The 72,089-nt window shown below is 42.2% G+C and overlaps 3 protein-coding genes across 9 annotated transcripts in view; 2 read left to right on the top strand and 1 right to left on the bottom strand.

Annotated features, from left to right (window-relative positions):
* col11a1a (collagen, type XI, alpha 1a) overlaps positions 1–112 on the bottom strand; it is a 95,818-nt gene extending 95,706 nt beyond the window's left edge. The window contains 1 exon segment of the mRNA XM_070446811.1: positions 1–112. This exon segment is cut by the window's left edge and continues 273 nt beyond it. The gene's annotated coding sequence lies outside the window, so the exon portion shown is untranslated.
* A 32,397-nt stretch (positions 113–32,509) lies between these two features.
* Positions 32,510–45,734, top strand: rnpc3 (RNA-binding region (RNP1, RRM) containing 3). 6 transcript variants are annotated; one of them, XM_070446684.1, is made up of 16 exons: positions 32,510–32,594; positions 34,497–34,656; positions 36,183–36,230; positions 36,331–36,440; positions 36,532–36,621; positions 37,693–37,780; positions 40,457–40,525; positions 40,848–40,987; positions 41,343–41,468; positions 42,076–42,236; positions 43,289–43,468; positions 43,955–44,049; positions 44,214–44,272; positions 44,434–44,566; positions 44,803–44,878; positions 45,112–45,734. In XM_070446684.1, the coding sequence occupies exons 2-15, from the start codon at positions 34,501–34,503 to the stop codon at positions 44,872–44,874; spliced, it is 1,527 nt and encodes a 508-aa protein (XP_070302785.1). In that variant the 5' UTR covers positions 32,510–32,594; positions 34,497–34,500; the 3' UTR covers positions 44,875–44,878; positions 45,112–45,734. The 6 variants fall into 6 exon arrangements, with proteins under 6 accessions (XP_070302785.1, XP_023855900.1, XP_023855901.1 ...); XM_024000132.2 differs by having other exon boundaries at positions 37,669–37,780; XM_024000133.2 differs by lacking the exon at positions 32,510–32,594 and adding an exon at positions 32,709–32,992.
* A 182-nt stretch (positions 45,735–45,916) lies between these two features.
* Positions 45,917–62,901, top strand: LOC111973005 (alpha-amylase). 2 transcript variants are annotated; one of them, XM_070446683.1, is made up of 12 exons: positions 45,917–46,229; positions 46,425–46,589; positions 48,506–48,703; positions 49,256–49,402; positions 56,984–57,190; positions 57,359–57,589; positions 57,948–58,081; positions 58,438–58,560; positions 58,638–58,737; positions 58,899–59,020; positions 60,548–60,673; positions 62,146–62,901. In XM_070446683.1, exons 2-12 carry the CDS (start codon positions 46,584–46,586, stop codon positions 62,336–62,338), a joined length of 1,587 nt encoding a protein of 528 aa, XP_070302784.1. In that variant the 5' UTR covers positions 45,917–46,229; positions 46,425–46,583; the 3' UTR covers positions 62,339–62,901. The 2 variants fall into 2 exon arrangements, with proteins under 2 accessions (XP_070302784.1, XP_023855896.1); XM_024000128.3 differs by lacking the exon at positions 48,506–48,703 and having other exon boundaries at positions 45,918–46,589.
* The last annotated feature ends 9,188 nt before the right edge of the window (positions 62,902–72,089 follow it).

The raw sequence follows: 72,089 nt of genomic DNA, 5'->3' as shown, positions 1-72,089 counted from the left end.
CTTTTCCAGTGCCCAGCCTTCTGACTGAAGGTATTTGGGCTTTAATCAAAACTCCCAGAGAGCACTTGATACCCTAGGAGCGACACCGACAGGAGGGCTGGGCAAGCACCACAAACCAAACCCACGGTTACAGCGAAATGACAAGGGGAAAAGCCCCCGATTAGCAAATCACGGGGCTAGAAATTCTCATTGGGATCCACCCATCAGTTTTGCAAAGCTGATGTGAATTCTTCCCTGAGCGCTCGTCCACGTATATATATTTTTTAAATAAATAGTAAGATAAAAAAAACGGCTTCGACTTTCTGGAAATGTCCCGGGAATTAACGGAATGCCATTGGGGTGAGAGAGAATTAGGCATGTGAGCAATTCTCAGTGTTGGACAGTGTCTTGTGGACTGTCTGCCCTGTCCCACATAGAATATTGTTCTGCTCTGGTCACCTGCTGCAGTTAGTGTTGGTTGTGTTCACATAGGAGACAATATTAGTTTATTAGAGCAAACAAAGTCATATTTGAAGATTGAGATCACTTTATTAACCCAACCCCTCAGAAWGACACACATGTATATACACTTACATATTCCGTTTTTTTGGAGAGGTGTGGGGGGCTGCCACAGGATTTGATACAAGCAACCKACCGGTTGCCACCTCACTTTATTATATTATTACATATTTTCTGTGGATTTAAGCATCACATCATGCATGAGCAATGCATGTCATTGATTCATTTTCACTCTTCTTCTCCATGTAAAACCCTGACAGACTGAATCATATTCTCCAGAAATATCTGACTTTTCTCTTTTCAGGAGAGTTCCAGAAATCCTACTGGGCTGGTCAATTATAGCTGACTGAGGGAGAGGTAGAAAGAGAGAGACAGAGACATCGAGAGAGCAAGGGAGAGAGAGAGGGAGAGAGACAGAGAGAGAGGGGGGGGAGAGAGCTAGTGAGTGAGAGAGAGAAAGAGAGAGCGAGTGAATGAAGAGGAGAGAGAGAAGAGACAGAAAGAGAGAAGAGAGAGAGTGAGAAAGGAGAGAGATAGAGAGAGAGAGAGAGAGAGAGAGAGAGAGAGAGAGAGAGAGAGAGAGAGAGAGAGAGAGAGAGAGAGAGACAGACGACTAGACAAGGGAGGGAGGGAGAAAGAGAGAGAGAGAGAGCCAGAGAGGGAGAAAGAGAGAGAGAGCTGTCAGATAGTGCTGCTTCTCACCTGACACCCCCCACTGAGACCTTTCATCTGATCCAGTTGGCCGGCTGCTCACATGACCTCACAGGAAGGGCACAGGCAGGTTACATACCCCCTACCCCCAGCCTTACTCCAGCCCAACTTATACCCCCTACCCCGGCCTCACTCCAGCCCAACTTATACCCCCAGCCTCACTCCAGCCCAACTCCATATGCCCCTACATCCTACCTCCAGCCCCACTCCTCCAAAACGCACAGCCACAGTCTCAGGATGATCAAGGGAAAAGTCCTCTGACAGAATGCTACTTTTTAGGTCTTGTCTGGTCAATATTGTCTATTCTCTATTGTCTCCATAAGATCTGATGCAACCAGGCACACTCTATCATGGACAGGTGCCTATTAACACGTCTGGCCAGTCGGAAGCAGGGTGTGTGTATACCCACTACAACGCTCTGTCTCTTGGCTGGCCTCAACACAGTAAGACATGGACCCAGACCAGATCACATCTGTCAACATGCTTGTGTTGTCTATCCTGAGATACACAGCTGCATCCTAAATGYCACCATATCCCCTGTATAGTGCACTACTTTCTACCAGGGCCCGTAAGGAATACGGTGCCATTAGAACATAGACACACAGTCTTTGGGTTGATCCTGAGACTAGCCAATATCCTAGCCAAGTAGTATCAGATGGACTGTCAGGCCTCTTCACAGACAGACAGACACAGATCTGGGTAATGGTCTTGTGATGGATTGGTGTCCAGCCAGTACAGGGAGAGCTGCCCAGAACATCATGCTCCTCCACGGTTCGGAGACCACAGGCCTGAGACAATGTATGCATCCCAAATGCCCCCCTATTCCCTATGTGGTGGACTACTTTTGCCCTGAGCCCAATGGGCTTCTATGTAGGAATAGGGGACCATTATCGGATGAAGCCAATAGCACGGAACTGGGTAGCACAACTCCAGTTGGAGAATTCATGCAAGTGATTGTTTGGTGTATTGAATAATGCAAGGCTATCAACCATTTTACCATTGGCTTATAGAATAACCAACTCTTTCATAGATCAATATTAGACACGTCTGGCACTGTGTTGCTTGTTTCCTTCTTAATGWTAGAACAAGGGAAATAATGGAGTCACACTTTATCTGGATAATCCGGTATAGATGCTCTACAGATGGTCATACTATCAACAAAATATCTGTTGATAAGCAACTGCTTGCTAAGGTTATGGTTAGGTTAAGAATAKGGGTTAGGGAAAGGGTTAAGTTTAGGTCTAGGGTTAGTGGATAGTTAGTTGAAATGTTGTTGACAGTTATTGAACATCTACAAACCATCTACAACTCCTCTACTTGGGAATATCAAAACAAAGAAAAATATGGAAAATAACCTGATGCATTGGGTAAAAGGTTGTGAAATTGGGTTACGATTTGGGTATTCACCATGTTGGATGTGAATGACACARTTTTTTAAAGTCCAGTTGGACTGGAGATTATCAACAAAGCAAATACATTTGACTTTGCGTTCATGACCCAGTTGGTCACATATTGTCTACTTATGGCTGAATATTATGAATGACACAGAAAACAAAGCAGCTTTTCCACAGGAATGTGAGTTTTGGATTTAAACAGATTCCCTGGGGTTTTTTACTCAAGTGTTTTGACTATGGGACCTACTGCCCCTGTCACACCAAACATCTCCCTATGGACCTCTAGACCAGGTAAAATACCATAGGATAAAAGGCTATTACAGTTTGTGATGGTTTTGGGATTGTCTCTATGGTAGTATGTAATTCCTGTGTGTATAGTAATGGTTTACATTGTATCAMTTAGTGGGGTTGTTGGTACCTATCAAGATGTTATTACAAGGCTTAGGCTTCATCTAACCAATCGCTTTCGACTACAATAATACGATTAAATTATATTTTTACACTAATATATATKATTTATAATTCKAAAAATGGATGTAGCAACTACAGATTGCCTCTTTAAGTCTATCAAAAGTGTGTGAGTTTGAGCATGTGTCCAGTAGGTCTATGGATGTATTTGCTTTATTAGCATGAATTAGATTCAGCAATAAAAGCCCTACTTTTATTTCATAGTCTGGGATCCGCATAAATGCAGCTGTTGCAAMAGTGCATTTTTCAAAGGTTGTCCACTGGTTTCAAAAACAATGATTGATAGCTTAAAGCTTAAACTTCTTGAATTCAACCATTATTGAGTTCAAATATACATTTAGATTTGTGAACAGCCATCCACAACAACCACAAACCGTAAGGCGCAAATAACTAAATGAGAGAGCAGCAGTGTGATTCACATCAATGCGCTACGTATATGTCAATAATAAGACTACACCACTGCTGTCATCCTTACCGCCAAGCGTTTATTCAAATTGAATAATCTTTGGATGCCGACAGCAGTCGCACCATTGGAATACATAGCTTGGACTGTAGTRCTGCTCTTTTCCCTCGATCCATCGAACACATTTGGTGTGTCATCATAGTGGTCTCTGATTTATGGTCAGACTCGCTCAGGTGGACCAAATTAAAATGTGTGCCTTTTTTCAATGCTYATTTGAATGTCATTGAGAAAACAGAGAAGTGTCAAAGATTTATTTCGCAAACATGCTTTCTGAATTTAAAAGTAATCCTTGAAGTAATCATCWAATTTTTCAAAAGTATCTGTAATTGGATTARAATATTTTTGCTTGTAATGTAACGTAACGGATTACAGTTACCGTTTTTTGTAATCCCTTACATGTAACGGATTACATGTAATCCAGATTACATGTAATCCGTTACTCCAGAACACTGCATAGATTTTATGTGATCCCTGTAATCCCTGTAATCTGAGGTTTTGATGGTGGCTGTATTTTGATACTGTCTTATTTTGAGTTGGTTGTATTTACATGCATACAGTAAGATCTTAAGCACCGCTACTTGAAAAAAAAGATGTGTCCTCTATATATAAAAACAAAACTACAAAAACGTAATTCAGGTTTATAATGTCTGCCATGTGATTTAGCATGCAAACTGCCGGCCAATTTATGACACAACTACAGTATAATTATGCTAAAATTAGTATACGGAAACGATACATAAGAATCCTGCCAACACTGTCTGTCTGCCTGTCTATCTGTCTCGCTGTCTCTCTCTCACTGTCTGTCTGCCTGTCTATCTGTCTCTCTCTCTCTGTCTGTCTATCTGTCTCTCTGTCTCTCTCTCTCTCTCAGTCTGTCTGTCTGTCTGTCTGTCTGTCTGTCTGTCTGTCTATCTGTCTATCTCTCTCTCTCTGTTTGTCTGTCTGCAAAAATCAGGAGAGAAAAAAAGCATAATTCTAGGATCCACCTGGTATGTTTTTATGTGATTCAGTCGAAATGATGTTCAAAATGTAGACATTGGAACATTTTCAAGAAGATATATGGTTACTCAGGTCTTCATCCCCGTCTTTAAACAAATAGAGTAGACCGACGCCCTTAAGCAAATATTTTACTTTGTCTCCTTACTCTGAAGTATTATTAATATACACACATGTTCTTGCACATATATAAAAAAAGAATAATAACGGTCACACTTTAAATAAAGAGACTTTCACTGCAGAACTTTATAAACAATATATCTTGGATCCGAACATGCTTTATGTTTCCTGTTACACTTGAAGAGACTGTATAAATTACATGTAATCTGATTACAACAAAAACTGTAACAGTAATCAGTTATGTTACCAGCAKAAATATTGTAATCAGTGTGTTCCACCTGAGCATTCTAACCACACTTCAGAAACCTCAATGCTGGCACACCAAATGTGTTTGATGGATCCTTTTTGTCTTCTTCTAATGCCTCTTAAAGGGAAATAAATAAAAAAGTAACTGAAACCAATCAGATTACTTTACTGAGTTTGGATAATCCTTAAATTACGTTACTGATTACAATTTTGGACAGGTAACTAGTAACTYTAATGGATTACATTTAGAAAGTAACCTACCCAACACTGAAAGTGAAATAGAATGTAACTTTTACTCAAATAAATGCTCCTTTAGATATGAATATCACCAGGGAGAGCAAACAAGGGAGTTCAAATATTTCCCCKCTTATAGTTATATGCCTGTATGTGCTGTCTCAAAATGGATGTAGGCTTTAACCAAATGCTCAATCTGGTGTTTAGCATGGTAGACCACAATGAACCTACAAGGTAGTCAGTGGCAGAATGAACTCAGTGACATCGATGGAGACATTTCACCTTGTAGAAATCTCCCGAAGAGTCGTAGAACACMTTAAACACTTCTGAATCCTTCCATTGAGAATATTAACAATGCTGTTTTCTTTTTAGTGAAATATAGATATTAAAACATATGTTTCAGCAGTGAATATGAAGGAAAATACAAGTGACAGACAGACAGACAGTGTAGCTGWAGTTGAACTGAATTCCCCTCCCTGTATTCAGGCCACTGTGTGTCTGTTAAAGAAAGAGCCCTTTATGCTCCTTGGAGCCTCAGCCCAGCCGTGTGTGTTTAAACACTGACGGACAGTGGCGGGTGGCTAGCTTGAGTGTGCCTGTGAAAAGCGCTTCTCTTACGATACCACATCAGGTCAAACATACACACGTTGAATAAAAAGAGCCATTCTCGGCTTAATGAGCTTTTTAACGGATGCTGTGCCACCAACCAACCTAGTCTCCAACTGGCAGAATTCACCAGCAAACTATGTACTCTTCAGAAGGCTAGGTAGATACTAGTGTTATGGCTGCCGTTCGCTAATTTGTTGCCAGGAAATGTTTGGAACATGTTGAAGTCAACAGTTGAAGTCAATTCTCTTTCAATTCAGAAAGTAAACTGAAATTCGGATTCCAATTCTAATTTTCCTCACTGCCAATTGGTGCTGTTGTCATTAGTCCTAGTAGGGTCCGTTTTAAGCAGTGACAGTGWCTCTGCTCTTCCAGGTTATAAAAAACACAAGTTTTGACTCTGAGTTCAAAGGTGAAAGTGTCAACAGCCCTAAAAGATTGCCGTCCTCCCTCAATTAAGGGTGGAGCTCAATCAGTGATGCACTTGCATGTTTCGATAAAAGGATTGAAAAGAAAAACAAGCTTTTAGGAAATATAAACTTTGGTCACCCAAAACCCAAGACCGGTGTGGTCGTGTCAAGCTTTGCTTTCTCTCAGCTCAGTGTCTSTAATCCATGTCTTAATGTTGACTAACAGGAATTCAGTTTAGAGTGCCTGTATTGGCAAGACAATAAAACCAATGTGGCTGAAAGGCTATTTACATGACAAACATTTTCCCAGTTCAAAATATTACAGACGTGTGTCATAATTGTGTGTATTTACTTATATAAAGTTAGCAGCACTCCCTTCTCTGACTCAAACTTTGGACAATTGCATGTTATAATGTTATTTTAGGAATTAGGTACTAATTGGTAGCCTAAAAAACWATGTGGTTCGAACGCTTTCATCATTCCTTGACACTTGTGGGCTCTCTCCCTTTCTCCTCAAAGTCATCTTGATCTTAAAACAGTACRGTAGCTAGATACAGCACTTCCACAATGTCAACCTCTCTACTTCAAAGATGGGCGCCCACTGTGCTGTTCAGCATGTGTGTTCTAATCTGAAGCAGGCTCGTATGGAAGCCAGAGACTGTGTCCCAACTCGCACTCTATTCATTATATCGTCCACACTGTTAACCAGAAGCCTCTGGTGCACTAAATATGGAAAATGGGATGAAGACAGGGTCTGTGTGTGAGGAGAGAGGGGAGGGGAGCAGATGTTTGAAACTGGGAAGAGCATCTAGTGTCAGACATGCAGCCCATGCCGCAATGCCTTAGACAGGAATGTCATTCTGTCTGAGCACATCAATGCCGGGGGGCATCTACTGCGATGGGATGGGATGGCCACACTAGACACAAATACCATCCTGGGCTTTATAGGATCTACAATGAGAGACTCTGGCTTCTGAAATACTACTGTCTCTGTCTGTGACAGTCTAGTATATAAGTGATGTATATATTTGAATTCAAAGGTGATATGATGTGCATTCTGAGGAAATAATGTCAGTTTCGTAACAATATGTGAAGTTGGGGTGAATTTCATATTCAGTTTACTTTTTCTTCCAGTTTTAAGGSATATTTGATGAGCCAGTCCATCTCGGAGAAAAAGGGGATTCCTCTGGTAATTCACCTTGGTCTTAACATGACGCCCTTTGGTTCCAGGCTTAGCTGGCCTCTGCCTTGTAAAGAGACGGGGTGCCCAATTTCAAGTCCRCATAAACATCAAATGGCCAAGCAGGGGGAATCCCAGTTCTCAAAGTAAATGATATGGTCAGATAACGACGAGAAGGGTTCATGTAGAGTCAATGGGTGTTTAAACAGTCAATCAGAACTATCACAGTGGAGGGTGGGTGATAACCATACTGCCTCACCAATTTCCCTCACTACATGAAACAGTTKAAACACTAAAACGTAAAGGTTTCATTAGCCCTCAGCCAATAGAAGTGGAGCTTGAGGTAGAGCTGTCAGGTCGCACCACCCGGTTAGGGCGGAACTGCAATAACCCACAAGAAAAAAAGTGAAGCTGGGGTTTGCAGGAGATTTGGTATGCAGGCTGGTCCCTACCTACTAAAACCAGATGAGGAAGCCATACAGCTACATATATACTGCATTACTACATACAGCCCTGAGTTTCCATGGTAAAGGTTGGTTGTCACCAGCACAGAAGTTGTGTGTGTGTGTGTGTATGTACGTGGCTGGACTGAGGTTGGTTGCCATAATTTCCTCAACTCAACCTGGCCCAGTTGTCGTCATAGAGCTCATGAGACCGCCAGGGAGCCAAAAAGGGGCGGTGAGTTGGTCGTTGGGCATACAGAGGTCACTGCAAAATGATCCCAGATGGGCTACTACTGACCACAGGGGTTGACGGTGAGGAAAGCAGGGAGGGCGGCTGGATAGATGACCCACTGTGAGTTGCAGGTGGGTGGTCTGGTCTGGGCAGAGGGTGGGCATTGGAGGGGTGSGGTAGGTGGAACTAATACACTCCCAAACTAGCTGACAGAGCAGTGAAGGCTCCATCTGTCAAGACCCCATAGTTGTTGATATATGATACCGTCACTGGAAGGTATGCCAAGCAACCACAGCATGAGCGTGGTCTTACTTCAATAGACCCATTGGCATCACCCTGCAGTGGAAATGGAACAGCAATGGGAAGATCTACAAATGATTGGAACTGCAATGGGCAGTCGCTGGTGAATCAGCACTTTTATGTATTGAAAACTCAAGCGATTGAGCTTATAATTGAGGAAGGTTATAGCTAGCCTAAGTTACCATAGAAGCATGCAGGCACAGCAGGCCTGAACACCTCGCCACCACACACACACTCGCACACACACACACACACTCGCACACACCACACACACACTCAGCACACACACCACACACACACACACACACACACACACACACACACACACACACACACACACACACACACACACACACACACACACACACACACACACACACACACACACTGTATTATTTCATATTGTTTACAGAATCACTTTTTACATTTTATTATTGAGTATTAAACATACTGTAACGTCTGGAAGTGATGGGTTGGAGTCAGGCGCAGAGAGCAGAAGGTAGACGGGAAAAAACGCTTTAATGTCCTTTCGGCTAGTAACCAGTTAAAATCATGGGTGAAGCCCAAAACACAGGTGCAACAAAACCCAAACCATAGTTACTAAAAAAAACGGACAGCGAAACCCAAAAGAAACACACCACATACGTCAAATAAACAACAACCCGCACAAACACCAGCGGGCTAAACGACTTAAATATACACCCGATCCCAAAACCCCAACAAGGAACAGTGAAAACAATTAGACAAAAACAAACGAAAAGGAAAAAGGGATCGTGCAGCTTGTAGACCGGTGACGACGACCGCCGCGAGCGCCACCGAACAGAAGAGCACCTTCGGGTGTATCATGACACATACAATCTACCTGCAGTCATCTAGCAGACTCCATCCGAGCGACCCACAGAAGCAACCAGGTCAAGGGCCCGTCCAAGCATGTCGACAGATCTTCCCACCAAGTGAAAAGGGGACCCGAACCAGTGACCTATCGGCCACAAGCCCAAGCTCCAACCGCCAGGCCACCAACCAATCCAGGATCCCCCACATCGAAGAGCTGCCCTCAACCAGTCCCCCAGTTCCCGAGACCTCAACCAGCCAGGACCCCCCACAGTTCCCCGAGAGCTGCCTCAACCATCCAGGATCCCCCCACAGTTCCCCGAAGTGCCCTCACCATCCAGGATCCCCCCACAGTTCCCGGAGAGCTGCCCCTCAACCATTCCAGATCCCCCCCACAGTTCCCGAGAGCTGCCCTCAACCATCCAGGATCCCCCCCACAGTTCCCCGAGACCCTAACCATCAGGATCCCCCCCACAGTTCCCGAGCTGCCCCTCAACCATCCAGGATCCCCCCACAGTTCCCCGAGACCCTTCAACCATCCAGGACAGAGCTGCCCTCAACCATCCGATCCCCCCACAGTTCCCGAGACTGCCCCTCAACCATCCAGGATCCCCCCCACAGTTCCCCGAGAGCTGCCCCTCAACCATCCAGGATCCCCCCACAGTTCCCCGAGCCCTCAACCATCCAGGATCCCCCCCACAGTTCCCCGAGAGCTGCCCCTCACATCCGGCCCCCCAGTTCCCCCGAGACTAACCATCCAGGATCCCCCACAGTTCCCCGGAGCTCCCCTCAACCATCCAGGATCCCCCCCACAGTTCCCCGAGAGCTGCCCCTCAACCATCCAGATCCCCCCACAGTTCCCCTGAGAGCTGCCCCTAAACCATCCAGGATCCCCCACAGTCCCGAGAGCTGGCCCTCAACCATTCTGTCCCTCTGATGAGAAAAATGAAATAAAACAGAAAATAACAAATCAAAAACAAAAAGACAACGAAACTCTAAAACAGCAAGGCCCAATTGATATTTTGAGTGCATGGTGTGGCACTAATACATGTGTGTGTGTGTGGTGTGTGGTGGTGTTGTGTGTGTGTGTGTGCACATAGTGCGTTTGAATGCGTGCGTATGGATTGTAAACAGCGTTGCGCCTCAGTGTCATTCAAACATACTTTTTTTTGTTTATTTTGACTTGATTATTTTTAGAATCCCCTTGGCTTGTGTGAATGTGTAACGGTTGTAAACATTAAGCACTTAAAGGAGAGGTGAAAAAAACCTTTAAAACAAAACTTAATGTACCGTTTACACATCCCAGCTGATGAGAGTCTGTTGAAGTCTGCTTGTCTCGTTCACTTTTATTTGAATCACTTCCTCAGTAAACAGACGTGGACACCCATGTATTCCCATCTGGACAACGCTTGTGCTTCTATATTTATGTCTTACCAGAAACACACAGCTTTTTACGAGTAGCTTAAAGAAACACAAAAATAAACAGACAAGATCTATTTCACCTCTATTTAGATCATATAATGTAGACTTCTCAATGAACTCTTCTGAAGTATTGGAAATAAGTATACCAAATAAAATACAATATTTGTCAAAATCTCCGAATACAACAGGTCAGTAGATCATACACTGAAATGCTTAATTACAAGCTCTTTCGAACAACACAGAGTTAAAATAAGAGATTAAGCTATATATAGGGAGCACCAGTACAATATCAATGTGCAGGGTTAGAGTAGAGTGACTAGACATCAGGATAGATATAATAAGATAGTAGCAGCAGCATATAAGATGAGTGTATGTGTACATGTGTGAGAGTGTGTGCGTGTGTGAGGGTACATGTGTGACGTCAGTACAGCATGTGTCTGTGTGTGTGTGTGTGTGTGTGTGTGTGTGTGTGTGTGTGTGTGTGTGTGTGGTGTGTGTGTGTGTGTGTGTGTGTGTGTTGTTGTGTGTGTGTGTGTGTGTGTGTGTGTGTGTGTGTGTGTGTGTGTGTGTGTTGTGTCAGTGTAAGTGTGTGTGTGTGTAAGTGTGTGTGGTGTGTGTTGTGTGTGGTGGTGGGTGGTGGGTAGGTAGTGTGTGTGATGTGGTAGTCCTGTGATGTGGCAAATAGTCAGTGTTGTAGTCCGGGTAGAAATTTGATGAACTATTCATCAGCTTATGGGTTGGGGATAGAAGCTGTCTTGGAGCCTGTTGGTCCGAGACCGTATGCTCGCGTACCGCTTGCCGGACGGCAGCAGAGAGAACATTCCACTGCTTGGGATCTGAAGTCTTTGGCAATTTTCCGGGCCTCCTCTAACAGCACCTGATATAAAGGTCCTGGATGTTCACTCAACATGCATACAGCACGTTCTAATGAATGTGTTGTGTGGATGACGGGCCAGACATTAGCAAACCAATAATGGTGAAGATTTCATAGATTAACACGTTGTAGTCTTTTGCTTGAAAACACACGTCAAACAACTAAACTTAGTTTAGCGGTGTAACTAATCTTTATAAACTACTGAAACACTTCATTTTTTACAATGACCAGGAAGAGATGGGCATTTCTCACTGGAAGCAGACCACTTATTCAGCCTGTCCTTACCAAGAATATTCCAGGCGTTCCAGGTTCAACGCCTCCCTGTCTCTCACCCATTGTGTCTTCCTCCCTCCCTGTCCTCTCCTACCCCATTGTTCTTCCTTCCCCTACCTGTCCCTCTCCTACCGCATTGTTCTTCCTCTCCCTCCCTGTCCCTCTCCTACCGCATTGTTCTCCTCTCCCTCCCTGTCCCTCTCCTACCCCATTGTTCTTCCTCTCCCTCCCTGGTCCCCTCTCCTACCCATTGTTCTTCCTCCCCCCCTGTCCCCCTCCTCCCATTGTTCTTCCTCCCCTCCCTGTCCCTCTCCTACCGCATTGTTCTTCCTCTCCCCCCTGTCCCTCTCCTACCCCATTGTTCTTCCTCTCCCTCCCTGTCCCTCTCCTACCGCATTGTTCTTCCTCTCTCCTCCCTGTCCTCCCTGTCCCTCTCCTACCCCATTGTTCTTCCTCTCCCACCCTGCCCTCTCCTACCCATTGTTCTTCCTCTCCCTCCCTGTCCCTCTCCTACCCCATTGTTCTTCCTCTCCCTCCCTGTCCCTCTCCGTACCCATTGTCTTCCTCTCCCTCCCTGTCCTCCCTGTCCCTCTCCTACCCCATTGTTCTTCCTCTCCCACCCCGTCCCTCTCCTACCCATTGTTTCTCCCCCCCCCCCTGCCCTCTCCTACCCCATTTCTTCCTCTCCTCCCTGTCCCTCTCCTACCCCATTGTTCTTCCTCTCCCACCCTGTCCTCTCCTACCCCATTGTTCTTCCTCTCCCTCCCTGTCCCTCTCCTACCCCATTGTTCTTCCTCTCCCACGCCTGTCCCTCTCCTACCCATTGTTCTTCCTCCCCCTCCCTGTCCTCTCCTACCGCATTGTTCTTCCCTCCCCTCCCTGTCCCTCTCCTACCCATTGTTCTCTCTCTCCCTCCCTGTCCTCTCCTACGCATTGTCTTCCTCTCCCTCCTGTCCCTCTCCTACCCATTGTTCTTCCTCTCCCTCTCCTGTCCCTCTCCTACCCATTGTTCTTCCTCCCCCCTCCCTGTCCCTCTCCTACCCCATTTGTTCTTCCTCTCCCTCCCTGTCCCTCTCCTACCGCATTGTTCTTCCTCTCCCTCCCTGTCCCTCTCCTACCCATTGTCCTCCTCTCCCACCCTGTCCCTTCTCCTATCCATTGTTCTTCCCCCCCTCCCTTCCCTCTCCTACCCCATTGTCTTCCTCTCCCTCCCTGTCCCTCTCTACCCATTGTTCTTCCTCTCCCATCCATGTCCCTCTCCTACGCCCCATTGTTTCCTCTCCCTCCCTGTCCCTCTCCTACCCATTGTTCTCTCCTCTCCCTCCCTGTCCCTCTCCCTACGGCCCTCCCCATTGTTCTTCCTCCTCCCTCCCTGTCCCTCTCCTACCCCATTGTTCTTCCTCTCCCTCCCTGTCCCTCTCCTCTTACTGTGCCTCTCCCACCTCATCATTCTTCCTATCCCACCCCGGCCCTCTCCTCTACCAACAGAGGCTTCTTTCATACCTCCCTCCTCCTAATGAACCCCTCCTGTACATCCTGTACCAGCACGCAGTGCTGCATGTCTATGGAGCGGGCCCAGAATACCAGCAGCAGGGTCGGGCCGCAGTGGAGAAGGTGAAAAGCTTCAAGTTCCTCTGCGTTCACATCACTGACAATCTTAAATGGTCCAACCACACAGACAGTGTTTGGAAGAAGGCGCAACATTACCTCTTCAACCTTTAGGAGGCTGAATAAATTTGGCTTGGCCCTAAGACCCTCACAAACTGTTACAGATGGACCATTGGGAGCATCCTGTTGGGCTGTATCACCACCTGGTACGGCAACTGCAAAGTCCGCAGGGCTCTCCATAGGGTGGTGCGTTCTGCCCAACGTATCACCTGGGGCACACTGCCTACCCTCCAGGACATCTACAGCACCCGGTGTCACAGGAAGGCCAAGAAGATCATCAAGGACCTCAGCCACCCGAGCCACGGCCTGTTCACTCTACTATCATTCAGAAGACGAGGTCAGTACAGGTGCATCAAAGCTGGAACCGAGAGACAGCTTCTATCTCAAGGCCATCAGACTGTTAAATAGTTACCACTAGGCCAGCCTCCGCCCAGTACCATGCCCTGAACTTTATTCACTGTCACTAGCCGGCTACCACCGGCTACCACCACTACTTACTCTACCATACACCGTAGAGGGGTGCTGCCTTATGTATGTAGTCATGGAACACCGGTCACATTAATAATGTTTACATACTGTTTTACCCACTTCATATGTATATACTGTATTCTAGTCAAGGCCATCKTATTCAACTATTGCTGTACATATACTATTCTATCCCACGTATTCTTGAGATATACTACATATTCTATCTGCTAAACATCTGCTAAATATGTGTATGCGACCAATACAATTTGATAKWTTTTTTTATATGGATGTCAGTCTATAACGCTGGGTTTATGGACACTGTAAGTGGTGTCTGTTAAGGCATTGAATCAAAATGATAGGGTGTGAGTGAGAGGTATGCACACTGGAATTTTTTTTATGCATGTTTGTTAAGGGGCTCCCCCGACAACCGGTTTTGACTAGATGGGATAAAGCTTTTGTCAGATTTGACTTTTTGTAGCAGGTTAGGAGAATTTACAAAGCAGGTTAGGATAKTTAAAGTAGCAGATTATGATAATTAGGTTAAGGTTATTAAAAACTTKTTGTGAATAGGGGGGCGCTGTTTTCACTTTGGAAAAAATCGTGCCCAAATTAAACGGCCTCGTACTCTGTTCTAGATCATACAATATGCATATTATTATTACTATTGGATAGAAAACACTCTGAAGTTTCTAAAACTGTTTGAATTGTGAAACAGAACTCATTTGGCAGCAAACTTCCATACAGGAAGTGAAAAATCTGAAAACGAGGCTCTGTGTCAGGGCCTGCCTATTCAACTGGCTTTTATTTATGGATCTGTATGCACTTCATACGCCTTCCACTAGATGTCAACAGGCAGTAGAAGGTTGAATGGGGTGTCTAGCTTGACGTGAGGCCGAATAAGAGCTTTTGAAGTGGCAGGTCCGGTCTTTTGTCAGTTTTCGACGGCGCGCAGGGGAACCTCACATTGTCTTCTGAAAAGCGTTCGGTATACACTACGAATTGCTCCGGCTCTCATTTTATTGGATACATATGAGAAGAACATCATGAAGTAGGATTTTCAACCGAGTTTGACCAGTTTATTCYACGTTTATTGGGAATTTTGGAATTTTTCGTTCCAAGCGCCAAGAGTTGATGGGCATGTTCGCGCCACAATGCTAGCCAAAGTTGCTAATTCGACAGAAAAAAATTGACATTCTAAAACCAAACAACGATTTATTCTGGACCTAGGACTCCTTGCACAACATTCTGATGGAAGATCAGCAAAAGTAAGAGAATATTTATGATGTTATTTCGTATTTTTGTGGTAAATGTTGGCTCCAACAAGGCGGAGAATATGTGAGCGCTGTGTCACAATACTGCATGCTGTATGTTGTACTAAAGTTATTTTTTTAAATCTAACACAGCGGTTGCATTAAGAACCAGTGTATCTTTCATTTGCTGTACAACATGTATTTTTTAGTAAAGTTTATGATGAGTTCTTTGGTTAGATTAGATGACTGTCCAAAATTTCTCCGGACAATTTGGTGAATTGTTGCTACGTATTCACAATGTATAACCACGATTTGCAGCTCTAAATATGCACATTTTCGAACAAAACATAAATGTATTGTATAACATGATGTTATAAGACTGTCATCTGATGAAGTTGTCCAAAGGTTAGTGATTAATTTTATCTATATTGCTGGGTTTTGTGAAAGCTATTTTGGCGGTGAATAAATGGTGTTGTGTGTTTGGCTATTGTGGTGAGCTTGAAATATACACTGCCCAAAAAAATAAGGGAACACTTAAACAACACAATGTACCTCCAAGTCAATCACACTTCTGTGAAATCAAACTGTCCACTTAGGAAGCAACACTGATTGACAAAAAATTTCACATGCTGTTGTGCAAATGTGCATGTGTCTGCTCAAACGGTCAGAAACAGACTCCATGAGGGTGGTATGGGGGCCCGACGTCCACAGGTGGGGGTTGTGCTTACAGCCAAACACCGTGCAGGACGTTTGGCATTTGCCAGAGAACACAAGATTGGCAAATTCGCCACTGGCGCCCTGTGCTCTTCACAGATGAAGCAGGTTCACACTGAGCACATGAGCACTTGTGACAGACGTGACAGAGTCTGGAGACGCCGTGGAGAACGTTCTGCTGCCTGCAACATCCTCCAGCATGACCGGTTTGGCGGTGGGTCAGTCATGGTGTGGGTGGCATTTCTTTGTGGGGCCGTACAGCCCTCATGTGCTCGCCAGAGGTAGCCTGACTGCCATTAGGTACCGAGATGAGATCCTCAGACCCCTTGTGAGACCATATGCTGACACATGCACATTTGTGGCCTGCTGGAGGTCATTTTGCAGGGTTCTGGCAGTGCTCCTCCTTGCACAAAGGCAGAGGTAGCGGTCCTGCTGCTGGGTTGTTGCCCTCCTACGGCCTCCTCCACGTCTCCTGATGTACTGGCCTGTCTCCTGGTAGCGCCTCCATGCTCTGGACACTACGCTGACAGACACAGCAAACCTTCTTGCCACAGCTCGCATTGATGTGCCATCCTGGATGAGCTGACTACCTGAGCCACTTGTGTGGGTTGTAGACTCCGTCTCATGCTACCACTGAGAGTGAAAGCACCACCAGCATTCAAAAGTGAACAAAACATCAGCCAGGAAGCATAGGAACTGAGAAGTGGTCTGTGGTCACCACCTGCAGAATCACTCCTTATATTGGGGGTGTCTTGCTAATTGCCTATATTTCCACTTTTGTCTATTCCATTTGCACAACAGCATGTGAAATGTATTGTCAATCAGTGTTGCAGTGGACAGTTTGATTTCACAGAAGTGTGATTGACTTGGAGTTACATTGTGTTGTTTAAGTGTTCCCTTTATTTTTTGAGCAGTGTATATTGTGTTTTCGCTGTAAAACACTTAAAAAATCGGAAATATTGGCTGGATTCACAAGATGTTTATCTTTCATTTGCTGTACACCATGTATTTTTCATAAATGTTTTATGATGAGTATTTATAATATTTCACGTTGCTCTCTGTAATTATTCTGGCTGCTTTGGTGCTATTTGTGATGGTGGCTGCAATGTAAAACTACGATTTATACCTCAAATATGCACATTTTCGAACAAAACATAAATGTATTGTATAACATGATGTTATAAGACTGTCATCTGATGAAGTTGTTCAAYGTTAGTGATTAATTTTATCTCTATTTCTGGGTTTTGTGAAAGCTACCTATGCGGTGGAAACATGGTGAAAACATGCCGTTGTGTGTTTGGCTATTGCGGTTAGCTAATATAAATACATATTGTGTTTTCGCTGTAAAACATTTTAAAAATCGGAAACGATGGCTGGATTRACAAGATGTTTATCTTTCATTTGCTGTATTGGACTTGTGATTTCATGAAATTATATTATATGATATCCCTGTCGCGTTAGGCTAGGCTATGCTAGTCAGCTTTTTTGATGAGGATGCTCCCGGATCCGGGATGGGTATCACTGAAAGGTTGAAAGGGTTAGGGTTAACTAAAATGCAACAACAACAAAAAATCTGCTTTTGACATTAATTTGACAAAAGCMGATTCGCTTATAGAAATGACTTTGACAACCCTATAACTACTGTATGATCCGCGGGCCTACAGAAGAGCATGATCTGGATGATCTAGATTCATGAATTGGTTGTCTCAACAGTATCACTGCACTGGCCCTAGCTCTTGGTTCTTCTCTCTTGGTTCTTCTTCTTCTCCTAGAGTGGGGATTAAACAACTGTGAATAGGAATGCTGACTTTCCCCCCAGCTTAGGTCGGCCTTCCCTTCTTGCAGCTAGCTAGCGCACCAAACCCCTTTGTAAATTAAAACARATCCTGGGGGCTGGGAGGTGCCCCTTCTCCTTTTTTCACACTTTTGAAATATGTAAGGGTAGACTTAGTCATATGTCTTGTTTGTGGTAGACCACAAGATCCCCTTCATTTTAATGACGTTTCAAACGATGAATCACTTGATTGGGAAGGAATTTACACACAGAAGAATGATGTAATTGTTTAGTATTTGTGTGTTGTTTCGTTTAAGTGCATATGGGAACACCCATTGCTTTCAGCCCTGTCCAAACCCCTTTTAGGAAGTAAGCACTCTCATTTCTTCAGAGAAACCATAATGTATATGCTTCCACACACATTTCTATTTCAGCTAAAGTACTGGTAATCCTGCTTTGGCTGCAGTACTCTCTGCCCTGTCTTCTGGCTTGCAGACGCTTTTGATCTTTCTTTTTTCCACCTCGCCCAATCCACTGGTTAAAGCCATGCTGCCCTTTCTCAAGTACCAATTATCTCTGTCTAATACTGGGCCCCTCCTAGAGATATGTGGGGATCATATGGACCCATACAGAGCCGGCCACAGTCATTAGCGACATAGGCGGTTGCCTAGGGCCCTAGACCTCTAGGGGGTCCCCGACCAATAACACATATCTATCTATATACAGTACATGACCAAAAGTATGTGGAAACGTGCTCATCAAACATCTCATTCCAAAATCATGGGCATTAATATGGAGTTGGTCCCCCTTTGCTGCTACATCATACTCCACTCTTCTGGGAAGGCTTTCCACTAGATGTTGGAACATTGCTGCGGGGACTTTCATTCAGCCACAAGAGCATTAGTGAGGAAGGGCACTGATGTTGGGCGATTAGGCCTGGCTCACAGTCGGCATTCCAATTCATCCCAAAGGTGCTCGATGGGATTGAGGTCAGGGCTCTGTGCAGGCCAGTAAAGTTCTTCCACACCGATCTCGACAAATCATTTCTCTATGGACCTCGCTTTGTGCARYGYGGRATTGTCATGCTGAAACAGGAAAGGGCCTTCCCCAAACTGTTGCTACAAATTTGGAAGCACAGGATCATCAGGCATGTCATTGTATGCTGTTGCTTTTAGATTTCCCAACAGATTGTAAATTAAAGATAAACATTTTTGCTAAGAGTATTATTATATAATATTGATCAATTGACTATGACTTTTCAGATCACCCAGCTGTGCTATTTGCAMATTTAATTCCAGGTAAATGTTGCAATTCTTCAGCCATTTCTGAACCAGTACCAAAACAAATGATCTAATGATTCTGTCTCTTTGCAGAAAAATCTGCAAAGCTGSGATGGTTGTATCRCCCATATATATAACATTCTATTGGATGCAATAATTTTRTWATAATAAWTWAAATTGAAAAACYTAAAGTTTGAATCTGCCGTTGTTTTGTGTATCAATTCATAAACCATYGGGTCTCAATTTACWGTTGATAGGTAGAATACGGGCCACCTGAGTGGCGCAGCGGGRCCCCAAAAGGCTAGGGCCGGCCCTGGAACCATACATCTGGACCACAACAGGGGTCTCCTCCAACACTTGGCAGGGGTCACGGCATATGACTCCTGGGTTGTGTTGGGTGACATGGACTGTTTTCTTAAAATGAAATGTTAATGTAACCCCTCTCTACCCTTTCCCATTAGATTATACACCAACTGAACCCTCATTGGATTCCCTTTTCACCCCTCCTTTTCTGAGCAGATATATTAGATCTCTATGGTAAACTTTGTCTAGTCAACTCTGCCGTTTTACTAGGATTGGTTAGAAATGGAGAACACGTTAACTTAAACATATTTCTCTGTACTGTCAAAATAAATATTGCCATCATCTTGGGTGAAAAGTTAACTTCCAGACACTGTATTTGACAGTTTGAAGCTGGTCCTCTTTGTAAATAATATCTAAAGCGGACAGGAGTTGGACATGCAGAGGCTTGACGCTCACATATTTCATGAAATTTGAGAGTAGAGTACCCTACAATTCCACTTTTCTCCTGCTACAGGGCTGAAAACAGATGACATCACAGTTGATGTAGATTTCAGTGAAGTTTCCCTTTCCTGGAGCGAGGAGGTAAGGTATGGGATGACCGATCCATCTTAACAAAATAGTTACTTTCCTATTGACTATTCTCTGTTACAGCAATCAGTATAGATAAAATAAAAAACACAAATGAACAGAGTATTATGTCGTTACTGTACCTTCATGTTTTCTCTTTCAGCATAAGCTTGTCTTTCTTGGGGTAACAGGTGAAAATGTCTGGAGCTGTCATCAACTGGAATGTAAGAGCAGAACAAGAAGCCTGAACTTTAAAATAACAATCAGTCACATATTTTTWATCTCCCTTCACTGTACTAGAGTCAGTCAGTCAGAGCCAACAGGAGCTTCATTTTAGGAGGGATATACTGAAGGGAATGAGAGAAACATGTATGGAAGTACTACAACGAGGCAGACAGTTTAATACATTTCAGAGAGACACTGTGCTCCTGCTTGCTGTTTGCGGTCTAGGCCAGGTTAATGTAAAGCTCGTTATGACAACTGTTGACGTAAAAAATGAAATAACAATTGACCGATTGATTGACTGTATCTACAGGTTACCAAAATGAGCACCAATGTTATTGGATCAGGCAGAAAACAGTTGGAGGGGGGGGGGATAAACATGCACCTACTTCTCTTTCTTTATTAGAACTCCTCGCCGCGGACGGTTCTGATCAAAAGTTTCTCTTTGCCACTAATTGTTGATTACAGATCTAGGGGTAATATGAGGGTGCCTCAGAGTGCAACCAGCCATTATCTGACTGGCAGAATGCCTGACCATGCCAGGTAGGCTTGTGGCTCCACATGGAAGGCAGGTGATACACTGTCATACACTTCATTGTATACAGCATACTGTGTTACATTAAAGACATATTGGGTAATGACGACACAATAAACCTTATTATTGCGGGGTATTCTAACACTTTTTAAATCTCACGCTGACATTTATGTAATGACAATTGTTCACTGCAGTGGGAGATAGAATTTGATGGCGATTAAAAACAGGGAAGACTAGGGTCAAATAGTCACCTGGAAGTTAATAGGAAAATACACACAGAGCAAGCTGAAACGTGTGTCTTATCTAACCATACACCTGCAGAAGTGAAGGTCTCTTTTTTTGTAAATAATCATTTTTCCTCATTCTTTCTGCCCATTTGCTTTTTGGCAGCACACTCAATCACAACACGGGGCTTGTGGTGGAAGGTGGAAGTGAGCCCTGGCGCTGGTGCTGGAGGCAACGAGGGGGGCATTGCTGGGATGACACAGCCCAGACGTGGCAGAGCAGGTCTGGGCAATACAGAGACAGGCAGCAGTCCAACGCTGGAGGTAGTGAACCAACCAACACGAAGTGGAAGCCTTGATCCTTGACCCCAACATGTTTCACCTACAGGCTGAGAGGTCAAAGGCCCTAGAGACAGCTGCACACCAACAGAGACGCTGCAGCACCATGATAACACTACGCTGGTTGAAATCATGTAGTCCCTGCAGCATAGAGGTAGTTCTAACAACCCCATTCAGAGTGGAAGGAAAGTCCACCAAGGGATTTTTCATTAAAACAATCCGGGTGACTATGCAATTACAGCGACCATGTTTAGACAAGATTGTGATTTCTGAAAACCATGATTGCAGCTACCCGGCTATCAACGTGTGAGATTTGGTTTAATTTTGGGAGCGTTTGGAGGGTAACGATGTGATTATGCTGCACAGAGAGAGTACCTCCCTATTACTGCTGTTAAAGAGCTGTGTCTTTCTTTCAGGCATTCCAAACAAGGACTTAAACAATCTCCCAGTGACACTGTTCATATTTAAGCTACTCCTATTCTCCACATTTTCCGTGTTTGCCAGACACCATCAATACTTTGATTCGTTTCACTCACAATGTGAGTAAAAGTCAGATTTTACTCAACTAAGACAACTTTGGCATGTTGGTTTGTGTCTGAACGGCGCCTAGCCATTGCCTTGACATGCTGAGAGAGAGAGAGGTGTATAGGCTTCATCACTCAATTTGACAATGCACTATGAGGTAAGATTTAGCAGCTCAAGGCCAAAAACACCCTCCTTTGAAGCTTAGGTACCAGGTATGTAAGTCAGTAGCCTCGCAAGAGCCTTAGCTTGTGCCAACCAGAATGGCTAATAGGAGTCTATCTACTGTAACATGAGGCAGCTTGAAGTACACCACCTGGACAGGACGCTAGTCTATCACAGCGCTTTACCTCCAATCTAGCTCCTTAGAGACCCATCCGGTCCCATTTTTACAGTCTTTGGTATGACTCAGCCAGGACAGCCACTCTTACCACTATTCCACTCACCTCAGTAACATTGCATGTCAAATAAAACAATTGACTAGCAGCACTCCTTTCACTGTTTATTTCTGTTTCAGGTGTTTGGATAGAAGACACACTTGTCAGTATGAAGGATGGAGTGAATTGATCCTCTTGGTAAAATAGGATTGGGTGGCATAATCCCATAGTAGAGCAGCATGCAGGAAGAAAGAACAGTGTTAATGCTTTTCTTCCTCAAGGGGAGAGACTAAATGGTCTGAGCAGATTAGTTAAACAAGCCRACTGAGACTGCTGCTGTTCTCCTCTGCGCTCAGTACGCTGCTGGAGATGGGTTCTCTTCTTCTTCATCTTCATCTTCTTCTCTGATACTGAAAACAACTTCTCCAAATAACGGAGACATTTATTTGTGTTGAGATCAGCCTACTTCTGATAGCCTTTGTAAAAAAGTACCTTGGAGGATTCTTGCTATATATTCGGTATATAGGCTACTATACATGAATATCCTGTTCTGGCATTGGGTCCTAGACATACAATTCAGGGCTTTCCCAAGTACAATCTCAATGACACTTAACAATGATGGCCACTTTTCTTGGGAAAAACCCCATATCATATAACAACTAAATCACAGGTAGACTAGCATCATGATACAACTACAGCAGTTTGCTTATCGTGTCGCATTTGGAGAGGGCTAGATCCTCTTTCTCAGGGGGTTCACCTGTGCTAAAGAATAGTGTTTTACAGTGCATTACAGCAACCTCTGAGTAAATGTCACTCATTATCGTTCATGCCTATGTGGCAGATGGAGACTCTAGGTGAGCAGTACAGAGAGTCCATTGTAGCCCGTGTCAGGAGCAGCCTTCATGACTGGGGCCTTGTTGGAAGAGAAAATACTGATTCCATGTGAGGGCCGAAAATGCACCTCAAAATAGAGGTCAGTGGAGAGGCTCTATACCATGTCCCAACCTTACCCCCACCATGCCAAGATGGCTGCCTTCTCTATGCACACACTCAAACAAAAAACGACATAATGTACCGTATATGCCTGATAAGATAAACCTTAACGGCCAGACTTGGCCGATGAGTGATTAGGCTACCTTTCAACTGAGATTCACTTAGAAAAATTGGCAATAAAAAGGATCCATTTTTTGTTTACCAGGTAAGTTGACTGAGAACACATTCTCATTTACAGCAACCACCTGGGGAATAGTTACAGGGGAGAGGCAATGAATGAGCCAATTGGAAACGATGATTAGGTAGCCATGATGGTGTGAGGGCAAGATTGGGAATTTAGCCAGGACACCAGGGTTAACAGCCCTGTTCCCCAGGCACCGCAGACATTGATGTCAATTATGACAGCACCCCACACCTCTCTGATTCAGAGGGGTTGGGTTAAATGCAGAAGATAGATTTCAGTTGAATAACTGACTAAGTATCCCCCTTTCCCTACACTTATGACAAGTGCCATGGGACCTTTGGTGACCACAGAGAGTCAGAACACCCGTTTAACATCCCATCCAAAAGACAGCACCCAACACAGGATAATGTCCAAAATCACTGCCCTGGGACATACAATTGTATTATTTTTTAGACCAGAGGAAAGAGCGCCTCCTACTGTCTTTGTTACCTTCCAGCAGCATCTGTTCTCCCATCCAGGGACCAAACAGAACCAACCCTGCTTAGCGTCAGAAGCGAGCTAGCAGTGGGATGCAGGATGGTATTCTTCTGGTGGTAGGCTGCTGGATACAAATGATCATAATTATACATGTTTTTTTTCTTGTTTCTTGTTGAGGTAGCTAAGTTAGACCTAGTTAGATTAGCAATGTTAGACCCTTTAAACTATGTCTATGTTGCTATTGGGAGACACATTTTACTGTTGTGCTTCAACATGCTGAAACTATTTGATAGCCTGAACATCTATTTGGTGTTTTCAAAAAGTACCTTATGTTTGTTCGAACTTCTCGTCTTACAGGCAATGATAAACTCTGATACAATGCAGCAAGATCCCCTGGACAAATCCTGGGTCTTTTTTTCTACTGTAATTTGTTGGTATGATCTCAGTGTCACCGAGAAGTAATTGTCAGTATGAAACCATAACTCCATATCTCAGCTCGCTGTGGTCTCCCCAGACTGAGACAACATATGTCAAACAAGGACTTCATGAGTTGATTAGAGAGGCAGTGTCTGAAAATGTCAATGTCTGGTACGAAGGCCTACGCTTGTCATTTCACAATGTTGTGACGTATTTAGTCCGTACTATTGGGGGCCTCATATAGAGCTTTACTATCAAGAGGGTGTGGTCCGAAATTAGCTTAGATTTTTTTCAATTCTTGGATAACATAATTGGATCTAACTACCCATTTATTTATTCACATGTTAACTCCAACATTAGGGAGTGAATTTTGGCCATTTCTAACAAATATATATATTTTTCTTCCTATCCTTCCTTGTCAATACCATGGCCACGTAGAATGGCACTACTTTATACCTCACCCACAGGGTCGCTTAGTGACCAAATAAAAGGAACTCAGTCTGAGATTTTAGGAACTCAGTTGGGGTCTAAACTTACTGTTGAGAGTTAGAATAGTAGAATACACAAGGTGCCAGCTATCTAAACTTGTGCCCAGGGGCCCTGATCTCCAGGAGGCCCCCATTGATTGTGTTAGTGACTCTCACTCAGATACGCTATATATACAAAAGTATGTGGACACCCCTTCAAATTAGTGGATTCGGCTATTTCAGCTACACCTGTTGCTGACAGGTGTATAAAATRGAGCACACTGCCATGCAATCTCCATAGACACACATTGGCAGTAGAATGGGCTTACTGAAGAACTCAGTGTCTTTTAACGTGGCACCATCATAGGATGCCACCTTTCCAACAAGTTAGTTTGTCTACTTTCTGCCCTGCTAGAGCTGCCCCAGTCAACTGTGCTGTTATTGTGAAGTGTAAAAGTCTAGGAGCAACAACGGCTCAGCTGCAAAGTGGTAGGCCACACAAGCTCACAGAATSGGACTGCCAATCTCTGAATCACGTAGCGCGTGAAAATTCTCTGTCCTCGGTTGTAACATTCACTACTGAGTTCCAATCTGCCTCTGGAAGCAACATCAGCACAAGAACTGTTCATCTGGAGCTTCATGAAATGGGTTTCCATGGCCGAGCAGTCGCACACAAAACAAAAATCACCATTCAAAATGCTAAGCGTCGGCTGGAGTGGTGTAAAGCTCACCGCCACTGGGACTCTGGAGCAGTGGAAATCCGTTTTCTGGACTGATGAATCACGCTTCACCATCTGGCAGTCCAACGGACAAATCTYGGTTTGGCGAATGCCAGCAGAACGCTACCTGCACGAATCCATAGTYCCAACRMTAAAGTTTGGTGAAGAACGAATAATGGTCTGGGGCTGTTTTTCATGGTTTGGGCTCGGCTCCTTAGTTCCAGTGAAGAAAAAATGMWTATGCTACAGCATACAATGACATTCTATARGATTCTGTGCTTCCAACTTTATGGCAACAGTTTGGGGAAGGACCTTTCCTGTTTCAACATGACAAATTGCCTTGTGTACAAAGCGAGGTCCATACAGAAATGGTTTGTCGAGATTGGTGTGGAAGATTTTGACTGGCCTGCTCAGAGCCCTGACCTCAACCCCATCAAACACCTTTGGGATAAATTGGAATGCCAACTTTGTGCTTAATCGCCCAACATCAGTTCCGACCTCACTAATGCTCTTGTGGCTGAATGGAAGCAATGTTCAAATATCTAGTGGAAAGCCTTCCCAGAAGAGTGGACTCCATTTTAATGCCCATGATTTTGGAATGAGATGTTCGACGAGCAGGTGTCTACATACTTTAGGTCATGTAGTGTATACGAACATGGCATAAGTCATTGTAAATTGTGTAGAATTGCAGTAAATTTGCTTTGAAATTGCAATATTTTCTATCCGTCCCAAAATGATGATCAGGGCCCCAAAAAGTCTAGGGCCGGCCATGCTCACCCACTCCCATATGGACAGGAAAGGGAAGCCAATAAATGAACACATCAATTGCCTTGAATATTTCTCCAAAGGGAGAATATACCGGAATAACACAGGATTTAGTTCATTCATCATTGATTATCACTAAMGCCCCTTGAAACACAAGGAGGATATGGTCCTAACATGGATAACATCTAGGACWGGACTTTGTCTGTCTGCAGTCAGTCATACTATACTGGCTTCTAGTGTAGTTAGTGCATGTAGCCAGGCTAAGAGACATGAAATCAGGAAAACAGAGATTCCAGCACAGAAACCACAATCTCATTCAAATAAATGAAGATGAAATAAATACRGGGACAATATCAATTTGTATATGACTGTTGGCCTCAGTACAAAACTTTAGGGCACTAATTTCTTAATTCTCTCCCTGGTCGAAGCAGTGTAGGCCACCTTTCCCGGTTCAGTTCTGTTGTTGAAAGCAGATTGAACACAGAGCAAAGAAGGGATGAAAAAGATAAACCCTTTTCAAAGAGTCCTGCCTGGCGTAGATTTTTTTCCATCAAAAGAAGTGAAGCACATCTGCATGGCACATTACTGTGGAAAACCATTGGAGCAGGAGAGTTCATATCCTCTGGACATGCTTCTCATTATACTCTCTGAGATTAACTAAATGTGTGATAACACAGATATGGCCCTGTTTTGCCCCATTTAATAACATGCAACCCATGTAATAGTATGTCATTATTAAATATTGGTTGTAATCCTACAAATACCTTKATTGTGTGTGGCTAACTCAGCTAGGCTGCATCTTATAGGCACCCTATTTCCTATAGAGTGCACTTTTGACCAGCAGGATAAGATAAAAAAAATCTTAAAATACCTAAAAAACTACTAATTTCATGCATAAAGGTCTTATTGTGTTAAAACAACACAAATACAAACCCAKCCTGTGAACACCATGGAAACCGCACTCCCAGTTCGCCACTTCCTGTCCAGGCTAATGAAAGGACAATGTATCATGGATAGAAACTACAGTTTCCATAAAGGCCATTATAAACACACTGTCTGGCCCCTACTTACCTGAGGGTACTCTCTCCCCTACCTAGATCCAGTTCTCCCATAATGAAAGACCTCAGTCTGAGGCTGGGGATGACCTGGTTTACTGTTTGGGTCTGGGCTGGGGTTGCTGCACCAACGACCTGCTGAAGGAGCACTCAGGAAACTTGAACAAGCTCAGAAATATGGAACCTAGAACCTTTGGAATACGGAACCTATTTTAATATCCCTCTCTCTCTCTGCAACTGGATATTGAACTTCCTGACTCCCCAGGTGGTGAGGGTAGGCAACATTACTTCCCCCACGCTGAATCTCAACGCGGGGGCCCCACAGGGGTGTGCGTTTAGTCCCCTCTACTACCTGTTCACCGACGACGGCGTGGCCACGCACGACTCCAACACCATCATCAAGTTTGCTGACGACATAGCGGTGGTAGGCCTGATCACCGGTGAGAATGAGACAGCCTACAGGGAGGATGTCAGTGATCTGGCATGGCACTACTTAGGGTGGTGCGTACAGCCCAGTATATCACTGGGGCCGAGCTCCCTGCCATCCAGGACCTCTATAACAGGCAGTGTGAATGGAAGGCCCAGAAAAGACTCCAACCACCCAAGCCATAGACTGTTCTCTCTGTTTCCGAAAGGCAAGCGGTCCCGGAGCGTCAAGTCTGACACCAACATGCTTCTGAACAGCTTCTATTGCCAAACCATAAGACTGCTAAATAGCTAACAAAATGGCAACATGGACTATCTGCATTGACCCTTATATTTTTATTTTAGGCTCTACACACACACACACACACACACACACACACACACACAGTCTTGTACAGCTAACCTTGTGGGGATGTACAATTCAGTCCCATTCAAAATCCTATTTTCCCTAACCCCTAACCCTAATCCTAACCCGTACTCTTACCCTAACCTTAACCTTAACCCTAACCCTAACCCTAACCCAAAAACCTAAACTTTATCCTAACCCTAGCTCCTAACCAAAAGCTAACCTAGCCTCCTAACCTTAATTTTTAACTTAATTCTAACCCTAACACTAATTCTAACCTTAACCCTAAACCCCTAGAGATAGCATTTGACTTGTGGGGACTAACAAAATGTCCCCAGCTGGTCAACTTTCTGTTCGTTTACTATTCTTGTAGGGACTTCTGGTCCCACAAGAATAGTTAAACACATCCACACACACACACCACACACACACACACAACACACACACACCACACACACACACACACACACACACCACACACACACACACACACACACACACACTTCATTTGCTCACACAAACATAACAAGCACCACATTCATACTGACTCTCCACACACGCACACACACTCAGTATATCATAATATACGCTGCTGCTACTCTGTTTATCATATCTCCCGATGCCTAGTCACCTTACCCTAGACATACTGTATCTACTCCTACTACAGCAAAGGTGCTATCTTAGAAAATGTTCTATCTAAAACCATAAAGGGTTCTTTGTCTCTCCCATAGGAGAACCTTTCTAAGAGTGTACCACTCCAGTATCCCTGCACATTGTAAATATGGTACTGGCACTGATCCTGGAACTAGCTTACTACTTTCTTGTGTTATTTTTATTTATTTTTCTTGTGTGTTTTTGTTCTACTTTACTTATAGTATAATATTTTTTACTACTGATACTGATTACAGCATTGTTGGGAAAGAGCTTGCAAGAAAGGCATTTCAGTGTACTTATGCACATGACAATAAAACTTGAAACTTGAATAAGGACCTTCTCAGAGGACTTCTAAACTGCTGGTCCCAGATCTTTGAGCTGTTCTACCAACTCCTAAGTTCGTTGTGTGAGTATTATAGATGAACAGATCTGCAACCAGCAGGCTGTGGGATCTCTGCTGAAGTTCCCCCCCACTGTTAAGAAAGTGACTGAGAGATGTCAGATCTGAAACATCTGCTCCACATAGCTCTAAACTTAAAAGTGGGCAACTCAGTTCACCCCTCAAAGAAGAACCAATGTGACATTTTCTGAAATAATGATGCAATATACTATTTGCAGGGGGATATGTATTTCCGTGTACATATATCTCCAATCATGGGTTCAAGTCTGAGGGCGCAGAGCTGAAACTTTGATGACTTTTAAAACATGTATTGTATATAATGACCAGCAGTCATGTTAGAAGAAGTTGAATGTTTGGGATTTGAGGTTTTCCTTCAACCAGAAACAGTAGTCTTGGTTTAGAGCTGTCCTATATATTACTGCATGTGGAATGTGCTCCTTAAACTTTGTGTTGATTCAGACTTACACTTCAACTGCAGCCCGGCTATTACGCTGATTCCAGTCTCTTGTCCCCCACACTCCAGTGGATGTTTATTACTGGCAAACATCTCCAACTTTGGCTGGTCTCCCAGTGGAGAACGTTGGGAAATATGGTATAAACTATCTCTTTGGGGAGAGGAAGAAGAGGATGAACTGGGGGCATTGAACACACCAAGACCTTGCCAAATACTGAAGAACATGGCTTTTCTACTTAGGTCTAGACAGCAGGCCAAATCTTTACTGTTGGCTACTGTCATATACAGCTAAGAAAGTATTTCTAAACGTGACCAGCTTACTAATAAGTTGAAGTCGGAAGTTTACATACACTTAGCCAAATACATTTATACTCAGTTTTTCTTATTCCTGACATTATCATAGTCTTAGGTCAGTTAGGATCACCACTTTTTTCAAGAATGTGAAATGTCAGAATAATAGTAGAGGGAATTATTTATTTCAGCTTTTATTTCTTTCTTCACATTCCCAGTGGTCAGAAGTTTACATACACACTTGGTATTTGGTAGCATTGCCTTTAAATTGTTTAACTTGGGTCAAACATTTCGGTAGCCTTCCACAAGCTTCCACAATAATTGGGTGAATTTTTGGCCCATTCCTCCTGACAGAGCTGTGTAATGAGTCAGGTTTGTAGCCTCCTTGCTCGCACACGCTTTTTCAGTTCTGCCCACACATTTTCTATAGGATTGAGGTCAGGGCTTTGTGATGGCCACCCAACCCTTGACTTTGTTGTCCTTTAATCCATTTTGCCACAACTTTGGGAGTATGCTTGGGGTCATTGTCCATTTGAAGACCATTTGAACCAAGCTTTACCTTCCTGACTAATGTCTTGAGATGTGGCTTCAAAATATCCACATAGTTTTCCTACCTCATGATGCCATCTATTTTGTGAAGTGCACCAGTCCTCCTGCAGCAAAGCACCCCCACAACATGATGCTGCCACCCCCGTGCTTCACGGTTGGATGGTGTTCTTCAGCTTGCAAGCCTCCCCCTTTTTCCGCCAACATAATCATGTCACTATGGCCAAACAGTTCTATTTTTGTTTCATCAGACCAGAGGACATTTCCCAAAAGTACGATTTTGTCCCATGTGCAGTAGCAACCTGTAGTTGTTTTTTATGGTGGTTTGGAGCAGTGGCTTCTTCTTGTGGAGCAGCCCTTCAGGTATGTCGATATAGGACTCGTTTTACTGTGGATAAGATACTTTGTACCTGTTTCCTCCAGCATCTTCACAAGGTCTTTGCTGTTGTTTGGGATTGATTGCACTTTTTGCACCAAAGTACGTTAATCTCTAGGAGACAGAATGTGTCTCCTTCCTGAGCGGTATGACGGCTGCGTGGTCCCATGGTGTTTATACTGTGTGTTCTATTGTTTGTACAGATGAAGTGGTACCTTAGGCGTTTGGAAATTGTCCCAATGAGAACCAGACTTGTGGAGGTCTACAATTTATTTTTGTGAGGCTTGGCTGATTTCTTTTAATTGCCCATGATTTCAAGCAAAGAGGCACTGAGTTTGAAGGTAGGCCTTGAATACATCCACAGGTACACCTCCTATTGACCAAATTATGTGCAAATAGCCCACCAGAAGCTTCTAAAGCCATGACATCATTTTCTGGAATTTTCCAAGCTGTTTAAAGGCACAGTCAACTTTGTGTATGTAAACTTCTAACCCACTGGAAATGTGATACAGTGAATTATACGTGAAATAATAAAGTCTGTAAACAATTGTTGGAAAAATTCCTTGTGTCATGCACAAAGTAGATGTCCTAACTGACTTGCCAAAACTATAGTTTGTGAACAAGAAATTTGTGGAGTGGTTGAAAAACAAGTTTTAATGACTCCAGCCTAAGTGTTTGTAAACTTCCAACTTCAACTGTACATTTACACTGCACCGAACACAAATCCCAAATCTCAGGGCTATCCATCTGTCAGTTTCATGTATGATTTGAGACAAAATGCATTTTAATTTTCTACTGTAAAGTGATATTGCTCTAAACACTGTAAAATATATTTTACAAATAAGTCCTTGATGGTCACTGTGGGAATGTCTCTCTCTCTCTCTCAATCCAATTCAATTCAATTCAAGGGCTTTATCTCTCCCTCTCCTCTCTCTCCCTCACCCTCTATCTATGTCTCCTTCTCTATCTCCCTCTCTCTCTCCCATAAAATTCCACCCAACCTCTGCCAGGGGCTTGGGCTGAGTGCGTAGTCCTGGGATGGGAAAAAAGTATACCGTTCCTCCCCTCACCTGTGAAATTTCAGAGGGAGCCAGGGTGAAAGGGGGCATTGTTTCCCCCCTAGAGGAATGCCCCGTGTTGTCCTCAAATAAAGGCTTCATTTGCACAGGAATTTGGAAGCTCCTTGAGACTTGAGAACATAGAGGAGATCTTGGGTTGATGTCCTCTGGTGGGACTGGTCACTAACTGGTCAGTGGGTTGTGTAACTGTAGATTAATATGCCCTAATTTGCAATGAGATATGAGTATGTGACAGTAAGGAACTTCTGTGATGATGTTATCTGATGAGTTATTTTTCTTCATATTTCAGATTACTTTATCATACATTATAACATCCCAGATAGTAACCACCTGTTTGAGGGGCATTTTCAAAATTGTCTCTAGAAGCTTGCCTCTATCCAAGATGAAGTGTGACACAGGAAACTAGTTTGGCCTGGAATMAATGAGTGACAGAAGTTGACAATTTTGCTTGGCCAAATGCCAACTATACAGGCCCCTGAGAGAGAGAGAGCCACTTGGAGCCACTGCGGACAATGCACTATGGTTAGGACAACTGGGGTAGTTGAGGAAATATATATTAATACTGGATTCATTGTCTTGTCTACAATAGTTTCAGGGGTTGTTGTTCCTCATTACTCAGACCAACTAAGTAATAACATTTACTTTCAGTTGTCTGTGTCTTCTTAGTAGTATCTCTAGACAATCAAAGACAAATAAAACGGTGAGTATACCTACAATACTGTGATGTGCTTTGTGCAATGGGTTTCAAACTAAAACCTCTCATTTCCCATAGTTCATAAACTTTAGGGACCTGACTATTTTATTGATAATGTTGACCTCTACTGGTGAAAYGAAAGCGATACACTCAAGTAAATAATCCTAGTGATGGACATCCTGATTAACCAACAGACTTTGAACTTTTGGTAGGCGTTCAAATGTGTAAATATCCAATCATCGATCATTTTGGGCGGAAGTGGTTCGCATGCGCTTCTGGCTGCAAGAAAACCTATATTAGCTAGCAGGTATGTGGCAAAAACTGTTCTTTAAATTCATAACTGTATTTAATTACAATGAACTACTCATTGAATGACGTGTTGTAATGTTATAGCTAAATGTACGACATTGAATGGTGGAGAATATGAATTAAACGCTAGTTACAAACATCAGTTTATCTAGCTGATGCAGGTCCAATAGCTAGCTAGCTACTGTACTTGCCTCGGAGTCTGAGTTGAGTTCATCGACAAAATGTTAGGTCTGTGTCTGGACGCTGTGGGATATTAGCTATCAGAAAGGAATAACCAAAGAAATCTTTGATATGTTGGATATCATACCGGTGTGGGTTTTGTTTGGCAGGCCGGGTTCGGACGGGAGGATTTCAGAGGATGAGCTAGCTGGTTTCATTTCGCTGATCAATGTATAGGTAACGTTAARGGGTGGGAATAATTTGTGGAACGTTCGAACAGGAATCTGTTGTAAAAACGTCGTAAATAACAAGGCTGACAACAAACAACGCATACAAAGTTGTAWAGCGGCAGAATAAGATACCCGGTAACGTAGGGCGTGGGCTTTTTAATTACGTTTTTCACTCCCAATGTATATTCCGAAAAATGTCTGTCCTCACTCTGGTAGTCTGGAGAAACGTTAAGAATAAGCTACGTGGTTAGTTGATACCTACTCGGCAGCTAGTCAGCGAGGTGAATTGGTCATACTACTTTGTATGCGTTGTTTGTTGGCATCCTTGTACWTTACGAAGTTTTTGGAATAGATTCCTGTTGGAACGTTCCACAAATTATARCCACCCACGTTAACTGCCAAGATKATGTTAATACTTGAGTAAATGAGGAATACAAGGTCTATTGAAAGCAGATTCTTCCACACAGGTGTGGTTATTGAGTTGTTTAAATGAAAATTCAATTTTCAAGATCCATAACTTTATGAATACAGTTGGTATGATGCATTTTGCATCATATGATGGTGCGTTTTCAAGTACAATTTTATTGGTCGCATACACATATGATGCTGCGTTTTGCTTCATATGATGCTGAATACTCATACCAGCTGTATTTCTGTTTTTGAAAGCTATATCTCTTGAAAACTTGATTGCTGACATGCAAAACATTTTGGGACTATATCAACAATGGACTAATGAAACGAATACCAAAAGATAGTTTATGGGTGGAGTTTTCCTTTAAGRAATTAACATACATCATGCTTTGGGTCATGTATTATAATGCTGTGCAGGTCATTATTTTGGTCATTCGTTTTTGCTACCATGGCTATGCCCCCATCCACAGGTCACTGAATGGTTTGATTAGCATGAAAARGATGTAAACCATATGCCATGGTCACCAAATCTCAACCCAAATGAACACTTATGAGAGATTCTGGAGATGCACCTGAGACAGCGTTTTCCACCACCAACAACAAAACACCAAATTATGGAATTTCTTGAGGAAGAATGGTGTCYCATCCCTCCAATYGAGTTCCAGACATTTATCTATGCCAAGGCGCATTGAATCTTTTCTGGCTCGTGGTGGCCCAACARCATATTAATAACACACTTTATGTTMGCGTTTCCTCTATTTTGACAGTTAACTGTACACTACAGCAACTAGCTAGCCAGCACAGGTTGATCTCTCAATAATGTGGGTTATTTCCCAGCCTTGTCATTGATTCTCCTTTATCTGCACTCTGATCTGAGAACACAGGGTAGGTAAAAGCCCAGTTCCTATACATCACTACAGATAAAGTAATGGAGACAAGAGGTTCACACCATTGCAGATGCATACTTGCAAGCCACCATATTGCATTCATTCATCCCTCCCTCAACAGTAACATTAACTCTCGTGGCTTGTTAGCTTTCTTTTTCTATCCCCAGGTAATGTTACCSGGTTAGTCAACATATTCTGATTTATCTCTGACAGCGCTATGGCGGGTGAGGATGAGGAGTTGGTCCAGTCGAGGAAAAGTAGAACTCTGATCATCCGCCATCTTCCTGCTGACCTGTCCAGGGATGAGAAGCAGGATCTACTCAAGTACTTTGGTGCCGTGGGAGTCAGAGTGTTCTCTGATAAAGGAGTACTGGTAGGTCAGACCATGTAGCCCACTGCCATATCTTCAGTCTTAGGTGGCTACTGTCGTAAAACAGTAGATTTTTCACAATAAACAACACCATCATGACCACACAAAAAAACATGACATCAAAAAACACAATCCGATAGCACATTTAATAGATCACTGAAGCTGGAGACTCATATCTCTTTGCGTTCCCGTTGTCTTGTCATTCTTCAGCACCGTTGTACGGCGGTGCCTTATTTTGCGCAGCGGGAAGGKGCTTGCCTCTCACTTTGTTCATGGTGCCGGCCAGACTTGTTTCCTCTGCAAGCAACTTGTTCGCCAATGACAGTGAAGTTAAGAAATTGTCCATGGTGACATTTCTCATAAGGTCTCCGACATTCGCTCACCTGCTGCCCGATGTAGATATTTTCACAGATATTGAAAGCCGTTCAGCATGTACAATTACTCCTACTATGACTGTGTGGCCTACTCCAAGTATGGCCAGAGTAGACTGATAAGACTGCTTTTATTTAGTGGACTGAAGTAGGGTACATACCATTTTAAGATTAGAATGGATCAGTACAATAGAATGCCCCCCCCTGTTCTTCATTCATAATTGGTGATTACACAATTATGCATCGTTTGCTTCCCCTCGCTCATCAACTCACCCATTCTCCCCTTTTCTCCCCATCATACTGGAGAATGCGTTTCCACTTCTCCAGAGTCCAATTGTGGCGAGCTTTACACTACTCCAGCTGACTGTTGGCATTGCGCATGGTGATCTTAGGCTCCRGACGAACAGTTCTTGTGCTGACGTTGCTTCCAGAGGCAGTTTGGAACTTGGTAGTGAGTGTTYCAACCGAYGACAAACYATTTTTACGCACTTCAGCACTTTGCGATCCCGTTCTGTGAGCTTGTGTGGCCTACCACTTCGRGGCTGAGACSTTGTTGCTCCTAGACGTTTCCACTTGACAATAACAGCACTAACAGTTGACCGGAGCAGCTTTAGCAGGGCAGAAATTTGATGAACTGACTTGTTGGAAAGGTGGCATCCATGATGTGCCACGTTGAAAGTCACTGAGCTCTTCCGTAAGGCTATTCTACTGCCAATGTTTGTCTATGGAGATTGCATGGCCGTGTGCTCGATGTTATACACCTGTTAGCAACGGGTGTGGCTGAAATAGCCAAATCCACTAATTTGAAYGGGTGTCCACATACTTTTGTCTACATATAGTGTATGTTTGAAATTCATTTTGGTATAGTTTAGATTCAGTTTTGAGGCAATTATTGGTGTGATTATCAGAGAAGGAGAGGCCGTGGGGAAAACAATACAAAAAAGGTACTTGTCCTCCTSAAACTGGTTCTAGCTCCATTTCTTTTTATGATATTAAGATTTTAGCACCAACAGTGTGTTGTTTAGACTTATTTAGGAAAAGTCAAGGACGGATATTGACTTAAATGGCAGTGTAATAAATAACTACAAAATSATGAACAGTCACAATGACTGCTTTAGCGGTTCTCGTGCTAATGCAATTCAATCCTTATACCTCCAGAGACACACAGCCTTTGCAACATTTGCGAGTGAAAAGTCTGCAGCAAAGGTAGGCTAATTGTTTCTGCCTTCAGTAGCAGTTCATTATCATATTACATGATGTAAATTAGAATTCTAGTAAAACCTGTATTCTCTCCCCTGTCCTGCAGGCTCTGAGCAGGCTTCACCAGCTACAGATTCTCAACCATACCCTGGTGGTGGAGTTTGCCAAAGACCAGGAACATGTGACAGTGCTGAAAGACCCACCTGTGTCAGACAGGTAATTTACCTCAACTAGGTGAGGCAGTCAAATATGTTCAATTGTAAAGCAGAACTTGTCTAGTGTGTATTAAACCCTTTATTCTTCTCAGTGCAACAGATGGCAAAGATGTGAAGAAGAAAAAGGAAGTGACACAACCGAGTATACCACTAATAGAGACTGGCACTGCACCCAAACTCGGGTAATTGTGTGCCTGCATGTGTGTGTCTTGAGACTGATGCTGTGCGTGTGTGTGTGTGCTGCCTGGGGGGAGACTGACTAAGACTCAGACGGAATCTCCAATGAGGAGCTGTCAGCATTCTCATGTCCAATTGTAACCCCYGGTCTCAGGTCTGTGGCTGAGCACATCAGCAATGGCAGGTCAGGTCTGTGGCTTGGTGCTCGGCAGTGACATCAGCAGTGGCAGGCCATCTGCCGCTGCCAGTTGGTGGCACCAGGTGGCCTTTGATAAAGACACTCAGGGCTGAGGTGTAAGGTGTCATGCCACTATGAGAAGTCTCCTATCCTACACATCACACACATTGGAGGTTGATTTGTCAGTTATTTGAGGGTATGTGCATAATCGTTGTTGGATGAAATGCATGTGTACAGTAATTTTTTGTAATTACGTGGCTTTGAAGCTCCAGTAAGCCTACAGCAAGACTTGCAGCAAGTTGTGCTTTAGGGACGGTATCTCAGTCSTATACTGAWAGTGTTTTTTAGTCCAGGAATAGGCTTATTCCAGGAAAGCAGCCCATTGAGTTCATGTTCCCTGCACAGTCAGTTACAAAATATTATTTTTAATGCAGGTAATGGCTTTTTTAATTAAAAGGCCCCCATACCCTGAGTGTAAATAGACTTTGAATTTAATGAGTTTCAGCCTCTATGGCTGGCCCAGCACTGAACAGGGCCTAGCCTAAGCTCAGACCTTAGTCATTACATGAGAACAGACCTTGAATAGATGCTGAGATAGCATACTGTTCCCAACGTCCCTGAAGAGGAAGTGTGATATTGAATGTATTTCAGTCGCATGCTGTGCAGGTTGTTAAGGAGAAAGGCAGCCAAAGCCCGCTACTAAACCTCAGTAGCCTGCTTACATATTTATGCGGCCCCATTATTTAGACATATATTGTTTCTGGTATTATTTTTGCGTGTTGGGAGACCGTACGTTCGTAGGTAGCGCTTGACATGTTTTATGTGCTAATTATTCTCTTTCCTGTGGCTTTTTTTTGTCCCTCATTCGCTGCAGGTTGAAATTTCAATCAAATCCCAGTCTGAAATATTTATATCCACCTCCTTCGAATGGGATCCTGACAAACATAACACATGCCCTTCTGAGCGTACCAAACTTTTACGTTCAGGTGAGTACATCCTGCAAAGTGATATTTCCTTCTGTGTTGGTTTATTTTGGAAATCATGCTGGGAAATGTATTTATTCAAATATATATTATTCCTCATATCTCTGCTTTTATTTATTCCACAGTTAGATGTCCTTCTTTTAACCTTAGAGAAAAACAATTGTGTTAACAAAATATTGACTCAGAACATTTAAAAAAGCGTTATCCCTAGTGTTTTTTTTTTTTTACCACATCCAACACACTTTAAAGATCATACAGAAATMTTAAGATCATACAGAAAATGATTGTGCGTTGCAAATGATAATATTAAGACTAAGTGGGAGGCATGAGTAAAGGGTTTAACATTTGCCTCCATGCTGCTGGGCTGCCCTTCTTACTCTGTGGGAACTATTCACATTTGGAGTAGCTCATAATGGTCTCTTGGTGGCGCTAGTGTGTTGTGGAAGAGCATGCCATTGTCCCAACAATGCAGGCACTCTCCTCACTCACTACCTCACCCACTGTATAGTTCCATTGGTAAACGTTGCAGACATGCTTTCCTTGCAATCTGTGTTGCATATGAAGCTGAGGTCACAATGACAGTGTGTTTGTGTTGCTAGCATAGATGTCAAAACCAGTAGATGGTGATAATGCTGATTAGAGGTCGACCGATTATGATTTTTCAACGCCGATACCGATTATTGGAGGACCCCAAAAATGCCGATACCGATTAATCGGACGATTTTTAAAAAATACATATATATATATATTTGTAATAATGACAATTACAATAATACTGAATGAACACTTTTATTTTAACTTAATATAATACAGAAATAAAATCAATTTAGTCTCAAATAAATAATGAAACATGTTCAATTTGGTTTAAATAATGCAAAAACAGTGTTGGAAAAGAAAGTAAAKGTGCAATATCTATATATGAAAGCTGGTGGTTCTTTTTAACATGAGTCTTCAATATTCCCAGTTAAGAAGTTTTAGGTTGTAGTTATTATAGGACTATTTCTCTCTATACCATTTGTATTTCATATACCTTTGACTATTGGATGTTCTTATAGGCACTTTAGTATTGCCAGCCTAATCTCGGGAGTTGATAGGCTTGAAGTCATAAACAGGGCTGTGCTTCAAGCATTTATAAGAGCTGCTGTTTGAATGAATGCTTATGAGCCTGCTGCTGCCTACCACCGCTCAGACTGCTCTATCAAATATCAAATCATATACTTAATTATAAAATAATAAACACACAGAAAAATTTGCCTTTGGTCATTAATATGGTCAAATCCGGAAACTTTCATTTCGAAAACAAAACGTTTATTCTTCCAGTGAAATACGTAACTGTTCTATATTTTATCYAATGGGTGGCAGCCCTAAGTCTAAATATTGCTGTTACATTGCGCAACCTTCAATGTTATGTCATAATTATGTAAAATTCTGGCAAAATAATTACAGACTTTGTTAGGAATAAATGGCCATTCAACAGTTCGCAACAAGCCAGGCGGCCCAAACTGCTGCATATACCCTGACTCTGCTTGCACWGAACMCAAGAYAAGTGACACAATTCCCCTTGTTAATATTGCTTGCTAACATGAATTTATTTTAACTACATATGCAGGTTAAAAAAAATATTCTGTGTATTGATTTTAAGAAAGGCATTGATGTTTATGGTTAGGTACATTATTGCAACGAATGTGCTTTTTTCGCGAATGCGCTTTTGTTAAATCATCACCCGTTTGGCCTAGTTGAAGTAGGCTGTGATTCGATGATAAATTAACAGGCACTGCATTGATTATATGCAACGCAGAACAAGATAGTTAACCTAGTAATATCATCAACCATGTGTAGTTAACTAGTGATTATGTGAAGATTGTTTTTTATAAGATAAGTTTAATGCTAYKTAGCAACTTACCTTGGCTCCTTGCTGCCACAAGGTTCTTTTGATGCTGCACTCGCGTAACCGGTGGTCAGCCTGCCACGCAGTCTCCTCGTGGATTGCAATGTAATCGGCCATAATCGGCATTCCACAAAGGCCGATAACCGATTGTTATCGGCCATGCCGATTGATCGGTCGACCTCTAGTGCTGATGTCATCCATGTATTCCTATTGAAAACTCCTGTTGGCGCATGAAGCCGGAAGTATTTCAATTTGAATTGTGCCATATTGCTGAATGGCACCAAAAAATCGCTAAGGATCATGGTGAAAGTGGCCATAACTCGCAAAGGATCATGGTCGATGTAGTCGTTTCATCCTGACAGAGGGTCAACTATAGCCTCCTCGTAGCCTGCTCACCCGTGATTTGTTTGTGTCAGCATGTATGATGACAAATGTAGTAGTCAGAATGGATCACTATTTCATAAAATATTTTGATTTGTACCGAAKGTTCAAATAATTCACTGTGGGTATTGAACTTGTTCATAATAAACTAATTTTAAAATTTTTGGGGGGCCGATCTGGCGATCATAATTTACACATTAGCCGCCTAGCAGAGCTTGTGACTTCGCGCTCCAGACGAGACACTGGGGGGCCTGGTTGCTAGTGTGTGTTTGTGATGTTAGCACAGTCACGCCAATCCGCCCAGACGTTTTACAATAAATCATTTGACGCAGAGCTTCAGCTAGCTAAGCCTTTAAGAAGTGGAGCATTGTAGTCTGGGTGCTACAGTACCGTGTGTTGTCATCCAACAGGTCCTTCACCTGATGAACAAGATGAACCTACCGTCTCCGTTCGGCCCCATCACAGCAAGACCTCCGATGGTGAGGTTACCGGATCACACTCCAACACACAGATTAGTAGATTATATACTACCTTAATTTCATATTCTAAAACACAGATTAATAATCTATAGATTATTCAATAGCTAGATTACGGGGACCATACTCCGAAAGCCCCAGYTTCTTGTCACAACTAGACTAGATTGTCCAATACCTGTATATTATYCACTAGTTAGATTTCAATCCCAGCTGTGGATGTAGACTAATGTTACAACTTTGTGTGTGATTGTATGAAAGATTGTGTACTGTAGCAGGTCTTGTAAATTCAGGCCTCAATGAATATACTCTCTCTTTCTACCCTTAGTATGAGATGCATCCTGCCCCCCCTCCACCAATGCCGCCCCCCTATCCTCCCCAATACCCCCCCTTACCAGCAGATGAGATGGACCTCTCCAGCCAGGAGGGGTCTGAGTATGAGAGTGGAGATGACGAGGACAAAGAGAGGTGAGGGACCAATCACACTACTTTATTGGCGATTGATTGAAATTTCAACCAATAAAGTCAGTTTAGAGGCTGCCCCCGTCAATGTATTTTGGTCTCAAGCCAAATGATTACAAGAGAGATGAGATTTTGGTGTTTTTGTGTGGTAGCTGTACCTGTATTTTTTTTTCTTCACAGCTAGGAATTTGCACGAGCATATCCAAATGGGTTGTTGCAATGAATGTTGAGTCACATTATTCTGACAATATTTCACAGTATACCACTATTTCCCCTGTGCCATTTCTAGAGCAGTCATCATTTGCACAGTGGCATGAATGTCTCGGCTGCCTTTATTTTCTTTTGTTGATTTCTTCTCCAGGATGATTCGCCTGATGGGTCTGGTCAACCAAGCATGCAAGAGACCTCTGAGAACTAAAGTGTCCTCCAAGAGAAAGAAACCCAAGTTCAAGGACCTTCTCTTTGTCCCCAAGCCCGACTCTCAGAGGTACTCAGCCGCTCATGCACATCAACCCTCTCCCTTTTCTTCTTAATCTATTCTCAACTTTAAAATATGCAGTTTTCTGTTTGAAAGGTACAGGGTTGTCTGMCTGAAGGGCCAGACAACACAACTAGCTGTGAAGGATTTGTCCTCCTTCTAGACATTTCTTACTCGTAATAGTCCACCAATGTGGCTTCGACTGCATATTGGATATCTGCCTGCACCTTGTGTAACCCCAAAATAGATCAGACCACAAACTCAGTTTGAAGAGTGTAGAAATACAACAAATGCACCCTAAATGTTCCCTAAGTCTACTCAGTGGCCTGGGAAATATCAAGCTGACCAGAAAAATATATTAACAAGCTAGATTCACAGATAAATACAGTGTACTGTGCCCAGTGCCAGACCTTGGTGTTTAGTGGGGTATGTTAGCTTTCTTGTACCAGACTCTGGTGTTTAGTGGGGTATGTTAGCTTTCTTGTACCAGACTCTGGTGTTTAGTGGGGTATGTTAGCTTTCTTGTACCAGACTCTGGTGTTTAGTGGGGTATGTTAGCTTTCTTGTACCAGACCCTTGTGTTTAGGGGTATATTGTAGCTTTCCTTTGGTCTCAGTGCTCCAGGGCCCATCTTGCAGCCATCAGATGTGTTTGAGCAGCCCCAGCCCTGCGGACAGAAGAAGATTGAGTTCCACATTTCAGCAGACGTGTCAGCCATACTGGAAGGAGGAGGAGGCAACTCCACCCAGCAACAGGAGCCCACTGAGGAGGCTGAAGGTAGGGCCTTCAGCCGAATCATGTAGTAACCCAAAAAGTGTTAACCAAATCAAAATAGGTTATAGGCCACACAAAGGTTATAATACAGCTTTAGCATATTTTAGCCCATTTTGAATGGTAATAATGAGTACTCATAGAATTATGTGAAAGGAATTTGAATTGGAGCATCTGTGATTCCATGTTTATAATACATGGATTAATTTCAATCAGTAGCCGCACCCCTACAGGAATCACAGGATATGCTGTATTGTATTTCAACGCTTCTATAGAATGCACTATAGAATTATCAAAGCAGGAAGGTGTTTCACTATCAGGATTAGAGAAATGTCATCTTTTGGCACTGTTGTCGTCACCTGCTACCCTGACTGGCTGTCTCAGCTTGTCTTATCTTCTGTCTCTTATAAGCCACCCTCTTCCCATGAATCCACTCTCGTCCCAACTCCCGAGAAATAAAACATATCTAAAAAATCCAGGGCAAAAGATTGTCTAACGCATAGAAGACAAACTGGCAGGTTGGTTTTTGGATTAGTCTTGTTTTGGGGCGCTGATAAACAACCCGTTTTAAATTATGCGAAGGGGGTTGGGGTGTGATGAGGAGGATCATTTGAAAAAAGGATCTAGTTCTCTACTGAGAACGTATCAGAACAGCCCTGGCGTTCCGCTGCGGTGGGCGAGCACGCGCAAGCTGGATGTGTGTGACAAGTTTCCAGAGGATTTGTATAAGCTCGCTGCTCTTCATCATTTTGTGTGTGTGTGTGTGTGTGTGCGCGCGCACCTCAGAGTTAACCTCCAGGCTACAGTTCCCAACTACTTTTTTTCCTCAGCCTCAAGTGAAAGTTCCATGGAGCAGTGGGTGCTGAAGGCTCTGTTTTAAAACTGCATAGCAGTCAGTAGCAGTCAACAAATGCTTTAACAAACGTATCATTTATTGCAGCTTGTCCACTCATTACAGTAGACTGGTTCAGCCTAAACACATAAGATTTCCAATGTATTTATTACATAAGCCAAATGTAACATGACAATTGAGACTAATKATCCCCTATTTGTCCCAGTAGCAGCTGAGGAGATGCAGGCCACCACCACTACAGAGGAGGATCCAGGGGAGGGCTTTGGGAAGATCTACCCTGCCGCCCAGGCCTCCCAACTGGAGGAGGACAGTGATGAGGACGAGGATGTCCCCTCTGATGTCATCTCCAGGAAGGAACTGGATAAGGGACGGCTGTCCAGAGACGGTACACTTACCTACCAGATCACTAGTCTGTTACTACAGGCTTTGATCAACAGACAGAGACGGTACACTTCTCACTTTACCAGACCACTACACTACTCTATCTGGGTAGCTCAGACGCCACTCTCTAAGCATTTCAATGTTCGAAAGGGCACCATTACTTAAAGTCTGAGAGAAATGCGTAGTGTCTGGATTTGTAACTGTTGTGAAGCGTTGTTGGCAATGGGTCCGCCAGGCTGGTTGTTTGGTTCCAGCTCACTTGTTTATAAAGATCAAATGGAAAAGAAAATGGGGGTGTTGAGATCAAACATGCTTTTTAATGTAGCAATGTATTCTGACTGTAGGGAGTGACTCAATGTTTGGCCTTGAATTGAAATAAGGTTTGAATTGCCATCAGATTGGCAGAGGCACCCCTGTGGTCTTCTGTAGCTGTGTTTATTGAAGTAGGACTGGGGTTGACTGGGTTCTTCTCTTACCTCTTTTAAACCAGAGATAAAAAGGATGTCTGTGTATAAAAATTATGAACCTGGAGAGCCGACCAGCAGACTTTACGTGAAGAACATCGCCAAGTCAGTGGAAGAGAAAGTAGGTACCTTTATACTATAGAGTTGGCAAACTTTCAATATGTATGTTTAGTTTACACACATTTGCTTCTCGTCTTCTGCTTCTACCGTCTAATTGCATCAAATCATGTACAATGTGGTGTTAAGATGACTATGTTGATGACTATTTGTTGTTCTCTATTGCAGGATCTGAAATACATCTATGGGCGATACATCGACGTTTCATCTGAGGCAGAGAGAAATATGTATGTATGAAGACATTTCTTGCAGTGTACGGTGCTTCAAATAAAAAATGTAGGATATCTTCATGAGAACGATCTGCGCCACTTCTCTCCCCCAGGTTTGACATAGGGAATGTGTAGACTAGGTATCAGTGAGAATAACCTCTCCCTTGTCTCTGCCTAAGGTTTGACATAGTGCTGATGAAGGAGGGTCGTATGAAGGGCCAGGCATTCGTTGGTCTCCCAAGTGAGAGGAGTGCAGAGAAGGCCCTGAGAGACACCAACGGTTACGTCCTCTTTGACAAGCCGCTCGTCGTCGTATCCTTTACTTCTAATCCCTTATAAAACAGACCAATATATACTTTCAACAATCATTAAGAATATACTTGTTTAGTTTGTTTAAAAAATGTAAATCAAAACAGTTTTAACAGTTATAAAGCTAGGTTGGTTTAGACATTTTTCAGAAATACATATTACGCTTAGTGGATCACAGTTTGTGTGATGTTTCCTGTACAATATTTTAACTCTTTCAGACCTTAACTCAGACCTTCCAGTCGTTTGCCAGGTCTGCCAGACCTAAYGCGGACACCCCGGACCCCAAGAAAGGACCCAAACGAACCCGATGAACAGGTGAGAAGGGTTCTTCTGCTCTTCTAGGTCCATATTATGTTGTCTCACTGACTTTTGAAAAAGAGAAATGGAACTCTTGAAATATAACTCCTGTGCTGAATGTTGATTCAAAGATAGGCCTAATCTGAGAAATTCAAGCTATTTATTTGTGAAATTATAGTAGTTCTGTATATAAAACATGATCCCTATATTTATCTAAAACACTATCTGTATCTTTAAATTTTTTGTTGAAGATATTGATGTCAAGTTGAAGTTACATGGTGATAGTGTGGCCCAGCAGTCAGTACCATTCGTATCCTTCTGATTCTGTCATATCCTTTCCAAAGCACATCATACCATCACGATACCTGTGTTTTCCTCCTCTTTGGTACACATTAGACCCATAGACAACCATGCCGTTCTGAAATTACCTTGGAGTTAAAACGCCAAACATTAAGCATAGCTCTAATATCCAGTGAAATCAATAGCAGTTTTAAAATGATAGGTTACAACCTAACTGCCTAACATCATTTTTTTTAAAGAAATCACAGTATACAGGCTTATGGGTTTTTATTTTCTGATGAGGGACATAATACACACCTGTTTGTATCCTTCCAACATGCACACACTGATTCTTGCAGAAATGGTAGCGCCTGGAGTCTGAAATGTTCTTCTCCCCTGATAATAAAAAAAAAAAAAAATGTTGCTGTGAGATGTAGTATTTTTAATCTGTGAAAATCAATATTCAATATTTGACATCTCCCCTGTTTGGTTCTGAACTACAGGTGATGGAATCCRCTGCAAACTGAAGACAACACGTTAGGAATATAATTTCTTCAGTTTTTTTAAATTTTAAATAAAATATTTTTTATATATATATATATATATATTGTCTGTCTATAAATACCTACTAGTCCACTGTAAGGTCTTTTTTTGTTGAATAGTTTTTTTTATGGTACATGTTACATAATCACACAATGTCAAATTTGCCTAATTAGAAAATATAAATATGAATTTACACAATTTTGTATCATTGGTGAACTATCTGTAGGGTCACAGGAGTTTTTAACCTCAGAGAAAGTGAGAACTGAACAGGAAAGAGAGAGTAGGTAAATATAGACAGTGAAAGCAATTTGAAATCTGAATTGGCTGTGAGCTGCAGCAACAGATGGTGGTGTCAACGCTGTAGACTAGAGTAACACACTCCTGACGAGACGAGACAAACAAACAAGCAAACAAACACGGACTGTGAGAGATGCTGGTAGGCAGGGACTGAGTCCGTAAACTTGGCTGTACCCTGCTGGCTGTACTCTGGATTCATGATGATTGCTAGATTTTATTGGGGATGGAGCAAAGTGCACACTGGAGGAAGGTGAGCAGTGCAATTAAAACAGACATTGTTTATTATTAAAGTCACGTTTCTTGTATTGTCAGTTCCATGCCTTGTTTCATGAAGATAATCAGTCACCCATTCATATCTTAAGCACCGATATATGGTATTCGCAATGTATGGTAGCGTTTGCATGACTTGCAACTACTGGTAGAGATACTGACCAGGGTATCTTAGTTACTGCCCACCGAGGGTGCCTGATCTGTGGGCTTCAGAAGAGGAACAGCTCCCTGCTTTAGGGCCTGTTATAAACAAGCCCCTTCAAATGCTGTACAGACTGGCTGTGTTGTCTGAGAAGCAGCTTGCAACTGGACTGCATGGATCTGATGAGCAAACATGAAGGTGAGTCATTTAGAACTATAGGCTACTGCAGATGTGGTATTGAATGATACAAACACACTAGTTACAAATATCTGGTGCGACAGGCCTTTACCACTYCCAAGATTTGTGAACAGACAAACTAGTATCCTTTGCAAATGAATGCTTTTTTTCTTGAGTTAATGTTTTCTATTGCATTGAAACATTTGTTCAATCATTCCCATGTAATTGGTTGTAGGACTTATATTAGTGTTCGTGAGGTTTCTTTATCTCACGTTGAGGTTTCACTAGAGGCCTTATGGAAGCAGCAAATGTGTCTGTAAAATTTCCATATTTTGACTAAACGTAATACMTGCAAGACAAGGTGGGATCTTTTTTGTCGCTGAAATGGATTATGCGACAATTGCGGTTGAAACGCTTTTGTGCGGAATTGTTWATATAAAAACCATCCCATTAAAGTTGTAGTCACGCGATGTTTCAAGTTACCACCACGTGGAAAAACATGCCGCGTTTATAGACAGATGGAATAAATTGTGAACTTTATAACTTATTTCGTGACATKATTTATGGTGGTTAGGTGAACGGCGATGAGCTTCATGCACATTTCCACTAAATATCGAGGGTGGGCTATTTGATTTATGCTGGTGACATGATCGGTGCTTGGCTGCCAATAATAAAATAAAAGTGATCTGGCGTTTATCTAGCCCAAACGCCGGTTGATGGCGCTATTGAGTCGTTTCATTTATTGTTCAAGTGAATGCATGCATTGCTATAAACTTGTATCCGCTGTGGATCGGTTCGTGAATAAACAGTCTTCATTCAGGCTCCAAATACATATATTTCCTTCTAAATTCGATTGAATGAAAAGGCGAAAAAATACGGAAAATATTACTACTTAGTGATACAACATTTTCCACCAGCATGTGACGAATGCCTAGTCCCGGATATTGCGTTCAGTCAATCAGGTTGCTGAAGTCTGTTGTTTACCCCCTGGCTGAACTAGGGAAGCATTAGCCATAGCATGGTGATGGAAAATGGTGCTTCGTAAAGAACGTCTGCATATTTTCCCTTTTTTATATATTTTTGTCTTCTCGCCATTAAATCGAGTTAAGGAGGTAATAGTCATCTCTGCAGCCTGAATATAATGTTTTATGTACAAACCGGTCCACAGGGAAAACCAGTGTATAGCTCCTATGCATGCATTCCCTTTGTACAGTAAGATAAAACAATTTAATAATGCTGTCTGCCGGCCTTTTTATCCATATCAGTTTTTGTGACAACCATCGGTAGAGTTGAAAATGTGATGGAATTCAGTTTAACTTAGATTTTTTATTGCGTACATGGGAACTTAACCACAAAAGTGTATATATATATATATATGTGTCGGAGGAAACAGTTCAACTGACGACCGGGAGTCAGCTTGCAGGCGCCGGCCCTGTCACAAGGAGTCGCTAGAGCATGATGAGACAACAAAAGCCCCACCGGTCAAATATATATATATATATATATGTGTCGGAGGAAACAGTTCAACTGACGACCGGGAGTCAGCTTGCAGGCGCCGGCCCTGTCACAAGGAGTCGCTAGAGCATGATGAGACAACAAAAGCCCCACCGGTCAAACCATCCACTACCCCGGACGGCGCTGGGCCAATTGTTCACAGACCAATGGGGCTCCCGGTCACAGCCGGTTGTCCGGTGCATTGCTTTTGACCGCTGCGCCACCCAGGACCAAAAGTGTTTTTTTAATGTATACTACATTATCACTCACAGCCTTTTATCCACAACAAGTCAGTGTTGATGAACWCCCCTCTGGAGGGAACATTTGCATATCGTTTTTATGCAGATTTTAGAATATTCACATGAAAATCTGTTTTGCCAGTTGGATGGAAACCTAGGTATTGTAATCAATTAATCATTCACTTGTGTCATTGCCTCCACCAGGTAAAAGCTAAACTTTGTGGCTGCCTGTTGGCTCTGGGTCTTGGAGTAGGCCTCTCCCAGTACCAGTTTAAAAGTCACACAAAGCATCACATCCAGCAGGGCAGGTCAACCATAGTCCACCTGTTTGAGTGGCGCTGGAATGACATAGCTGAAGAGTGTGAGCGATATCTGGGACCCAATGGATTTGATGGAGTGCAGGWAGGCTCATGTGTTTTTCTACCAGGCAACAGTACAGTCAAATCACATTGTATTTCTGTTGGAAGACCGCTTCTACTTTTAAAGTCTATTACACCATTTAGGTATAAGATCTGATGACCCAGCCTCCACTGTTAACACTACTGATAATATAGATAATATGTACATACAGTATAGATGCACGTCAATGGAGGCTGCTGAGGGAAGGACTGCTCATAATAATGGCTGGAATGGAGTCAATGGAATAGTATCAACCACTTGTGTTTGGTACCATTCCATTAACTCCATTCCAAACATTATGATAAGCCGTCCTCCCTTCAGTAGCCTCCGCTGGAATGGAATAAATGGAACGGTATCGAACACATCAAACATATGGAATCCARGTTTGACTCCYTTCCATTGATTCCATTCCAGCCATTACAGTGAGCCCGTCCTCCAATAGATCCTCTCACCAGCCTCCACTGATGCACATGCACAGTAGGTATTCCTCATAGAAATGACTGATAATTGATACATTTTACAGACTATATTCTTCATAGAAATGTCTTTTACTAGATCTCCCCTCCCAGTGAGAACGTGGTGGTGACTAAACCATGGAGACCGTGGTGGGAGAGGTACCAGCCAGTCAGCTACAACCTCTGTTCCCGCTCTGGAACCCAACAGGAACTCCGAGACATGGTCTGCAGGTGCAACAATGTCGGGGTAATGATGATGGAACATGATTCCTTTGAATTCATTTATAGAAGGAAAAATGGACATGGTTATATACATTTTGAGAAAGATGTCTTGGTTCAATCATTTCTCATCTCATTTGTTGTCATCTCATTGGTTATGCAATGGGTTATTGCATAATGGGTTATGCAATGGATTGCTTGAGAAGAGACATAATTTAACTCATTTGTACGAGAGGGATGTACCAAATTTCTGTTTTAATTGTTAGGGAAGGAACACAACTGCCTTCAGATACTGTACTGCATGCGTTTTGACCTCATTGTGTAAATATATTTGAATAGTGTGAACAAGAGCCTTCTATTAAGACACAACATGTACAGTGCCTTCAGAAAGTATTCACACTCTGACTTTTTCCACATAGTGTTGTGTTACAGCCTGAATTTAAAATGGATTAAATTGAGATTTTGTGTCACTAACCTACACACAATACCCCAAAATGTCAAAATTMAATTATGCAGAAATGAGTCAATAAGTATTCAACCCCTTTGTTATGGCAAGCCTAAATAAGTTCAGGAGTAAAAATTTGCTTAACAAGTAACATAAGTTGCATGGACTACAATAATAGTATTTAACAGGATATTTGAATGGCTACCTCATTTCTGTACTTCACACATACAATTATCTGTAAGGTCCCTCAGTCTAGCAGTGAATTTTAAACACAGATTCAACCACAATGACCAGGGAGGTTTTCCAATGCCTCGCAAGGAAGGGCACCTATTGGAAAGAAGGGCACCCATTGGTACAGTTGATGGGTAAAACAAAAAAGCAGACATTGAATATCCCTTTGAGGATGGTGACCTTATTAATTACACTTTAGATGGTATATCAATACACCTAGTCAAGACAAAGATACAGGTGCCCTTCTTAACTCAGTTGCCGGAGAGGAAGGAAACCGCTCAGGGATTTCACCATGAGGCCAATGGTGATTTTAAAACAGTTACAGAGTTTAATGGCTGTGATAAGAGAGAACTGAGGATGGKTCAACAAAATTATAGTTACTCCACAATACTAACTAAATGACAGAGTGAAAAAAAGGAAGCCTGTACAGAATAGAAATATTCCAAAACGTTAATCTTGTTTGCAATAAGGCACTAAAGTAAAACCGCAAAAAATGTGTCAAAGAAATGAACTTTATGTCCTCAGTACAAAGAGTTATGTTTGGGGCAAATCCAACACATCACCGAGTACCATTCTTCATATTTTCAAGTATGGTGGTGGCTGCATCATTTTATGGGTATGCTTTTCATTAGCAAGGAATAGGGAGTTTTTTTAGGATAAGAAGAAACAGAATAGAGCTAAGCACAGGCAAAATCCTAGAGTAAAACCTGGTTTTGTGTGCTTTCCAACAGACACTAGAAGACAAATTCACCTTTCAGCAGGACAATAACCTAAAACACAAGGCCATATACAGTTGAAGTCAGAAGTTTACATACACCTTAGCCAAATACATTTAACTCAGTTTTTCACAATTCCTGACATTTAATCCTAGTAAAAATTCCATGTCTTAGGTCAGTTAGGATCACCACTTCATTTTAAGAATGTGAAATGTTAAATCACWCTCTCTACTATTATTCTATTTCAGCTTTTATTTATTTCATCACATTCCCAGTGGGTCAGAACTTTACATACACACAATTAGTATTTGGTAGCATTGCCTTTAAATTGTTTAACTTGGGTCTAACATTTTGGGTAGCCTTCCACAAGCTTCCCACAATAAGTTGTGTGAATTTTGGCCCATTCCTCCTGACAGAGCTGGTGTAACTGAGTCAGGTTTGTAGGCCTCCTTGCTCGCACACGCTTTTTCAGTTCTGCCCACACATTTTCTATAGGATTGAGGTCAGGGCTTTGTGATGGCCACCCCAACACCTTGACTTTGTTGTCCTTAATCCATTTTGCCACAACTTTGTAAGTATGCTTGGGGACATTGTCCATTTGGAAGACCCATTTGCAACCAAGCTTTAACTTCCTGACTGATGTCTTGAGATGTTGCTTCAATATATCCACATAYTTTTCCTACCTCATGATGCCATCTATTTTGTAAAGTGCACCAGTCCCCCCTGCAGCAAACCACCCCCTCAACATGATGCTGCCACCCCCGTGCTTAACGATTGGGATGGTGTTCTTCGGCTTGCAAGCGTCCCRCTTTTTCCGCCAAACATAACGATGGTCATGATGGCCAAACAGTTCTTTTTTTGTTTCATCAGACCAGAGAACATTTCTCCAAAAAGTACGATCTTTGTCCCCATGTGCAGCTGCAAACCGCGGTCTTTTTGGAGCAGTGGCTTCTTCCTTGCTGAGCGGCGTTTCAGGTTATGTCGATATAGGACTCGTTTTACTGTGGATATAGATACTTTTGTACCTGTTTCCTCCAGCATCTTCACAAGGTCCTTTGTTGTTGTTCTGGGATTGATTTGCACTTTTCGCACCAAAGTACGTTAATCTCTAGGAGACAGAATGTGTCTCCTTCCTGAGTGGTATGACGGCTACGTGGGCCCATGGTGTTTATACTTGTGTACTATTGTTTGTACAGATGAACGTGGTATCTTCAGGCATTTGGCAATTGCTCCCAAGGATGAACCAGACTTCTGGATGTCTACCAATTTTTTTTCTGAGGTCTAGGCTGATTTCTTTTGATTTTCCCATGATGTCAAGCAAAGAGGCACTGAGTTTGAATGTAGGRTTTGAATMTCATCCACAGGTACACCTCCAATTGACTCAAATGATGTCAATTAGCCTATCAGAAGCTTCTAAAGCCATGACATCATTTTCTAGAATTTTCCAAGCTGTTTAAAGGCACAGTCAACTTAGTGTATGTAAACTTCTGACCCACTGGAATTGTGATACAGTGAATTTAAAGTTAAATATTCTGTCTGTAAACAATTGTTGAAAAAATTACTTGTGTCATGCACAAGGTAGATATCCTAACCAACTTGCCAAAACTATAGTTCATTGACAAGAAATTTGTGGAGTGGTTGAAAAATGAGTTTTAATGACTCCAACCTAAGTGTATGTAAACTTCCAACTTCAACTGTAGACACTGGAGTTGCTTACCAAGACGTCATTACATTTTCCTGAGTGGTCTAGTTACAGTTTTGATTGAAATCGGCTTGAAAATATATGGCAAGACTTGAAAATGGCTGCCTAGCAATGATCAACAACCAACTTGACAGAGCTTGAAGAATTTGAAAAAATTATGTGGAAATGATTTACCCAGACTTACCCAGAAAGACTGACAGCTATAATCGCTGCCAAAGGTAATTCTAACATGTATAGACTCCGGGGTGTGAATACTTATGTAAATGAGCTATTTCTGTATATTCATTTCTCCAAACATTTGCAAAAATGTCTTAAACATGTTTTCACTCTGTCATTATGGGGTATTCWGTGTAGCTGGGTGAGAATTTGTATTTACACTGAGTAATAATATAAATGCAACAATTTCAATGATTTTATTGAMTTTTATTGAGTTATTGAGTTCATAAAAGGAAATCAGTCAATTGAAATATATTCATTAGGCCCTAATCTATAGATTTCACATGASTGGGAATACTGATATGCATCTGTTGGCAACAGATTCCTTAAAAAATAGGTAGGGGCATGGATCAGAAAACCAGTCAGTATCAGGTGTGATCACCATTTTTCTCATGCAGCGTGACACATCTTCTTCGCATAGAGTTGAGCAGGATGTTGATTGTGGCCTGTGGAATGTTGTCCCGATCCTCTCCAATGGCTGTGRGAAGTTGCTGGATGTTGGCAGGAACTGGAACACACTGTCATACACGTCAATCCAAAACCTCCCAAACCTGCTCAATGGGTGACATTTCTGGTGAGTATGCAGACCATGGAAGAACTGGGACATTTTCAGCTTCCAGGAATTGTGTACAAATCCATGCGACATGGTGAAAATTTAGGAGATGGCGTTGTATGAATGACACGACATTGGACCTCAGGATCTCATCACATTATCTCTGCATTCATATTGCCATCGATAAAACACAATTGTGTTCGTTGTTCCTAGCTTATGCCTGCCCATATCCAGGGTTGGGTAGGTTACTTTCCAAATGTAATCCGTTACAGTTACTAGTTACCTGTCCAAAATTATAATCAGTAACGTAACTTTTAGATTACCCAAACTCATTAACGTAATCTGATTACATTCAGTAATTTTTAGATTACTTTCCCCTTAAGAGGCATTAGAAGAAGACAACAATGTATGTCACAAATTAAACAACATCTATTGCTGGATAAATCAATGTTTAAGTTTATATAGCAGGCCACATATGGATGTTACATTTTACTTTATGGGTTGGTTAATAATACGATWKAATTATATCTTTACATTAAAAACCAAAAGTCTTTCAGAATTCCAGTCATTCCAATAAATGTTACACCCCTTGATCTTCAAAAATAGGACTTGGAAATATGGAAGTATAGATTAGCCAAATTGTTTTACCTGAGCATAACCCCAAAACTAAGGATGTATTAGCCAGGCCTACTCTATTGTTTATGATTTTGTTGTTATGGAGGACTGACTGGGATCATCGATTTGAGTTGAAAAATAAATGTTGTGCTCATGGAATGGCATGCTTTGAGCACTACTGCAAAGGGCTATTTACATGTTAAAAATGAATGTCATATGCTGTATTTGCTATAGGCTTATTGTTTACCTTTTTGTTGGTCACACTTTGATATCTTGATAATGCAGCTGTTTAAAGGGCAAATTTACAGATGAAACAATAACAAAACGGTCGCCCCGCCTCTGTTTTGGTAAAACGCTGAGGAATGGGCCTGGAGAAATGTAACCACTCTCAGATGAATAGACATAGCTATGGATGCAAGGACTGACCTTCCATTATATCAAAATTATGGTTTTAACCATGTTATGAGGCTATACATTGTTTGTTTACATTTACAATGTTTACAAACATTGTGTAATATATATAACAATACCATTCAAAAGTTTGGACACACCTACTCATTCAAAGGTTTTTCTTTATTTGTGCTATTTTCGACATTGTAGAATAATAGTGAAGACATCAAAACGATGAAATAACACATTTGGAATCATGTAGTAACCAAAAAAGTGTTAAATAAAATGTCATTTACATTCTTCAAAGTAGCCAAATGATAGTCCCACTAAGCGCAAACCAAATGGGATGGCGTATAGAATGCTGAGGTAGCCATGCTGGTTAAGTGTACCTTGAATTCTAAATAAATCACTGGCAGTGTCACCAACAAAGCACCATCACACCACCTCCTCCATGCTTCARGGTTGGAACCACACATGCAGAGATCATTCGTTCACRTACTCTTGGTCTCACAAAGACACTGCGGTTGGAACCAAGTCTCCTCTGAACCGTTGATGTTGAGAMGAGTCTGTTACTTGAACTCTCGGAAGCATTTATTTGGGCTGCAATTTCTGAGGTGCAGTTAACTCTAATGAACTTATCCTCTGCAGCAGAGGTAACTCTGGGTCTTCCTTTCCTGTGGCGGTCCTCATGAGAGCCAGTTTCATCATAGTTCTTGATGGTTTTTGCGACTGCACCGGATTGACTGACCTTCATGTCTTCAAGTAATGATGGACTGTCATTTCTCTTTGCTTATTTGAGCTGTTCTTGCCCTGATATGGACTTGGTATTTTACCAAATAGGGCTATCTTCTGTATACCACCCCTACCTTGTCACAACACAACTGATTGGCTCAAACGCATTAAGAATGAAAGAAATTTCACAAATTGACTTTTAGCAATGCACACCTGTTAATTGAAATGCATTCCAGGTGACTACCTCATGACGCTGGTTGAGAGAATGCCAAGAGTGTGCAAAGCTGTCATCAAGGCAAAGGATGGCTACTTTGAAGAATCTCAAATATAAAATATATTTGAAGGTGTTTAACACTTTTTTGGTTACTACATAATTCCATGTGTGTTATTTCATGGTTTTGATGTATTCGCTATTGTTCTACAATGTAGAAAATAGTAAAAAATAAAGAAAATCCCTGGTATGAGTAGGTATGTCCAAACCTTTGACTGGTACTGTATATATATATATATATATATATATATATCATTTATAATTCCAAAAATGGATGTAGCAACTACAGATTGCCCCTTTTTAAGTCTATCAAAAGTGTGTGAGTTTGAGCATGTGTCCATTTACGTCTATGGATGTATTTGTTTTATCAGCATGAATTAGATTGCGTAATAAAAGCCCTACTTTTATTTCATAGTCTGGGATACGCATATATGCAGCTGTTGCAAGAGCGCATTTTTCAACGGCTGTCCACTGGTTTCAAAAACAATAATTGATAGGCAGCTTAAACTTCTTGAATTCAACCATTATTGGGTTTAAATACACATTTAGATTTATGAACAGCCATCCACAACAACCACAATCCGTAAGGCGCATATCATAACCCCACCGCCACCATGGGGCACTCTGTTCACAACGTTGACGTCAGCAAACCGCTCGCCTACACAACGCCATACACGCTGTCTGCCATCTGCCCGGTACAGTTGAAACCGGAATTCATCCAGCGTGACAGTGGCCATTGAAGGTGAGCATTTGCCCACTGACGTCGGTTACGACGCAGAACTGCAGTCAGGTCAAGAGCCTGGTGAGGATGACGAGTGTGCTGATGAGCTTCCCTGAGATGGTTACTGATAGTTTGTGCAGAAATTCTTCGGTTGTGCAAACCCACAGTTTCATCAGCTGTCCGGGTGGCTGGTCTCAAACGATCCCGCAGGTGAAGAAGTTGGATGTGGAGGTCCTGGGCTTGCTTGGTTGCATGTAGTCTGCATTTGTGAGGCCGGTTGAGCGTACTGCCAAATTTTCTAAAGCAACATCGGAGGCGGCTTATGGTAGAGAAATTAACAAATTATCTGGCAACAGCTCTGGTGGACATTCCTGCAGTCAACATGCCAATTGTACGCTCCCTCAAAACGCAAGATGTCTGTGGGATTGTGTTGTGTGGCAAAACTGTGCATTTTAGAGTGGCCTTTTATTGCCCCCAGCACAAGGTGCACCTGTTATAATGATCATGCTGTTTTATCAGCTTCTTGATATGCCACACTTGTCAGGTGGATGGATTATCTTGGAAAAGGAGAAATTCTCACTAAAAGGGATCTAAACAAATTTGTGCATTTTTGTGTGTATGGAACATTTCTGTAATCTTATTTCAGCTCATGAAACATGGGACAAACACTTTACATGTTTTCTATTTTTGTTCAGTATATTTAATCCATTTTGAATTCAGTCTGTAACACAAGAAAATGTAGAATACGTCATTGGGTGTGGAATACTGAAGACACTGTATAAGATATAAATAATATTTAAATATTAAGTTCTGGTGTGAATTTCAGGTATGCATGTGGATGTGAACACTTGCAGGTGGGAGCACGGCTGCACTGTACTAAATGCCCTTAGGTCTCTCATTGTAGATCCATTAAAATAGCGTGAACTACAGCTATGAATGGATGTGATATCCCATTGAATAGTGAAATACATTTGTGCTTCAGTATTAGTGTGGTTATGAACACATCTCCCTCTGCAGGTGAAGATCTATGCAGACGTGGTCATTAATCACATGTGTATGTCTGGCGCGGGCGAGGGGGAGGGCAGACGCCGTTCGACCTGTGGCTCATACTTCAATGCCAGCAAGAGGGAGTTCCCATCTGTGCCCTACTCCGCTTCCCACTTCAACGATGACAAATGCACCACCAGCAGCAGAAATATTGAGACTTACCAAGACATTTATCAGGTATTATTTCAGAGAGAAAATAAGAAGGATAACTCCTTGTAAATACCACTAGACACTGATGGAGACGTATTATGTTCTCTCTCTGCAAACCTCTTTTTTTTWAATAATGTAATGTAATATAAACCCAGAGATCATACACTGTATTGCTTTGGCATTTCAACCCACCAGGTGCGTAACTGTCGTCTGCTAGGTCTTCTGGATCTGGCGCAGGACAAGGAGCATGTGAGGGAGAGGATAGTGGACTACATGAACAGACTGGTGGATATGGGTATAGCAGGTTTTAGGATGGACGCATGTAAACACATGTGGCCTGAGGACCTGAAGAACATCTACAGCAGACTTCACAACCTCAACACCACCTGGTTCACACAGGGATCCAGACCACTCATTTACCAAGAGGTTGGAATGAGAAATGTCCATATGTTGACTTATTGTACTTGTATTATGTATTTAAGTAGGCTATGTATTCTGTTGTTTTAGCCTGAATGGTATCYTTTTTGATTGCTTCCAATATTTTTTATGTACTGTGATTTGTCCAACCTGCAGGCTAGTCTAGCAAATATTATATATATATATATACTTTTTGTCATGAGTTTCCTGTAAGTGTCAATTAAACATTAATGCTGCAGATTTAGGAATTTATCGATCAGCTTCTGACACTGAAGCTGTAGGCCTACTGGGGGCACCACGTTTACTTGTGTGATTTAGCAAAAACACTACATATCCAACAGCAACACATTCCCATTTTCTCTTCAAGATTATCGACCTCGGTGGCGAGCCGATAAAAGCGACAGAATACTCTGGACTGGGTCTTGTCACAGAGTTCAAGTATGGTACTATGCTGGGCTCTGTCATCCGCAAGTGGAACCAAGGGAAACTCTCTGACCTCAAGTATGATATAGTATGCCTSCCAAATGGCACCATATTCGCTATATAGTGCCCTATGTTCCCTGCTGGTCAAATCTAGTGTACTATGAATGGAATAGGGTGCCATTTGGGGGACACACACATAGTACAACATATTGCCATGGTCTAAGAATATAAATATGGCAGATTATATATCAGCAAATTATCAAATATATGTTGAACCCTCAGCATTAATGACTAAAGTATATTGTCTAGGTTACTACGTAACCCTGGTTATCTGATGGAGAGAACGAAACATCACTGAAAGAGAACCAGCTTGTGATACTGTGAGAATTCTGACTATTCTGAGGTGAAAATTAGCTTCTACTCTGTTGTTTCAGGACGTGTGGTGAGAGCTGGGATCTGCTGCCCTCAGGCGAGGCATTGGTGTTTGTGGATAACCATGACAACCAGAGAGGGCACGGTGCAGGAGGGGCCTCCATCCTCACCTTCTGGGAGCCCAGGTAGGGACAAATACTGTAGAATCTGATTATAGATGTTGTATAAGTATAGACAAATTATTTCTATCATATATCCTCAGAATGTATAAAATGGCTGTGGCTTTCATGCTGGCCCATCCCTATGGAGTTACGAGAGTGATGTCAAGCTACCGGTGGGATCAACATGTTGTGGATGGAAAGGTATGCTTCTGACAGTCTAAAACTATATAAAAAAAAGTTCTGGTGACTTAAACTGTTAAACCGCAACACTTTAGATCTTTAACCTCACATTGTGTATGACTATGGTCAATGTGACCGCTCGCCTCACGGTCGTGCTGTTCGTCTTGCTACCTGTCTGTTAGGACCAGAATGATTGGATAGGTCCTCCCAGCTTCCCTGACGGCTCCACCAAGCCTGTCCCCATCCAGCCAGACGGCAGCTGTGGGGAGGGCTGGGTGTGTGAACACAGATGGCCCACAATCAGGTGACAGTTTACACCTCCAGATCTCAGTCAGTCAATCATGTTGAATAGTATTGTACTGACCTACTATAAAGGGTAACTTTATTTGAAGGGTACTTTAACAAGTACTTCATAACGCGTTCATAAGCAATATGAAGCATTCTTAAAAAGTGTGTAAGCATCTCAAAATGTGGTTGTTGACATAATTTTTAGGGATAGGAGTTCCGCTAGCGGGACAACTTCCGGTGATACTGGAGGGCGCGCAATTCAAATAAATAATCATAAATATTATGGATTTTAAACATTTATGTACATATAAGTGTGTTATATCAGCTGAAAGCTTAAATTCTTGTTAATCTAACGGCACTGTCCGATTTACAGTWGCTATTACAGCGAAAACATAACATGCGATTGTTTGAGGACGGCAAAATATTTTTCCGCTGGCACAGGTTTCATACATTTACAAATAACGATTAAATATTCACTTACTTTTTGAAAATCTTCCTCAAATTTGTCATCCTAAGGGTCCCAGCTATAATATATAGTGTCGTTTTGTTAGATAAAATCCTTCTTTATATCCCAAAAAGTTTAGTTTGCGCCATCGATTTGAGTAATCCACTCGTTCAACATGCAGAGAAAGGAATCCGAAAATCTACCCCTAACTTTGTATCAACAAGTCAAAATACGTTTCTATTTACTCCTCAGATACCCTAAAATGTAATCAAGCTATAATATTTCTTACGGAAATTAGTATGTTCAATAGGAAACCGATTTTTGCAGGTGCGTAATTTCTTCATGGTGCGCACAAACACGAATTTCCAAGACTGTGTCCTTCTGCTAAAGCTYATATTTCTTGTTCGTTTTTGAAGTTACAATCCTGAAACCTTGAACAAAAGCTGCTGACACCCTGTGGAAGCCGTAGGAATTGCATCCAGAGACAAATTTTTCAATATGACCATACTCTTGCATTTCTAAGAGGATGGTCTCTCCAATTCTTTTTATTTCCAGTTGGTTTTTCTTTGGATTTTCTCCTACAATATCTATTGTGTTATATTCTCTTACATTATTTTAACATTTCTACAAACTTCAAAGTGTTTCCTTTCCAATGGTACCAATTATATGCATATCCTGGCTTCAGGGCCTGAGCTACAGGCAGTTTACTTTGGGCACGTCATTCAGACAGGGTGGCCCACAATCAGGTGACAGTTTACACCTCCAGAACTCAGTCAGTCAATCATGTTGAATAGTATTGTATTGACCTACTGTAAAGGGTAACACTTTATTTGAAGGGTACTTTAACAAGGACTTCATAACACGTTCGTAAGCAATATGTAAAGCATTCTTAAAAAGTGTGTAAGCGTCTCAAAAATGTGGATGTTGACATAAGCATCTTATGAAAGTGTTATATGAAGTTTTAATGTAGGTCACCTTCGAACAAAGCGTTGTCCATCCAGTAATGTGAGTATTTTCACCTGGTCAATGTACAGTTATTTTGTATGTGTGCTTGATGGTGATTATTATTTTGCTGAACTGCTCTCTCTCTCCTTGTAGAAATATGGTGATGTTCCGTAATGTTGTCGATGGAGAGCCGTTGTCTAACTGGTGGGACAATGGGGGGAACCAGATAGCTTTTGGACGAGGCAACCAAGGCTTCATAGTTATCAACAATGATAACTGGTACGTTTCACCATATGGAAGAAGTTGTAGATAATACATTAGCATATATTTCAATGAATGCCATTAACTTCTCTGGGATATGTGGGAAGAGAGGTCAGCGCCGAGCCATAGAAAAACATACAGCCATTTTCACAAAAGTGTCACAAAAGACAGAAATAGCGTTATAATTAATCACTAACCTTTGATGATCTTCATCGGATGGCAATCCCAGGACTTCATGTTAGACAATAAATGTCTGTTTTGTTCGATAAAGTTAATCTTTATGTCCAAAAACCTCATTTGAAATTGGTGCGTTATGTTCAGAAATGCATTGTCTCAAACAAACATCCGGTGAAAGTGCAGAGAGCCACATCAAATTACAGAAATACTCATCATAAACATTGATGAAAGATACAAGTGTTAAACACACAATTAAAGATAAACTTCTCCTTAATGCAACCGCTGTGTCAGATTTCAAAAAGGTTTACGGTAAAAGCACACCATGCAATTATGTTAGGTCCGCGCCTAGCCACAGAAAAACATACAGCCATTTTCCAACCGAGGAGAGGTGTCACAAAACTCAGAAATAGCGTTAGAAATATTCACTTACCTTTGATGATTTTCATCGGAATGCACTCCCAGGAATCCCAGTTCCACAATAAATGTTTGTTTTGTTCGATAAAGTCCATAATTTATGTCAAAATACCTCCTTTTTGTTTGCGCGTTTAGTCCAGTAATCCAAATGCACAACGTGCAGATTATACTACTAAGTCCAGACGAAAAGTCAAAAAGTTACATTACAGTTCGTAGAAAGATGTCAAACGATGTATATAATCAATCTTTAGGATGTTTTTATCATAAATCTTCAATAATATTCCAACCGGACAATTCCTTTCTCTTTAGAAATGAAAGGGAACGCAGCTCGCTCTCACGGCCACGCGCGAGACTTAGCTCATGGCGTTCTGCTGGTTCAAACAGCTCTTATTCGCTGCCCCTTCATAGTAGAAGCCTGAAACAAGGTTCTAAATACTGTTGACATCTAGTGGAAGCCTTAGGAAGTGCAACCTGACCCCATTTACACTGTATATTGGATAGACAAAGACTTGAAAACCTACAAACCTCAGATTTCCCACTTCCTGGTTGGATTTTTTCTCAGGTTTTTGCCTGCCATATGAGTTCTGTTATACTCACAGACATCATTCAAACAGTTTTAGAAACTTCGGAGTGTTTTCTATCCAAATCACTAATTATATGCATATTCTAGCTTCTGGGCCTGAGTAGCAGGCAGTTTACTCTGGGCACCTTATTCATCCAAGCTACTCAATACTGCCCCCCAGTCCCAAAGAAGTTAATTAATTTGTTAGAGGACATTTGACGGAATTGACAAATACTAAAAAGATGATCTCTGAATGGGTAAGGAAATCAATTCCATAACCTAGTAGTCATCCTGCAGTACTTGTTTGTAACACTTTGAGCTATTTCCTATTATTCAGTTCCCTGGATGTGATGCTGTACACCGGCCTTCATGGAGGAACCTACTGTGATGTCATCTCCGGTCAGAGGTCAGGGGGGCGTTGCTCGGGGAAACAGGTGACCGTTGGAGGGGACGGGAGAGCACACTTCACCATCAGCCCCTCTGACCCGGACCCTGTCATTGCCATTCACACGCACTCTAAGCTAGAGTAGCAGCTAATAACACTGCACTTTATACCACACTGTGATATTATAGTTTGTGTATCATTACTGTATTTCAAGTGGTCTTTCTATCGAGGTTTGGAAAGATGATGATTAAGAAATAAGGCACGAGGGGGTGTGGTATATGGCCAACATGTGGTATATTGGCCATATACCACAAACCCCCAAGGTGCCTTATTGCTATTGTAAACTGGTTACCAATGTAATTAGAGCAGTAAAAATACAATGTTGTCATACCCATGGTATACGGTCTGATATACCACGGCTGTCAGCCAATCAGCATTCAAGGCTCGAACCACCCAGATTATACTACAGTTGGTATACTGAAATGTCATGTGTTATTATGGCTCATATCAATTTGGGTCGTGAAATGCAAACAACAGCTGTGTAAAAACATCATCAATGTTAATTTTATGTCAGATGTGATCATGCACTATAGATTCTGCATGACTCTTCAAATGTAGTGTTAATATACATACATTTACATTCATTATATACTGTATGTGTTATCATTTGTAAAATACAATTAAATGTCCAGTTTGGAAATAGATCAAGTTCCGTTTTTATTTTTACTGACAACTTTCATGTAGTTTTTCTAAAGAGACCTGGCCATGGCACAATGATGACAAAACCAGTTTTACAACCTCTCCTAATATTGCTGATGTGGCTTCACATAGTGTGTAAAGAGAACCCAGCCAACTCTAGAGAGTACTCTTGTAATCAGTTTAACAAGACTTTCCTGGAGCAAATCTGTCAATTCCAAGGTGTGCTTATTCATTATCCAACGAGTGATGGCTTTACTATGCATATTTTATGGCTTTAAACCCTGCAAGTTTCATGAAGTTGTCCAAATGAGTAGCATTTAAAACTGAAATGAAGTCATTCATTTTAATCATTTATAGTGGATGTCTCTGATAAGCATTAGCACCATGGTCATCTGTTTTTGCTTCAGCCAGGAGCTGCTTTTCAATAATGCTGCCCATTGATAAACAACTTTGTAGTCACGGAAAGAGACAGAGAGACACACAGAGACACAGACAGATGGAGAGAGACACACAGAGACAGACAGATAGAGAGAGACACACACAGAGACCGAGAGAGAGAGACACACACACAGAGAGATAGAGAGTCACAGGTAGAGAGAGTGTGAGAGACACACACAGAGCAGAGGACACAGAGAAATAGAGAGAGAGTCACAGAGGGAGAGAGAGGGAGAGAAACACACACACAGAAGAGAGAGACACAGAGAAATAGAGAGAGAGTCACAGGAGGGAGGAGTGAGAGAAACACACACACAGAGAGAGAGAGAGACAGAGCAATAGAGAGAGAATCACAGAGGGAGAGAGAGTGAGAGAAACACACACACAGAGAGAGAGAGAGAGACACAGAGAGACCGAGAGTTAGAGAGAGAGTCACAGAGGGAGAGAGAGTGAGAGAGAGACACAGACACAGAGAGAGAGAGACAGAGAGATAGTCACAGAGGGAGCTTCCTCATTCAACCAAACATGCTTGTTATTTATTCAGAGGGCTTGGTATAGACATAACACCATAGCTGTGGTACAGTACAGGGCTTGAATTATGCAATCCTTCACCAGCAAAACAACAACACATGGAACAGACATGTCACACTCTCTACAGTAAACTCAATGCATGTGTTGAGAGTACAATGGGGTGGTGTTGTCACATTAGGCTGAGGAATATTCTCACTAGACCCAGCTTGGGAGCACACACAGGCAGCATCTGTGATGCCTTCCCACACACACACACACACACACACACACACACACACACACACACACACACACACACACACACACATATCAACACACACAGCATGCTAACGCTACACAGCCCAACACCAGTCCCTTCCTCATCATTCGTCCGGCGCTGTCTGAACCGCCAACTAAATCTCGGCCTCATCTTATCCACTGTAACCTTGCTTATTCCCCGTAGTGGCATTAGTAGAGCTGTAAAAGCATTTATGGGGGGACAAATGCGGAAGAGGCAATCTAAGGCAAATATATATGTCCTGCCTGTTGATTTCTCAGGGCCAGAAGGGTGTGGGCAGTGATCAGTATGGATATAACTATTCCCTGGGTAACTCTTCAGGACTAACGTAAGGCGACCGAGCAGCATGCCAAACAGCACGGCAGTGTGTGTGTGTGTGTGTGTGCCCGCTGTGACACCATGGTTTTAATATGGCTCAGCTGGCCTTCGGCTCCAAGACAGCCGGTAAGGCGGGCCGGTATCCATCTATGAGTGTGTATCATTAGCCCAGACCTAGTGGGCCTGACTCAGCTGTGTGTGTGTGTGTGTGTTATTATTTTATTAGGATCCCCATTAGCTGTTGCAAATGCATCAGCTACTCAACCTGATACAGAACAATAATTGACAAGAACAGCACTACACACATTTAAAATATATCTTTTTATTTATTTAACTAGGCAAGTCAGTTAAGAACAAATTCTTATTTACAATGACGGCCTACCGGGAAACAATGGGTTAACTGCCTTGTTCAGGGGCAGAACGACAGATTTTTACCTTGTCAGCTCAGGGATTCGATCCAGCAGCCATTTCGGTTACTAGCCCAACGCTCAAACCACTAGGCTATCTGCCGCCCCCAAATAAAAATATAGAAATGAAAAAGGTCCTGTAGTGACACTGAGAAAGCAGGAAGATGTATGTTCTAGGCCCGCATTGTCACATCTATCATAGATGCATATCTGTTTACATGCAACTTATTCAAGTGTGTGTGCATTTGTGTCAGGGGTTAACATAGCCATCTACTGTACCAGCCTTTGTTTTACAAGATGTTCAGTTTGACCTGATGAACAGACTGAGTCCCAGGCCTGACTGTGTTTTGAATGTCTTACAGGCATGATAACACTCTTGGYAATGTGAGTTACCACCCACTGGCTCTGTAATACAGGCATAACAACATAGAAATACAATTCACGAAAATAGTCAAGTCATTTCTGTCGAGCCTGTTCAAACGAGAATGATCAAACTGATAGGGAGTGCAACTGAAGGTATTGCATGAATAAAAAATATTGCTATTGCCTCTGAAATTATACAATCCACTATCTGCTATCTACTAAACCATGTGTAGCACCAACTACCGTAGTGCAACATGTCGCCATTGAATATTGTAATCAATGAGATAGTGTCTCCAGCGATTCCCTTCAGAGCACAGATAATAATGTTTTCCCACATCTGAAAAGCAAATGCTTCCTTTATTAATGGGATGAATTATGGAACATAATGTTTATCTTTATCTCCCACCTAAAGGGGGATTCCTCATAGGGGACGTAGGAAGATGACCTGACAGCATACTGATGAAGAGAGAAAGGGAGGGAGAGGATGGGAGAAGAGAAGGAGAGGGAGACAGCGTAAGAGAGGAGGAAGATTCTTAAGAAATTGCTCTCTGCTAAGAAGCTATTTTTGTTTTGGACCATTTTAATTGAAAACAATCACAGTAAGGTACTTCATTTTTACCCAGAGATGATTTGATATTGAGATAAAAACGGCTGCATTGGACCTTTAAGCGAGAGATGTCTAGCTTTTCTAGCTCCCGGCATGCGAAGCTCCAGACAGGTATGCATTACTTTGGTGCCTCAAACCTCAACAGAACTTTGCTAAACTTTTAACCTTGTGCTCTGCTCTCTCGTAGCGTGTGTAGAGAGAGCAGCCGGACGGCCTGGTCTCTTATAGAAGTTGGGTAGGAGCCATCGCAGGGTGATGATGTATCCTGGGATTTCCACCCTCAATATTGTCCAGGAGATCGATGTGGTGAGTAAACCTTCGCTGCACAGTGTGCAATCGGCTATGAGCCTAAAAAAATTAACATTTCAATTGAAATAATCCAACAGGTTTTCTTTCGCCGTTCCAGAGTCAATAACAAAAGGGTAATCTAGGCCCACTGGTAGAATTAGATATGAATCCTTAAATAAAGATGAATTAAAGCAACAGGAACGTAGAGAGACGTATGACCTTGAAGAGTGAGATGTTTGAAGAAAGTCCTACTTATTTCTCTAGAGAAAAGTTTCTACGCGAAACGCATGTACAAGATTCGGACCTGGGTTCAAATACTATTTGAATTTATTTCAAATTCTTTAGCTGTCCTTGATTGAGCTTGCCTGTTGCAAAGGCTACAGTAAACAAAGTATAAAAACATTTTTATTATAGTATTTGAACCCAGGTCTGACAAAATCCTATCGAGTTCCTACAAACTCACAACTCATTTCTGTGCATTACATTGTCAAGCCTGATGGTGTTCCCCTCAGCACCCGTATGAATTTCAACACTGTTTTCTCAGTCATGAACATTAATCCAGTCTCTGCCCTCATCGCCTAGGCCAACTGGTCTTTGTAACGTCTGCTCGCGTCACCAACCATGTTGATAGACAGTCGACCAGCACCTGGTAATTAGCCATGAATATTAGCTGGGAGGGAGCAGCCCAGCCTGGGTAATTTCATCTAATGCTCATCTAATGCATTTACATATTCCTGTTAATTCACCACTGTGTGATTGAGAAAGCTGTGTGTGTGTGTGTGCGTGCATACTTTTTATAAGTGTGTGTACTTTGTGTGTGTGTGTGTGTGTGTGTGTACTTTGTGTACTTTGTGTGTACTTTGTGTACTTTGTGTGTGTGTGTGTTGTGTTGTGTGTGTGCACTTCCCACTTCCAATGAGCCCCCATAAATCCTAGGTCTTTGCTCTGTTATATATTTAGGAGCTGGGGTGTGCCAGACTGGACTCACTCAGACATATGAAGGGAGAAGTCAATCACACATTACATAGGGCGATTGAGCTGCCTCTTAGCTCTATATGAGAACGGGTAGCTGAGCTGTCCCTTCATTTTGATGAGATCTAGTATCCCCTCCTGTCTGTTTGTCTGTCCATGTCTGTAAGTCAGGCAGTTTCCCAGCCAACAGGTTTATCATCTAAGCCTCTAATAATCTTCCTTGTTTTATGAGAGGGTCAAGTTAAAATAAAATGGCAGATCAATTTAAAGGGCTCCGCTCTCTTGTGTTTCTCAATCGTCTGTGGTCTCAAAGTCACAGACGTGCAATTTGTTTTGCAATTTTGAGAAATAATAGCTTTTCCGTGGTCGTCAGTGTGTGTGTGTCAGTTACCCTCGGAATTGCATTACGGAGGTTTGTTTAAACGGGAGCAAATCGATACCATGCTACCTTCAGATACCCTCCGTCTCTCTCTCTCTCTCTCTTTGTGTCTGCCATAGCAACAAGGCTTATTGATCCAGGTCTGCTGCACATATGAGGCATCCCACTGTAGCATCTCCATCTCTCTCTCTCTCTGTCAGCATTCTCTCTTTTTTTGTTCTCTCCTCTCTCCCTCTCTCCCTCCCCTCCTGCTTCCTTCCTCTTTCTCTTCCTCCTCATCCTCTATCTTTCTCCCTCTCTCTCTCTCTCTCTCTTCTCTCTCTCTCTCTCTCTTCTCTCTCTCTCTCTCTCTCTCTTCTCTCTCTCTTCTCTCTCTCTCTCTCTCTCTCTTTCTCCCTCTCTGCTTCTCTCCCTTCTCTCTCTCTCTCTCTCTCTCCTCTCTCTCTCTCTCTTCTCTTCTCTCTTTCTCTCTCTTCTCTCTCTCTCTCTCTCTCTCTCTCTCTCCTCTCTCTTCTCTCTCTCTCTTCTCTCTCTCTCTCTCTCTCTCTCTCTCTCGCTTCTCTCCTCTCCCTCTCTGCTTCTCCTTTCTCTCTCCCCCTGCTCTCTCCTTTCTCTCTCCACTTCTCTCTCTCTTTCTACTCTCTGTGAAAGGGAAGATAGCATCAGACAGACATTTAGCTGAACTGGGAGTCACTGACATCAAACATGAGTGGGTATTAAGCTCAAGCATGACACAGTAGATAATCGTTCTGCTGCCAATATGAACAACTCATACACATTATGTCCATCAAGAAAGGATTCTCATAGAGGAGTTATTACTACTGGGTTTGTATGCATGCGTATTTGTTTGTGTGTGTGCATGCCTGTATGTACAGTTGAAGTCGGAAGTTTACATACACCTTAGCCAAATACAGTTTTTCACAATTCCTGACATTTAATCCTAGTATAAATTCCCTGTCTGAGGTCAGTTAGGATCACCACTTTATTTTAAGAATGTGAAATGACAGAATAATAGTAGAGAGAATGATTTATTTGAGCTTTTATTTATTTATTCACATTCCCAGTGGGTCAGAAGTTTACATACACTCAATTAGTATTTGGTAGCATTGCTTTAACATTGTTTAACTTGGGTCAAATGTTTTGGGTATCCTTCCAGAAGCTTCCCACAATAACTTGGGTGAATTTTGGCCCATTCCTCCTGACAGAGCTGGTGTAACTGAGTCAGGTTTGTAGGCCTCCTCACTCGCACARGCTTTTTCAGTTCTGACCACAAATTTCTATAGGATTGAGGTCAGGGCTTTGTGATAGCCACTCCAATACCTTGACTTTGTAGTTCTTAAGCCTAAAGCTTTTTCAGTTCTGCCCACAAAGTTTCGATGGGATTGTTGTCCTTAACCCATTTTGCCACAACTTTGGAAGTATGATTGGGGTCATTGTCCATTTGGAAGACCCATTTGCGACCAAGCTTTAACTTCCTGATTGATGTCTTGAGATGTTGCTTCAAAATATCCACATAATTGTCCTACCTCATGATGCCATCTATTTTGTGAAGTGCACCAGGTCCCTCCTGCGCAAAGCACCCCCACAACATGATGCTGCCACCCCCGTGCTTCACGTTTGGGATGGTGTTCTTCTTTTGCGAGCCTCCCCCTTTTTCCTCCAAACATAACGATGGTCATTATGGCCAAACAGTTCTATTTTTGTTTCATCAGACCAGAGGACATTTCTCCAAAAAGTACGAACTTTGTCCCCATGTGCAGTTGCAAAACGTAGTCTAGGTTTTTTATGGTGGTTTTGGAGCAGTGGCTTCTTCCATATAAATACTTTTGTACCTGTTTCCTCCAGCATCTCCACAAGGTCCTTTGCTGCTGTTCTGGGATTGATTTGCACTTTTTGCACCAAAGTATTTTCATCTCTAGGAGTCAGCGGTATGACGGCTGCGTGGTCCCATGGTGTTTATACTTGCATATTATTGTTTGTACAGATGAACGTGGTACCTTCAGGCGTTTGGAAATTGCTCCCAAGGATGAACCAGACTTGTGGAGGTCTACAATTTTTTTTCTGAGGTCTTGGCTGATTTCTTTTGATTTTTTCATAATGTCAAGCAAAGAGGCACTGCGTTTGAATGTAGGCCTTGAAATACATACACAGGTACACCTCCAATTGACTCAAATTATGTCAATTAGCCTATCAGAAGCTTCTAAAGCTATGACATAATTTTCTGGAATTTTCCAAGCTGTCTAAGGGCAGAGTCAACTTAGTGTATGTAAACTTCTGACCCACTGGAATTGTGATACAGTGAATGATAAGTGAAATATTCTGTCTGTAAACAATTGTTGGAAAAATGACTTGTGTCATACACAAAGTAGATGTCCTAACCGCCTTGCCAAAACTATAGTTTGTTAACAAGAAATTTGTAGTGGTTGAAAAATMAGTTTTAATGACTCCAACCTAAGTGTATGTAAACTTCCGACTTCAACTGTATGTACAGTACGAGTCAAATGTTTGGACAGACCAACTCATTCATGGGTTTTTCTTTATTTTTACTATTTTCTACATTGTAGAATAATAGTCTAGACATCAAAACTATGAAATAACATATATGGAATCATGTAGTAACCAAAAAAGTGTTAAACAATGTTTTATATTTGAGATTCTTCAAAGAAGCAACCCTTTGCCTCGATGACAGCTTTGCACACTTGGCATTCTCTCAACCAGCTTCGCCTCAAATGATTTTCCAACAGTCTTGCAGGAGTTTCCACATATGCTGAGGCTGCTTTTCCTTCACTCTGCAGTCCAACTCATCCCAAACCATCTCAATTGGGTTGAGGTCGGGTGATTGTGGAGGCCAGGTCATCTGATACAGCACTCCATCACTCTCTTAGTAAAATAGCCTTTACACAGCCTCAAGGTGTGTTGGGTCATTGTCCTGTTGAAAACCAAATGATAGTCCCACTAAGCGCAAACCAGATGGGATGGCATATCGCTGCAGAATGCTGTGGTAGCCATACTGGTTAAGTGTGCCTTGAATTCTAAATAAATCACTGACAGTGTCACCAGTGTCACGAACCGGCTCGAAGCCCGTAACAAAAAGGGAGACGACGTGGAGATAAGGAATAACAAAATATATTTATTAACTAAAGTAAACTAAATTCAATTAACAACTGTGTGTGTATTCAGTAATCAGTAGTGTAAGTGAGTGTGAATGAGTGTTGTTGAAAGGTGCCAACGCAAACAAACAAAAACAGCCACAAAAATGCCACAACCAAAATCTAGCAGTGTCTGCATGGAGAGAGTCTCCTCAATGAATGGGGAAGGGGTGCGTTTATCCTGGGACACACCCGAGCCCAGGTGTGTCCCATTTCGCTGACGACCCTCCCGGCTCCACCCACCGTCATCCTATTAAGGAAAACAAGAGCAAAGAGAAAGAATTCGGCAGACAGAGTGGGAGGGTCGTCACACCAGAAAAAGAACCCCACACCTTCACGGTTGGAACCATACATGGAGATCATTCGTTCATCTACCCTGCGTCTCACAAAGGCGGTTGGAACCAAAAATCTCAAATGTGGACTCATCAGGCAAAGGACAGATTAATACCAGTGCTCGTGTTTCTTGGCCCAAGCAAGTCTCTTCTTATTTTTGGTATCCTTTAGTAGTGGTTTCTTTGCAGCAATTCGACCAAGAAGGCCTGATTCACACAGTCTTCTCTGAACAGTTGATATTGAGATGTGTCTGTTACTTGAACTCTGTGAAGAATTTATTTGGGCTGCAATTTCTGAGGCTGGTAACTCTAATGAACTTATCCTCTGCAGCAGAGGTAACTCTGGGTCTTCCTTTCCTGTGGTGGTCCTCATCAGAGACAGTTTCATCAAAGTTCTTGACATTTTCCGGATTGACTGACCTTTATGTCTTCTATTAATGATGGACTGTCATTTCTCTCTGCTTATTTGAGCTGTTCCTGCCATAATATAGATTTGGTCTCATACCAAATAGGGCTATCTTCTGGTTACCACCCCTACCTTGTCACAACATAACTGATTGGCTCAAACACATTAAGAATGAAAGAAATTACACAAATTAACTTTTAACAAGGCAGAACTGTTAATTGAAATGCATTCCAGGTGACTACCTTATGACGCTGGTTGAGTGAATGCCAAGAGTGTGCAAAGCTGTCGTCAAGGCAAAGGATGGCTACTTTGAAGAATCTCAAATATAAAATATATTTTGATTTGATTAACACTTTTTTGGTCACTATGTGATTCCATATGTGTTATTTAATAGTTTTGATGTCTTCACTATTATTCTACATTGGGAAAATAGTACAAATAAAGAAAAAACATTGAATGAGTAGGTGTGTCCAAACTTTTGATAACTTTTGAATTGGTATGTGTGTCGTGTGTGTGTGTGGTGTGTGTGTGTGTGTGTGTGTGTGTGTGTGTGTGTGTGTGTTGTGTGTGGTGTGTGTGTGTGTGTGTGGTGTGTGTGTGTGGTGTGTGTGTGTGTGTGTGTGTGTGTGTGTGTGTGTGTGTGTGGTGTGTTGTGTGTGTGTGTGTGTGTGTGGTGTTGTGGTGCTGTATTCATCTATGCTATCCTAGTTACATTTTGTCATGTTCTTTTCAT

The sequence above is a fragment of the Salvelinus sp. IW2-2015 genome, linkage group LG14 (genome assembly GCF_002910315.2).
Source record: "Salvelinus sp. IW2-2015 linkage group LG14, ASM291031v2, whole genome shotgun sequence".
In the NCBI taxonomy this organism is placed as follows: Eukaryota; Metazoa; Chordata; class Actinopteri; order Salmoniformes; family Salmonidae; genus Salvelinus; species Salvelinus sp. IW2-2015.
This window is presented reverse-complemented; position numbering and strand designations above follow the sequence as displayed.

Bases quoted from the DNA above. Each gene is read 5' to 3' on its own strand.
- LOC111973005 (XM_070446683.1), top strand. The intron at 49,403-56,983 runs GTAATGATGATG...CTCCCTCTGCAG, and splicing joins GCAGGTGCAACAATGTCGGG to GTGAAGATCTATGCAGACGT. The intron at 57,191-57,358 runs GTATTATTTCAG...TCAACCCACCAG, and splicing joins CTTACCAAGACATTTATCAG to GTGCGTAACTGTCGTCTGCT.